The sequence below is a fragment of the Cucurbita moschata genome, unplaced genomic scaffold (genome assembly GCF_002738365.1).
Source record: "Cucurbita moschata cultivar Rifu unplaced genomic scaffold, Cmos_1.0 Cmo_Scf00091, whole genome shotgun sequence".
Lineage (NCBI taxonomy): Eukaryota > Viridiplantae > Streptophyta > Magnoliopsida > Cucurbitales > Cucurbitaceae > Cucurbita > Cucurbita moschata.
The window spans coordinates 307,601-379,689 of NW_019268607.1; the positions used below are offsets into that span (position 1 = coordinate 307,601).

The 72,089-nt window shown below is 35.3% G+C and overlaps 1 protein-coding gene and 1 long non-coding RNA gene across 2 annotated transcripts in view; one reads left to right on the forward strand and one right to left on the reverse strand.

Annotated features, from left to right (window-relative positions):
* Positions 1-24,601: 24,601 nt before the first annotated feature.
* Positions 24,602-33,200, reverse strand: LOC111439315. The gene is made up of 3 exons (XR_002709787.1): positions 33,182-33,200; positions 28,651-28,655; positions 24,602-24,672 (listed from the first exon to the last, which is right to left on the reverse strand). It is a non-coding gene; the product is annotated as an uncharacterized LOC111439315 (long non-coding RNA).
* Positions 33,201-63,368: 30,168 nt separating this feature from the next.
* Positions 63,369-72,089, forward strand: part of LOC111439319 (phosphatidate cytidylyltransferase 2-like) — a 16,166-nt gene continuing 7,445 nt past the window's right edge. Inside the window, exons 1-8 of the mRNA XM_023077069.1 lie at positions 63,369-63,611; positions 63,727-63,864; positions 64,428-64,681; positions 64,837-64,988; positions 65,257-65,398; positions 67,198-67,354; positions 70,964-71,011; positions 71,088-71,174. Coding sequence (XP_022932837.1) covers positions 63,790-63,864; positions 64,428-64,681; positions 64,837-64,988; positions 65,257-65,398; positions 67,198-67,354; positions 70,964-71,011; positions 71,088-71,174 — 915 coding nt within the window. The 5' untranslated portion in view covers positions 63,369-63,611; positions 63,727-63,789. The remainder of the gene's footprint in view (positions 63,612-63,726; positions 63,865-64,427; positions 64,682-64,836; positions 64,989-65,256; positions 65,399-67,197; positions 67,355-70,963; positions 71,012-71,087; positions 71,175-72,089) is intronic.

Consider the following 72,089-nt stretch of genomic DNA (forward strand, 5'->3'; position numbering starts at 1 on the left):
ACAAATTTAGTATGCAACATTTAATCATCCACTTTCTCCATATATTTCTGTACAACCTAAAAAAAAAAACATTTCAAACATATAGGACTATAAGTAGTGAATGGAAGTATAAGTAGAGGAGTAACGACTTTGGTACTAAAAAATATAGATTTTAATCAATTGAAATTTTCTATCCAAATCTTAACATTATATAATTGTTATTACACCTATTCGTATAAATAATTTTAGTGGCATATGGTCAAAACTAAAAAATTGAATTATAATACTTACACATGGATTTCATTAATATCCAAATCAAATAAATGAATGAAATAATAATATATGCAATAAAAAAATTTGTTACAAGTGAGGATTTGGTCTAGTGATATGATTCTTGCATAGGGTGTGAGAGGTCCCAAGTTCAATTCTTATATTTTATTTTTATGTACTTAAAATGTGTGCTCAACCTGACATTGGAGAATAACTTTTTAGTGTATTGTAGCTCGAGTTATACACCCATATATCATATTTAAGTCATGAAACTCTATCGTTCAAAATAAAGATACATATATCATTTTCAAAATTTAGAGATCCAAAGAAATAAATAAGATACTATTATTTTTTTAAAGATTATAGATTTATTACACACAAACCTTACAAATATTTGTGGTCCCATGGTCTAGTTGTTAGGACGTTGGACTTTGAATCCAATAACCCAAGTTCAATCCATAAAATATTGTTTTGGAGCAATGTTAGTAAAGTAAAATGACTAAGATATTGTTTTGAAGCAATGTTAGTAAAATAAAATGACTAAGATATTGTTTTGGAGCAATGTCTTAGGGGTGGTCTTAATTTTGGAATTTGATCATAGGTCTCAACTTATTCAAGAAATCTTTAGACAACCTGATCTAAGATGTATTAACTTTCGATTTCTTTATCAAAAGTGCTCAACTTAATCTTCTAAAGCTAAAGAAAGACTCGATGTTGAAGAAAATGGATTATAAGTAAAATTTCGATCCTTACCCCCAAATTTTACACGAAAATAATTTTCTTCAATTGGACACACTCTGAGCCTTGTTAACCTTCGTTGTCTTCTATGGAAATACTCTTTGGTGGTGCAAAAATCGAACAGGATATATTTCTCTCGACAAATTTGCATGTAGGCTCAGATTTAATGTTCGAGCTTCTCAACCTTCTTCCTTTAATAGCGGACCAAATTTGGAAGTTGTGTTTGAGGCACATTCAACACTTTATTTCATCTCCAAACATGTGGATAATCTCATTTAGAAGGTGTAGAAGCAACTTGAAAGAAAAATGGTTGACTATGACTCTCAGATTTGTAAGAAATCTGAGATTTAGAAACCCAAAATCTAATAGGCTATAACAACTCACAGTTGAAGGCTCGACTTAGCTCGATTCTTGCTCCAAACGAAAACCCCTACTTCAGGCTTTATAGTGGGAGCTTAAACCGACATTAAAACTTCTAGATTGCCGTGAATTTGAGATTGAGTTTTATAAAATTTTTGCAATATATATTCTCTATGATTAGTGGCAATTAATTTCCATTTTGAATTTGGTCCATGGATTTTATGAGTTGTGTTTCTTCGGTAAGATACTTGGATTCGATTCTTGTTCTTGTCATTAAAGCTTAGGCTTTTAAGTTCTATCATAGCTTTTTAAGTTCTTTTGATGGTCTACCCTAAGAACCTTGGCCTTGGGATATGAATCTGTATTTTGATTTAAAAACTAAGTTCTAAGTCTGAAAAACTTGGGTCTTGATTCATATTCTAATTTTTATTCTTGTCTTGTGCTTAGTCTTGATCTAAATTTTTTCCTCTTTTGTTGCATAAGACATTTCCTCTAATATTTACGTTATGAGTAAGAACGCGACAATCTATGTCTAAGGCTTCATTTGTTCCAAGAGACACAATTTATTCTTACGTCCAAGGTTTCTTGTGTTTCAAGCGACATAGTCTGAACCTGCCTCCATGACTTTATGCATTCCCTGCGATACAACCTAAAACCTACACCTAAGGCTTCTAACAATCAAAGCGATGTAGTCTGAAACCTGCATCAAAAGCTTTTTACGTTTCAAGTGATGTAGTATGTAGATCTACACCAAATGCTTCATACGTTCTAAGCGGTGTAGTCTGAATACCTATGTTGAAGGCTTCATATGTTCTGAGCGCCGTAGTCTGAATACCTACACCCAAGGTTTCATACATCGTAAGCGATTTAGTCTGAAATCTACATCCAATACTTTTTACCTTCAAGGACTGCAGTCTGCAAACCTACATCCAAAATTTGTTACGTTTCAAGTAATGTAGTATAAGTCATGAACATATTGTACCATAGAAAATGAGAACCTTGGTCCTTTATTCTTGATTGGTCTTTTCCTTTGTTCTTAGAACATTCCATTAGTTCCATTAGGTTCTTAATTCTTGATTCTTGAGGCTTAAATCATAAAATACTTTCTTATGGCCTACAAACATTTCATAAATTAAGAACTCACCATCGTAACGGATCTTGATTAGAGTCATAAGGATTATTTCCTTTGATCCTTAACTTTTGGTTTTAGTTTTAAATTTGATCTAAGTAACTTAAACTCCAATATATAGATCTTTATATCCTCATGCATAAACCTTTATTAAAGTCTTAAGTTATTTAGAGTGTAGGTGGACTTTGAAATATCTAAAGGTAACCTAAAGCCATTTTAGTCATTTTATCTATAAGTCTTTGATTTAGTCTCTAAATGTGTTCTAACTATTTTGAAACTTTACATAATCTTTAATCATCGTGAAACAAGGTCGATTACAAAATTTCATGTAATTTGGAGGTCATTTAGGTCTTGAACAGAAGACAACCGTCATGGGGGCATTTTTGTCATTTGCATCATTTCTTGGTTTAGCCAATTATCTTTATCTAAAGACCAGCAAATTTAATATATGCCCTCAACATGTCATATTATCTTCAGCCTTAAAATTTCATGGACAACCATGTTGATTTAGTAAATTACGCTCGTTCAAGACCTTAACTTATGTCACACGGGTGACCCGAGTTTGATCCCCTGCAGCGACGATTTTAATTTTTTTTTTTGGATAGTTTTAATTGAATTCGAAATTCGGTAGTGGTAAACCGGATGATTTGGATTTGTTCCCCAACCACGAAATTCAAAATTGGATTCCTTTTTCTCTCATGTGTTAACAAATAATATATTTTTCAGAGGTCGATGTAATACAGTAATAAGTATTCTCGCTTGTCACTCGAGAGACCTGAGTTTGAACCTTGACAATAATAAGATTGTAGTAATGCATAATTAGTGTACTGATATAATTCTTGCTTTAGGTTTGAGAGGTCTCAGGTAAAATTCTTGTAGTGCCCACACTTTTTTCTAACATTAATTCTCCTTTCCTAATCGAGGTACATACATGAAATTGTAGTAATAGTAATGCATAATACATGAAATTGTAGTAATAGTAATGCATAATATGACATAATGATGGATAAATATCATATCTAAGTTTTAGACCATATATATTTTATTTACATATACTTACACTTAAGAGATCTATAAGAAACAAATAAAGTTTTTAGACGTATTACACACAAATCTTTATTTGTGGTCCCATGGTTTGGTCGTTAGGATATTGGACTTTGAATCCAATAACCTGACCTTTTCCATATTTCTTTACTGAAATTTTAATGGGTTGTAACTAACCTTCGCCAACCTATTTATAGCTTTTCACCTGATTTCCTTCACAAAATTTCTTCATTGTATTTCCCTCAATCTAAAAGTTATCGCTGGGTTTTCTTTCAGAAATTTCTTTCCTTATATTTCCCTCAAGCTAAAAAGATTTGTTTTGGAGCAATGTCTTAAAGTGGGTGGTCTTAATTTTGGAATTTGATCCTCGGTCAACTTATTCAAGAAAGCATAATTTTGTTTCTTTAGGCAACCTGATCTAAGATGTATTAACTCTTGATTTCTTCATAAAAAACGCTCATCTTAATCTTTTAAAGTTAAAGAAAGACTCAATTTTGAAGAAAATGAATTGTAAGTAAGATTTTGATCCTTACCCCAGAATTTTATACGAAAATAATTTTCTTCAATTGGACACACTCTGAGTCTTGTTAACCTTCGTGGTTTCTATGAAAATTTTCCTTGGAGGTGCAAAAATCGAACAGGATATGCTTCTCTTGACAAATTTACGTGTAGGCTTAGATTTAATGTTCGAGCTTCAACCTTCTTCCTTTAATAGCAGACCAAATTGGGAAGTTGTGTTTGAGACACCTTCAACACTTTATTTCTTCACCAAACTTGTGGATAATCTCATTTAGAAGGTGTAGAAGCAAGTTTAAAGGAAAATGGTTGACTATGGCTCTCAAATTTGGAATAAATATGATAGTAAGAAACCCAAAATCTTAGAGGCGGTAGCAACTCATAGTTGAAGACTCGAATTAGCTCGATTCTTTTTCCAAACGAAAACCCCTACTTCAGGCTTTATAGGGGGAGCTTAAACCGACAATAAAACTTCTAAATTGCCGTGAATTTGAGATTGAGTTCATACAATTTTTGCAATATATATTCTCTGTAATTAGTGGGCAACTGATTTCCATTTTGAATTTGGTCATTAGATTGAATGAGTTGTGTCTCTTCTATAAGATATTTGGATTCGATTCTTGTTTTAGTCTTTAGAACTTAAACCTTAATTTCTATCATAGTTTTCGAAGTTCTTTTCATGATCTACCCTATAAGAACCTTGGCTCTAGGATATGAGGTCTTAACTTGTGTTCTGATCTAAAAACTTGTTCTAAGGTTCACGATTCCAAGTCCTAAAAACTTGGGCCTTGTTCTGTATTCAAATTTTTATTCTTGTCGTGAGCTGAGCCTTGTTCTAAGTTCTTTCTTTAGTTCTTCGGTTGAACAAGACATTTCCTCTAATATTTACGGTATGAGTAATGAATGCGACAATCTGTGTCTAAAGCTTCATTCGTTCCAAGAGACAAAGTTTGTTCTTACGTCCAAGGCTTCTTGTGTTCCAAGTGACATATTCTGAACCTGCCTCCATGGCTTTATGCATTCCCTGTGATACAACCTAAAATCTACACCGAAGGCTTCTTACAATCAAAGCGATGTAGTCTGAAACCTACATCCAAAACATTTTATGTTTCAAGGGATGTAGAGTAGACCTATACCAAAAGCTTCATACGTTCTAAGAGGTATAGTCTGAATACCTATGCTGAAGGTTTCATATGTTCTGAGTGCCGTAGTCTGAATACCTACACCCAAGGTTTCATACATTGTAAGCGATTTAGTCTGAAATCTACATCCAATACTTTTTACCTTCCAAGCACGGCAGTCTACAAACCTACATCCAAAATTTGTTACGTTTCAAAGGATGTAGTATGAGCCATGAACATATTGTACCATAGGACATGAGGACCTTAGTCCTTTATTCTTGAGTGGTACCAAACATTCTTCATTTCTTAATTCCTATACGCCTTGTGTTGGTCTTTTCCTTGGTTCTTGTCCTTAGAACATTCCATTAGTTTCATGTATTCTTAGGTTCTTAATTATTGAGGCTTAAGTCATGAAATAATTTCTTATGACCTCTAGAAATCTCATAAATTAAGAACTCATCCTAATAAAGGATATTGATTAGAGTCTTAAGGATTATTTTCTTTAAGCTATATAACTTTTCCCCTTATTTGGTTTTAGTTCTAAATTTGATCTAAATAACTTAAACTTCCATATATAAACTCCAACATATAGATCTTTATGTCCTCCTGCATAAACCTATTTTAAAGTCTGTTATTTAAGGGCGTAAGTTAAAGGTATTTTAGTCATTTTATCTATAAGTCTTGATTTAGCCTCTAAACCTGTTCGAACTATTTTGAAACTTTACATAATCCTTGATCATGGTAAAACAAGGTCCATTACAAAATTTCATGTTGTTTAGGGGTCATTTAGGTCTTAAATAGATGGCAACTGGCATGGGGGCATTTTGGTCATTTGCATCATTTATTGGTTTAGCCAATTATCTTAATCCAATGACTACCAAATTTAATATATGCCAACAACATGTCATATTATCTTCGGCCTTAAAATTTCATGGACAACGGCGATCATTTAGTGAATTATTTTTTATGTTATTTGTTTACAAAGAAAAACGCTCGTTCAGGACCTTAACTTATGGTTCTTAGTATTTTTCTTTCATATTCCCTTAATCCATGCTTAACTTAAGGTTCATACTAGAAACCAAACGGTTCCTATAAGGATTTCTTAAGAAAAGTTCTAGATGACTTTATACCTCATCATTGGTGTTCGGGACCTCCGTTTTTGAGCTTTTGATACTTGAATGACTCCAAATTTTCTTTGGCAAACTCTTTAGAGCGTATAGTTTCTAGAACCATAAATTTTCTTTTCAAAGAATGAGTCAGTAAGAATGTTAAAATTTAGGAAAAAAAACTAACGGAGTACTGGATTTCAGGCTTGCATGGCCACCTTAGTTGAAACTTAAAAGATAGAATTTCAAGGTAGATCTAGGGACTAACTTCTTACCATCAATGTAGCTCAAGTTATAGCTTGTCGAATTTGGATAAAAATAGGATTTCCTGTATAGAGTAAACCCACTGTTTTTTTTTATTTGTTGAAACAATTGAGGTACTTTTAGGCCATGATTTCTTCACGAAAGTTCATCCTTATACTTACCTCGAGCTTAAAAATTCATCTTGAGGGGACAAATCTATGTGTGTGGACTTAATTTTGGATTTCTTCCCTCGATCTGCAACTCAACCCATAACGCGAAAATGACATTTCTTGAGCAGCTAGATCCTTACATCGTTAGACCATGACTCCTTCATGAACATTGTCTTGATGGTGTTACTATAACATATGCAGAAGCAATTTGGATCTTAGGCACTCTAAGTACATCTATTATAGTAAATTAGCTAGCATATTCTAAAGCATTAAAACTCAATGAGTTTGAATACTGACCTTTTGTAGTTCAAATTTCTTTTTCCTCACGAACGGTTTCGAACCACCACTAGTGTCTTCCCTACTATTCTCCGGCCTTAGAACAAGATTATGGAATCCGATGAGTGATGAAACTTGATAGGAATTTAGTATATGTAAAGAGAGAGTTTTGAGAGATTTTCTCAAAGTTTTTCAAGAAGAATTTCCATGTACCTTGATCACTCTATTTATAGAGTCATATTTGCATGTTTATGCAAATTTGAGATTACCAAATTTTGATACTCAAAATTCTACTCAAATTTGTGGGATTATGTGGCAAACATGCAAGTTTGGTTAAACCATATATTGACACTCAATATTCCACTAACTCAAACATGGATTTTTCCGTTAGGTGAAGTCAACATTTTTACTTTCTTTATTTTAATTGAACAATTAATTTCAAATCAAAATAATATTAAATGATTAATAAAAAAAATTTAATTAATATTTAACATTAAATAAAATAACAATCCCAATCAATTCCGACACATATTGATTATGAATCACTATTCATAATTAAAATATTTAAATCTTATTTAAATATCTCAAATTCTCTCTTTTTGTTCAATTCATAATTAAAACAAAATGCGGTTAAATATATCGTATATATTTAGCGTTTATTTCCTAATTTGAATTCGAACACTTTAAACTCACTCGTCACACTGTTCTAAGGTTTAGTCCGATATGAGCTAGCAGAGGAACCTAATGGACCTAAAGATCATGGGCTCCAACGATCCGAGATTAACAGACTAAACTCATTAACCTTGTTAACCAACATTCGTTAACTACTAGGACACTCCACTATAGCCTAGTAGTTGCACTCCCCTCACTATAGATATTTTTCTATCCATTTGATATAACCATGATTAGTAAGTCGATCTTTCACAGATTGTTCGTAACTAGAGCTGGGTCAATTTATCGTTTTACCCTTAAAGTTACTTTTTGTTCCTAAAGTCCCACTGATTCTCTAATGGACAATTGGTTTGTGGTCCAACCACCAAACCAAATCCCTCTCGGGTTAATGAGAGGGTGGGTCCCCTTGTTCAAGACTTGGAGTCAGTACTTAAGGGAACAACCTCTCTACTATCCTTAAAAGCGGGTAGGAGTGAATTCCATCTTACACCCTATGTCCCCAGCTATTCACCCAGTCTTACCCCTGAAATGGGAGGTGTTAGGTTATGGAGCTTGCTGCTTATTTATTGCTGAGTAAACGGTTATACATAGGAAAGCTATATTTGGTAAATGACATATCCTTTAGTCAAGTTCTCCTTACATTTTCTCTATCCTGTTCTTTGTGTTCACCTAGATCGAGTGTGTGCATTGTTGCGCGATCCTAACAACTGGTATCAGAGCTAGACAGAAGTCACCACGATCTGTGAAGATGAAAAGTTAAAAGATTGGAATTGAGAAGTTTGATGGATCCGATTTCAGTGTCTGAAAGATGTAGATTGAAGATTATCTGTACCAGAAAGATCTTCACGAACCCCTGTTGGGAGTGATGCTGGATACCATGACCACGGAGCAGTGGAAGCTCAAGGATTGAAAAGCCTTAGGGATGATCCGGTTGACGCTATCCAGAAACGTGGCGCTTAACATCATCAAGGAGAAGACAACGTCAGATCTGATGAAGGCGTTGTCGAATATGTACGAAAAACCGTTGGTTATGAACAAGGTATTTTTGATGCGGAGATTGTTCAATCTACAGATATCTGAAGGTGAATCTGTTGTGGATCATATAAATGAATTCAATATGGTCGTAAGTCAACTGAGTTCGGTGAAAATTAATTTCAAAGATGAAATTAAAGCATTGATTTTGATGTCATCTTTATCCAAGTCGTGGGATACTACTGTTGCAGCAATCAACAGTTGGTGAGGATCTGATAAACTGAAGTTTCATGAAATTCGAGATAGTACACGGCGAAACTACTCGCAAACGAGAAATTGGAAATTCATCTGGTAGTGCTCTCAGTGTTGACCAATGGGGAAGAAGTAAACCGAAGGGCCCAAACAAAGGGCGATTAAAATCAAAGAACCGAGAAAAATCTCTAAATAGACCAAACGTAACGTGTTGGAATTGTGGAGAAAAATGTCATTTTCGGACAGGTTGTACAAGACCAAAGAGGAAGTAGAATCACAAATCTAGATATGATGATGATTCTATAAATTCAGTAGAAGACATTGGGGATGCTCTAATCCTCAGCGTGGACAGTTCGATTGAATCCTTGATTTTGGATTAGGTGCGTCTTTTCATTCGTCTCCAAATAAAGAGTTCTTCCGGAATTTGAAGTCTGGAAATTTCGAGAAGGTGTATCTTGCCAACAACAAAGATTTAGAGATTAAAGGAAAAGGAGATGTCTGCATAAAAACTCCTACAGGAAATCAGTGAACATTAAAGAATGTCAGATATATTCCTGGTCTAAAAAAGAACCTGATCTCTATTGGTCAGTTGGACAACACAGGTTATGCAATAAAGTTAGGGAAGAGTTCGTGGAAGATTATGAAGGGTGCTATGGTGGTAGCACGTGGCTCAAAATCTGGAACCTTATACACCACAAGTTATGCAACAAAGTTAGGGAAGAGTTCGTGGAAGATTATGAAGGGTGCTACGGTGGTAGCACGTGGCTCAAAATCTGGAACCTTATACACCACTACAGGGTGTATGAACATAGCTGTTGTTGCTAAGAGTGCTTCAAATTCAAGTCTATGGCACAATAGACTTGAACATATGAGCGTGAAAGAAATGAAGACGCTGGCCGCGAAAGGAGTTTTAGAAGGTCTGAAATCTGTTGATGTGGGTCGTTGTGAGAACTACGTTATGAGCAAGCAGAAACGAGTTAGCTTCACAAGGACCGCTAGAGAATTGAAGAAAGTGCAGTTGGAAAGGGAACCACGTCTTCAATATATCATAACAGTCACATAACATATCACGAGTCATGCCTTCAATATATCATATCACAAACATATCAATTCACTCAATACAACATAACAATCACATATCATCTCAGATCAGTTTGCATATAGCACCATGAGCACGTGTCATCATACAACACACAATTATAACCAAATGATGGCAGGACCACTTACTTGGTTACTTGAGTATGTTCGCTCCCGTTCCTCTAAACTTCTCCAATTATTGTTGGTTGTCCTTTTCTATTAGAATAATCATCTCGTATCATAAACAAATGATAGTAGGGCCATTTACTTGGCTGGCTACGTATTGAAAAATTTACCCTTATACTAATTTTTCTCCTCAAACATGGTCAAAGTCAGCTTTGAAATGGTCGAAACAGTGAAAATTTACTAACTTAGGCTAAGGGTCTTTTAGGGTCATGGGTTGTAGGTGGGAGCACCCACAGATTGGGCCAAGTTTGTTTTCGTGTTTGGGCCAGGTTTTGTCGTTTTTCCTTTGGTTCTTCTTTGTGGACCATTCCTCTTCACCTACCACGTGGTACTATGGATGGTAAACACCTATAATGCGTTAGGCTAACGTGATAACCACTACATCACGATACCATATGATTTACAAGTTTTGTTATAGAATTAATTAGATAATATTTACATTTTTATGAATGCATAAAGAGACTTTAGCGTGGATATGTGTTATCCAAATGAAGGTCTAACGTTTTAGTCAATCATAGTGGGAGTCGAACCTACGACCTTCTACATGCTACCATGGAAATCAATGATAACTTGTATGATCAACGCCCTCCTACACGACAGAGCCATTGGGCAGGGCGATCAAACAAACTATCAAGTGACACATCCTAACCCACTTCATGCATAACTCAATGGTTTCGTACGGGAGTTGAAAGGAAAGTGGAAGCTTTGCAGACACTACATCGACTACCATCAGCCTACATGCTAACTTGGAAATAACATCAGCTGCTTTGCATTTGCTTTAATTATTATTTTTTTTTCCTAGAAGCTACTCTACCCATTTTTAGTGATGAGTAATGCATTTAATAAATAGGAATTATATGAATAAACATTTGATCTTAACCCTTCTTATTGTTACAAGTGACCGGATGAGATTTATTTTAATAAAAAACATAATTTTTTCGCGGTTGGATACAACATCCATCCCCACTTTCTCAATATATTTCTACCCAACCCAAAATAAAAATAAAAATAAAAAAAATAAAAAAAATCGAACATATAGGACTATAAGTAGTGAATGGAAATATAGGTAGAGGAGTAACTACTTGGGTACTAAAAAAATATAGATTTTAATCTATTGAAATTGTCTATCCAAATCTTAACATTATTATTAAACCTATGCGTAAAAATAATTTTTGTTGCATCGGGTCAAAACTAAAAGATAGGATTACAATACTTGTATATGGATTATATTAATATCTAAATCAAATAAATGAATGAAATAATAATATATTCAATAAAAAAAAATTTGTCACAAGTGGGCATTTGGTCTAGTGGTGTGATTCTTGCGTAGAGTGCAAGAGGTCTCAAGTTCAATTTTTGGAATGCCCCAAACTTTTTTCTAATATCTAAGTCTTGACAATCTATATTTTATTTATATGTACTTCTTTACCATTAAGTGTATTGTAACTCGTGTTATACACTCATATATCATATCTAAGCGTTGAAACTCTATCAAATATAAAGCTGAAAATAAACACACATAAATCATTTTCAAAATTTAGAGATCGATAAGATACTATTATTTTTTAAAGTTCATATATTTATTACAGACAAGTTTTATGGATATTTGTGGTCCTACGGTCAGTGGTTAAGACATTGGACATTGGACTTTGAATCTCAGGTGGACCTTTTCCATATTTCTCTACTTATATTTTGAACATCTATGGTATGGTCTCATATTTTGAACATCTATGGTATGGTCTCTAGATACAAATATGAAAGTGAGGTCTGAAATCTGGATGGATAAGTTATACACTTCCAAATTTGGTTAGAAAACATATCTAAATTTGGTTATAAAACATATCTCTCCAAAGCAGAATTTTGTTTCCTTAGGCAACCTCATCTAGGACATATTAACTCTGGATTTCTTCAAAAGTGCTCAACTTAATTTAACAAAGCTAAAGAAAGACTCAATTTGGAAGAAATCGGATTGTATGTAAGATTTCGATCCTTACCCCCAAATTTTACACAAAAATAATTTTCTTCAATTGGACACGCTCTGAGTCTTGTTAACCTTCGTGGTCTTCTATGGTAATATTCTTTGGAGGTGCAAAAATTGAACAAGATATGTTTCTCTTGACAAACTTGTGTGTAGGCTCAGATTTAATGTTCGAGCTTCAACCTTCTTCCTTTAATTGCGGACCAAATTTGGAAACTATGTTTGAGGCACCTTCAACACTTTATTTTATCACCAAACTTGTGGATAATCTCATTTAGAAGGTGTAGAAGAAAGCTGGAAGAAAAATGGTTGACTATGGCTCTCAAATTTATAAGAAATTCGAGATTTAGAAACCCAAAATCTAAGAGGCTATAACAACTAACCATTGAAGGCTTGACTTAGCTCAATTCTTGCTCCAAACGAAAATTCCTACTTCAAGCTTTATAAAGAGAGCTTAAACCGACATTAAAACTTCTAGATTGCCGTAAATTTGAGATTGAGTTTTATAAAATTTCTACCATAAATATCTTCTCCGATTCGTGGGCAACTGATCTCTATTTTGAATTTAGGCTAAGTTTGAGAATGACCAAGGTGTGGTGGTTGTGAGCTGATTTAAAGTTATTGAGTCATGATTGAATAAAACATTATGATTATGATCATGATCATTGTTCTATAAGTATTTATGGAGATTGACTGTCGTATGACATTTTCAAGATGTCTTAAACTTATGAAACCATTTGAGTGGAGGATCCACCATGGATTTTTCCTAGCCATACAAAGGTGTTTCAGAGGTAATACCATATTAAATTTCAAGATTTATATTTGAAATTGGATTTTTAAGTATCATAAGTTTTAGTACATGTAAGGATATTCATTATGATTATGTATATCGAGTTTTGTTAAACTTCCTTCTTAGTATCACAAAAGAGTGGGAAGAAACAATCCTCTAGAGAACCATGTAATCATGAAACTGATTTAATTATTGGTCTAGTTGATGGAAGAAAGCAAGTGAGAATGTTGGATTAAAGATTAAGGTTTTCCAACATTGAGCTAAAAATTCACTAAATGGATTGTTGCTCAGAAAAGTTTAGGAGAAGGCTTAGTATGACATGATAAGGTTAGGTATGAAATTTAGTAATCATTAGCTTATGACAAGGGACTGAATCAAGGGTAGGTGTAAAATGACCAAAATACCCCTATAATTATATACCACTGACTTATGAACAAAGTGACTTCTAAATTGCATGACTTTGATGAGGAACCTTATGTCATGATTTAAAGGAATTATACAAAGTTACAAGACCATTGAAATATTTGAGGATTTAAACCAAGATTTGAGGTGGTAAATGACCAACATACCCCTATAAAAATTCTAAAATGTTTTCATGATTCTAAAGGATCCCAAATGTTAAATAAATTTTTTATGAGACTCATTTATGATCTTAATGTTAAGTATGCAAGATCTCAGGAGGGTATTAGAACATGTTTGAGGTATGAACGGTATGAAAAATGAGGAAACTACCCCTAAAAATCTTTTATAGCTCCATGAGGAATCAAGGTTTGTTATGAATATCAAGTGACAAGATGTGTATATGAAACTAATTCTTAAGTATCTTGACTTTTACGGTATATAAGAATAACTATTATGCTTATGCAATATTAGTCTTAAAAGAGAGTTATGTTAAGTCACTCCTTAGTGTTACATAATTGGAGGAAATAACACAATGGGTGGGAATGTTTATGCACCACAATTGTGGGAGGAAATATTCAAAGGAAGCTTTTAGATTGTATGAGCAAAGTGGTCAATGATTGGATACTTTAGCAAGATTTGAAGTCCATGACTTAAAAGATAAAGTAACACATAAAATCAAGTCATGATCTAGTTAAAAGTAGAAAACAAGTCACCTCGAAGAAAGTAGGAAGGTTTGAATTAAGGGTGAATGTTGTACCTAAGTTATTCCGACATTAATATCAACACGAGATCTGAGCTTTGAATCTACTTGAAATTTTTAAGATTAAGGCCAGGACAATTTAGTAGAGTTGAGGTAGACCGAGCCATAGACACATGAGTTACTAAGTCGGGACTTCACACTCCTTAGCATTTGTGTTAGAGAGTGCAATAGCACTGACTATGAAGAGGAAAGAATTGGCCCACGCGATGATATATTGAACATTAAGAGCTAATCCAAATAGTGATTAAAAAGAAAAAACACTCATTCATGTAGAAACAAGGGTTCCAACAAGCATACGAACCAAGAAGACAAGGTTAAAAGGTTTTCTATGAGTTTGACATAGTTGTGTGAGTTAGAGTGATGGTGTTGGGCTCACTAATTTCTCACCACTTAAATAATTTTTTTTAAAAGATATTCAAGGAGGTTTTCTAGACCTGCTTTACAATAGTATTCATATCGATAATTGGAGGTGAATCAGAGACTAAAAGGATAACAAGATGAGCCCTTAAGCAAACTTGATACCTCTATATAGTGAGTGTTATACCAAACACTCCGATTAAGAGTCTTAGTTGAACAAAAATATTTTCTTTAAACATTGAATATTATAGAACGTGGTCTAGTGAACCATTTTAAACAAGGAACAAATTGTAGTTTGTCTAGACTTATTCAGAGATATAAAGTTGTACGTTCCCTCACTTTGACAATGTAGAAGATTTGTTCAAAATTTTGAGTTTGACTCATTCAATACATGCAAGCACAACTCACACTTCCAATGAGTCAGCACAAGAACTTTGAAAGTTAAAGAATTTGCTAACCTCAATCATAGTACAAGGATGTGCTATATAATATACGAAGGTTAGTAAAGTTTAATGATGTTATGAAGGGATAACTAGTTAGAGTACTAAGGCAACTGAAAAAGTAAGCATCCTACCTCATATTTATAAAAGGAACATGAGATTATTTGCATCATCCTTAATGTGGATATCACACTAAATTAGTGATGCATAGTGAATGAATCTCAAATTGATTAAGTTCTTCAACGTGATAGGTCACGTGCAGAGTTGTTAAAGGATATGTCCAAACAACTTGGAGAGATTACGTCATGAAAATCATTCTTGATTTACATAACAAAAGGTCACACTGATAGTGGTGGGTTGTTGAACTAACAATCTTACACATGTTACTTTGGATAAAGTCTCAACCCTATGGGGAATAAGAGAAACTTTTATAGTGTTTAAAAACTATGTTATTTTTATTTTCATGTTTTAAATTAAATGTGCAAGTTCATGGCTTATTTCAATGTCCGGATATGTTAATTACGGCATGCATGTAACGACGTCTCTAATTAAGGTAACGACATCATTTGGAGAGGGGAATGAAACATTTTTTATTAGGGTGTGGAAGCACCTCCCTAGCAAACGCATTTTAAAACCTTGAGAGGAAGCCTGGAAGGAAAAACTCAAAGAGGACAATATCTACCAGTGGTGGGCTTGAGCTATTATAATGTTAGTGTCCAGGTATTGCACAGATTCAACCCCACTAGAAGTAAAGTTATCATTTCGAAACCATTTCAGCAAGTGAAATTCTAAATTCACTTTTCATCAAAATGACACTAATTTCATTACAAATCTCTTAATTGTGCTAGAGAAGAAATACCAAAATGATGTGTATGTTCTAGGAAATTACAAAATGAATCTATCATCAAAAGGAGTCCAAAACTGATAATAACTTGGCATAATTTGGTTAGTAGCAAGACAAAAACAAAAAGGTGTTTAATTGATCTCATCGAGATGATAGATCAGAGGTTGAATTGGACAATGAGAAGCAGATTTAGGCTGGTACAAAGAATAAATAGTGACTCTGGCCTAGGCTAAGCATGTAAGTGACTTAGTGTTGGTGTAGGAAGAATTATAAGATGTATGATGACAAATGCCCTGTGGCCCCTGCATGCATCGTAATGTTATGTTATGCTTATGTATGCTATGTGATAACATATGATGTTATGTTATGTATGTGATGTTCTATTATGCCATGATATGAATGAAATAAAAAACTATGTATGTCATGTTATGCTTTGCCATGTAAAGTCATGTTATAGATTATATGATGATGCAATATGAAAGTCATGATGATTACTATGCATTCGTAACTCACATGTGTTTATGTTAGTACGAATGTGTACATTTTATATTAGGAGCTACCGGTCTGCAATATACATAAAACCTATTGTAATGACCCAAAATTTTCTACTTAATTTAAGGTCGCTACTGTATACGTACCATAAACATTGAATGCGAAATACTTCATTAAAATTCCATAAAACATAACCTTTATCTTAAAACACAGCCATGGACTTACCTGTTTTGAAAACATTTTAAAACGACACAACAAAAGACTAAATAAAATAAATAAGAGTTTAAGTTAAAAACAAATCCTATTCTAGCCTAAGTCTAAGAAAATAAATACCATTATCTCATGTATGTGCCATGGTCTCGAATTGCGATCCCGCCGTCAGCCGTACACGAATGTCTTGCCTTAACCTGAAAAATGTAGTAGCACATGGCTTGAGTATTTAAAGAAATACACAGTAAGTGACCCCACTATTGGAGGTTAAATGCAAGAACATGCAAATACAATGACGGGACCTATCCTTTCAGTCTATTTTCCTACAGTACTGTCCTAACGGGTAATTTGAACGTGTACCATATACTCTACACACAGCCCATACATGCGAGTATGGGCTCACCAGTCAAGTCACACACCGCTGGGCCACATTCCTTGTCGGGCGAGCATACTCTAGGAGCTCCTTAGGCTGGACACCCGTTAAAACTAGTAACCGTCACGGCAGCGCTATGCAAAATATAACGATCTTTGTCCTGCCATTGTATGTACGCGTCCGTATCCTCATGATGGAATAGGGGTATCCCCCCAAATGCATGAGCACACATAATGCATGAGGTCCCCAATATTTCTACTTTTATTATTAATGAATATAACCTCGCTATCATCTTTCATGCTTAACATGTCATTTCTCATTTTTTAGTCTATGTATCATACATAATCCTAACGGGGTTACATTTCATTTCATTTATCGTGATATCATGTCATTCATAACATGCTGTATACATACAATTTAGAAAACATAACATGACGCTCCATGTTTTTAACATGTCATTTCATAACGTGCAATTCATACAACAATTACCTCAATGGTCACACAAAACAATCTAAACATAACACATCACATCACAATATATTGTATCATAACATGTCATATCGTAACACTTTGTAGTCATATCTTTCCTTAACTTATCATATCCTTAACGTTCTTATATCTATCACAATCATATCGTTATGTCAACGTACCTTAGTCATATCATCACAGGAATGTATCCTAACGCTATCGTTCTATCAATCTATCACAAACATATCCCTTTCTACCCATATCCTAACTATATTCTTTCATCAATCTCTCCTGCCCATAGCACTCCAGTATGTAACCTAACCATAACGTTTCATGAACGTATCTTACTCCTATCGTTACATTTCGTTTTGTGCATCCTTCTCGTATCCTATCTCAAACATATCCTTAATGAACATAACCATAATTATTATCATACAATCCACATATTATAACATAACATAACATAAACATAACATAAACATAATATAAGCATACCGATTCACAGATAATTCACACATATCAGTATACATGATACGTGCAAAACCACAAGTACGTGTCAACATCAATATAACCATGCCGATAGTGAGGCCACCTACCTGGTTAGCTTAAGTCGTTGTCACGAATATATCCTTAATGAAAGTTCGATTCTGTCCTTTGAAATCCAAGTCAACCTATGTGAACCCATGACATTAGATTCAAGTTTGAACTTTATAAAATTATTTCTCTCATTTACATTGGCGATCGTAAAATTCTAATATTTCGTGTTAGACAAAATTTAATGGAGTTACATGGCCTCTCATATTTCTTGTTTTATTTTTAAATTCTGTTCCACAAATCTTTTCTCAATCTTCCCTCCTCCCTCCTTGTAATTATTTTCATTTTGTAAATGGATTTTCAATTTGGTAAACAAGATATTAATCTAACCCTATATTTATTTTCATTATGTAAACAGATATTATTGGGCAATTTTGATCTATTGTTTGGCTATTATCTTACAGATTTATAAATTCTACCAATTACAATTTTATTGATTCTAACCTTATTTCATATAATTCAAATGCTAACAAAAAAAACTAATTAATTGAATATGAGATAGGATTGTTACAAAATCTAGTAAAAGATGAAAGAAGATTTGATCCTAAATTAATTTCTTATAGGAAAAAGGAGATCTCAGATAAGAAATTTGTTGAAAGGCCATTTTACTCTTTCTCAAATCTGACATTTTTTCGTTTATTTTTGGACTAAATATGATATTGTGGGGTTGAGGAAAGAGATGCTGTTGGGATGAGAGTTTAATGGAGGAAGGTCGGTAAATTTTATTTTTATTTTTATTTGTAAGTAATCCTTTTTAGTTAATTATTTATGAATTATTATTAGTTTGACATATATATATATTTTTTTATAATTATTTTTATTTGTTTATTATTATTATTATTATTATTTTTTTTTGGGCTATTACACCTATTGCCTATTAGCTCAGTTGGTTAGAACATCGTGCTATTAACTTAAAAGTCGCAAGGTTGACACTTGTATTGGCCAATTTCATTAATTCTCTTAAGGTTACATAAAACCCAATTTCATTAATTCTCTTAATTAAGGGGTTACAATAAACCTTTGGCCTATTATCTAAGGTCGCAGTTACGGGCACTACCAACTTTAAAAGATAATGATTTAAAGTAAAGTTTTGAGTTTAGTATATGTAACATTATGTAACCTAAACTACTAGATTAGGAGCTACCGATCTTATGGTCTATTGACTCATTTGGTTAGAGCGTTGTGCTAATAATGGCTTAAAATTTGAAAGTTTAAGTTCTATTATGAACTCGATTCGTTAGATTATTAGCTACCAATCTGTAATGTGCATAAAATTTTTGACCTTTAGCTAAGTTGGTTAGAACGCGAAGTGCACCGGTTTGACACTTGCATGGGTCAATTTAATTAATTTCCAATGATACCTTTAATGATACGGGGGTTAAAGAATTACAAACTTAGTGATACGTGGTTAAAGCACTACAAACTTTAAAAGAAATAGACTTAAAACTATTAAATCGATTAGAAGTTACTGATATGCAATGTGCATAAAACCTATGACCTATTAGCTCAGTTGGTTAGAGTGTTGTTCTAATAACGCGAAGGTTGCAACTTGTACGAGGTTACAACACTACGAACTTTAAAGATAATGACTTAAAATTTGAAAATTTTAAGTTCTATTATGCATAAAATTATGTAACCTAAACTCGATTGATTAGATTAGAAGCTACTGATCTGCAATGTGCATAAAAACTTTGGCCTATTAGCTAAGTTGGTTAGAACATTGTGCTAATAAGACAGTTTTAAGTTCTATTATGCATAAAATTATGCAACCTAAACTCAATTGATTAGATTAGGAGCTACTGATCTGCAATGTGCATAAAAACTTTGGCTTATTAGCTAAGTTGGTTAGAACATCGTGCTAACAAAACACGAATATCTTAGGTTTGATACTTTCATGAGTCAATTTCATTAATTCTCAATGATATCTTTAATGATAGAGGGTTAAAGCACTACAAGCATTAAAAGATAATGACAAGTTTTAAGTTTATTATGCTTAAAATTATGTAACCTAAACTCGATTGACTAGATTAAGAGCTACCGATCTGGAATGTGCATAAAACCTATGGCCTATTGACATAATTGGTAAGAGCGTCGTGCTAATAACGCAAAGATCGTAAGTTTGACACCTGCATGGGCCAATTTTATTAATTTTTTAATAATATATTTTCATGATATGAGGTTAACACTACGAACTTTAAAGATAATGACTTAAAATTTGAAAGTTTTACGTTTTATTATGCAGAAAAATATGTAACTAAACTTGATTGGCATTAAGAGCTACCGATTTGCAATGTGCAACCCTTGGCCTATTAGCTAAGTTATGTGCAACCCTTGGTCTATTAGTTAAGTTGGATAGAATGTCCTGTTAACAAAACGTGGAGGTTGTAGGTTTGACACATGATACATGGTTAAAGCACTACAAACTTTAAAAGATAATGACTTAAAGTATTAAGTTTATTATACCTAAAATTATGTAACATAATCTCAAATGACTGGATTAGGATCTACCGATCTACAATGTACATAAAACCTCTGGCCTATTAGCTGAGTTAGTTAGAGCGTCGTGCTAATAATGCAAAGGTCGCACGTACTTGCATGGGCCAAATTCATTAATTCTTAATAATATGCACCATTTATCATAGAATCTTTACACGTGTAATTTTTAGACTGATCCAAAATAGATGGGTCAGCGGTCAGCATAATGACCGCATATTTGGTTCGTCCTCGGTTGGAAGAATTGTTTCTGTGAGAATGAGAACGATTAGTGGCTGCGAATGTCGTAGGAGCGGAGTTAGAAGACTAAGGGAGCACTAGAACAACTAAAGCTCAATTGCAAAATAGGGGAGAGGGGTAAGAGCACAATAGCAAAACAGGGGACAGGGGTGAGGAAAATAGGGGAGAGGGTGAAGAGCGCAGTAGAAAAAGCTAAAAAATCGGTGCCGAGTGCCGAGTTCATGAAGGAACCAGTGCACTTTATCAATATCCTCGACGGGTGTTTTGTATTAAATATTTACCTAATGGATCGATCGAGCGTTTCAAGTCTCGTCTTGTTGCCAAAGATTATACTCAGGTTCCTGGTCTTGACTACACGGACACTTTTAGTCTGATTGTCAAAGTTACCACTGTCCGTGTTGTGCTTTCTATTGCGGTCACAAATAAATGGCATCTTCGATAACTTGATGTCAAGAATGCTTTTCTCAATGACACTCTTATTGAACATGTTCATATGGAACAACCTCCTAGGTATATTGATCCTTCATTTCTCACTCATGTCTATCTATTAAAGAAAGCCCTCTATGGCTTAAAGCAAGCTCCTCACACCTGGTTTTAGCGTTAGCTCATTTCTTCTCACACTTGGCTTCTTTATGTTGATGACATTATTGTTACCGGCAACAATTCATCTCTTATTGACAGTTTTACTCGCAAGCTTCATTCTGAGTTTGCTACCAAAGATTTGGGTTCTCTCAGTTACTTTTTTGGTCTTGAAGCTTCACCCACTCCTGATGGTTTATTAGTCAGTTAAAATATGCCCGAGATATTCTTACTCGTGCTCAGTTGCTCGATAGCAAAAAAGTCCACACTCCCATGGTTGTTTCTCAACATCTGACTGCTGATGGTTCTCATTTCTCTGATTCTACTCTCTATAGATCTTTTGTTGGCGCCCTTCAGTACTTGACCATTACACGTCCAGATATTACCTATGCTGTCAATTCTATCAGTCAATTTTTGCATGTCTCTACTGCAAATCACTTTCTTGCTATCAAACCTATTTTTTACTATGTCAAAGGAACACTCCACTTTGGTCTTGCCTTTCGTCCATCCAGTGTTCCTAGCGTGCTAGTGGCTTATTCGGATGCTGATTGGGTTGGTTGTCTTGATACTGATCGTTCTACATCTGGCTATTCTATTATCTTGGTAACAATCTCGTTTCTTAGAGTACCAAAAAGCAACCTACTGTCTCATGCTCTAATTGTTAATTGAGTACTGTGCTCTTGCCACAACTGCTGCTGAACATCTTTTGGTTATGCATCTTTTGCATGACCTCAAGGTCCCTGTTTCACAGCAGCCCTTGCTCTTATGTGACAATAGAAGTGCTATTTTTTTTAGCTCTAATCTCATTTCTCACAAGTTGGACAAACATGTTGAACTAGATTATCGTTTCCTTCGAGAACTTGTTATCGCTGGCAAACTTCACACAAAATATGTAACTTCCCATCTTTGTTATTGTTGGGCAAACTTCGCACACAATAACTTCCATCTCCATGTTGCTGACATCTTCACAAAAAGTGTTTCTCGACCTCTCTTTGAATTTTTCAGATCCAAGCTTCATGTTCATTCAAATCCGACGCTCGGCTAGCGGGAGGTGTTAAGGATATTTGACCGTTTATTAAAGGCAAATATCTACCGGCTTACCATATTTGCCTTTTTATTGAAAGCAAATATATTCTATTTATTTATTATTCTTTCTTTTTATTGTTATTTTCATATTATCTGTAATCTACCATAATTATTTATTCTCTAAATCATTATAAATAGAGAACGTTCACCACCATTTATGTTCGGTGGTTTTAACAAATATTCTCAAGTTAGAGCGTCGTGCTAATAATGTGACGGTAGAAGGTTCGACACCTGCATTGGTCAATTTAACTTATTCTTACTAATATAAAACTAAACTCGATTGGAGATACTAATTTGCAATGTGCATAAAACCAAGTTTATTAGAACGTCGTGCTAATAATGCGAAGATTGGATTAGGAGCTACCGCTACCGATCTGCAATGTGCATAAAACTTATGAACTATTAGCTCAGTTGGTTAGAGCGTCGTGCTAATAATGCGAAGATTGCAGGTTTAACACCTACATGAGCCAATTTCATTAATTCCTAATAATATCATTTCATGATACGAGGTTACAACACAACGAACTATAAAGATAATGACTTAAAATTTGAAAGTTTTATGTTTTATTATACATAAAACCTTAAAACCTTTGGCCTATTAGCTAAGTTGGTTAGAATGTTTGCTAACAAAAAGCGAAGGTCATAAGTTTGACACTTGCTTGGGTGAATTTCATTAATTCTCAATGATATGTTTAATGTTACGTGCTTAAAGCACTATAAACTTTAAAAGATAATGACTAGATTAAGAGCTATTGATCCGTAATGTGCATAAAACTTATGGCCTATTAGCTTAGTTGGTTAGAGTGTCGTGCTAAGAATGGGAAGGTCATAGGTTTGGCACTTGCATGGACCAATTTCATTAATTCTTAATAATATCTTTTCATGATACGGGGTCATGTTTTTTTGTACAAAATTCTGGAACTTTTTGGGTGTATTTTTTCAGGTGTGCAAAGCAAAGAGAATGATGAGAATGATGTCCTTGGGTTACACCAAGTCTTAAATCAAGTGGATTTATTTTGAGTCCTATTTTTTTATCATGAACCGAGGAGACCCGCGAGGTAACCTTTCACCGTTTTTCTTCTGATATGAGCCATTTCTTACGAGTTAAGGTCTAAGATTTCGATATGTTCTTCTAGGAAGGATTCCCCACAGTATTCATGAAGAATCCTAGTCGAAATTTTGGTCTAAAGGCGGATTTTCAAGAGTTCTTCCAAGAACAAGAAGGAGGTGAATGAACTGACTTTGAATGCTCATAACTTAGTATGTGATGATGTGAAAATTCAAGAAAAATATTAGGACGAAGTTTGTATTACAATCTAAAATTCATTGAATAAAACAAATCCATATGAAGTCTAGATCAAAAGAATGAAAATGAGAAAAGAGGAAAAAGTTAATCAGATTCTATGTTGCAGCAAGCCACGTGTCAACCTGCGGGGAGGGAAAGTGCGTTGGACAGCCTGAGGGACACGTGTCAACGATTGGGTAGAACAACGCGTCAGGCACATTGTGGAGCGACGCGACTCCACTCGATATGCAACACACGATAGGTCTTCCGACCCACATCTGACCCAGTTTGACTCAAAGGATGTTTGATTAGATACGCATGGTGCCACGCGTCAACATAAGGAATTTCACTTCCCAGCGTGCGCCTCCGGATTTGAACCCATAACTCATCAGCGGCTGACCAACTTGAGCGCTCCATGTGGCAGCACCAGGACATGCGTCCTCTTCCATCAAGCGCGTCCGTATGGGCGCGTGGCATCGCACATGGAGCATCTTTCCGGTGAGTGGAAGCGTGTGTTGCATGCATGAAGGTTAGTTTCCTTCCTGTTCGACTTCTGTTTGCTCTATTTTTATCCCGATTCTAATCCTATTCATATTTTTATGTGTTAGAACCTAATTGGACAAAATGAGTATTTTTGGATATGTTATTTGTGTAGAAACACTAAATGAAAGTCACACATCAATCATGTTAGTCACCACACAGTATTTAGGAAGTAATATTTGTAGGGATCGCTTGAAATCATGCATGCTAATGCATTTACCTTAGGTGGTAGTTTTTCATGATTGAATGTAGTTAATTTGATTGTTATGAGTATGGATATACTATGTGAAGTATTATTAGTGTTACTTAAGTGTTGCAAGTTTGCTTTAAGCCTCCCCAATTTATGTATATGTTTCATACATGGTGAAAAGAGGATGAGAATTTGAGAGCTATGTGCTCTAGGAGCTTGATGGTGTTATCGCCCCATTGAGCATGTATGTTTACTTTGTATGAATTATGTATGATAATGCTAGATGACGGTTGTATGCACACTCAGTTATTTTCCATGACCCAATAATATGATAAGCCTAGGGATTAGTGGTTAGAAGTGACAAGTCACTGAGTCTAAACCTAACCTTTCCCTAGGAGCCTATCAGATCACCACGGCAAACAAAGTACCTTAGGAGTGTTCTTAGGCCACAATTTGTGTGAACAGTATCTGTAGGTTCGTGGGAGGACCAAGGGCTGCTGATCAGTTCTCACTGTTCCTAGCCGTTTCACATGGAAAATGTGTCCCCATGTCTTACAGACCACTAGCTGGGAAAGGAGGGGTCACGCCCCCCAATAAGGTGGTCTATCATGGGCCTAGGAGGTACTCAGCACACCCCCTGGTAAGATACCATATAGTTTCAGAATGTCATGCAAATGTAGCGCCCACGGGTCATTAAAGCTCGGCATAAGGAACTTTTAAGGTTTAAATGAAAGGATGGAGAACCGAAGAAGCCCCAAGGGCCTAATACCAGACCCAGACGTCCTATACTCAAAGAGAAGTCCGTGGGAATTTGTTAAGCTTGGGATGCGATGAGAGCCTACAAGTAGGTGGCTTACTGAGTATAATTTTGATACTCATCCTAGTTTTCCTATTTTTTTCAAGTATTCGCAGTCTACCGATCGAGGTTGAGGAACGTTTGAGAGCTGTGCGGTCACAGAGGGGATAATTTTTGGAGTCTTTTGTATTTCCTGGTTTAATTTGTATCCCCTTTGTAACATTTTGAAAAAAATTCTCTTTATTATTTTTTATTTAAATAATATTATTAATTTGTATTATTATTATTTTTTTTTTTTTGCCGTTTGGGTCACAGTCCAAGTTTTCGAAGCCTCGAAAATTGAGTTCTGATAGATTTGATCTAAGATTTTGAATAGTTCGATAAAGTATGGGCTCAGCTTTCCTTTACGTCCGAAACTTAGGACGCCCTTCACAGGAGTCCCCTTCAAGAATACCATGTCCCTTAAACTCATATGCCTCATATCGGTGTTGCTCTTTTATCTATTCTGAGCCATAGACATTATTGTTCTAATCTTTTTCATGGCCTCATTGGTAGCTTGAACTATCTCTTGTCCTGACAACTCCCGTTCACCTTCCTCGTCTCAACACACTCAGGTTCTTGTGGTCAGTGTAGATATGGTAATTCTCTCCAAGTAGCCACCAGATTTTAAGTACAAGCACCACCATAGCTGGTGGGAAGCACAAGCGATCACCTTCTTGTTTGCATCACTATACATCCTAGACCTTTCTTAGTGGTGTCACTATAAATCACATAACCTCCTAAGCTCTCTAGAAGCACTAGGGCCGACACTGACCTCTGTTTCAGATCTTAGAAGCTAGCCTTACATGCTTCATTTCATATAAACGAAACACCAGTTCTAGTCAAGTGCGTGAGCGATAAGGCTATCTTGGCAAAATCTCGTACGATTCGCTGATGTACCCTACCAATCATAAGAAATTTTGTACCTTAGTAATTGCAGTCTGGCGAACCAACTTGGTGACAACTTCCACCTTTGTTGGGTCGATTGAAACCCCATCCTTCGACACCATGTGCCCTAAGAATGAGTCTACCATAGTCAAAATTCTCACTTAGAGAACTTGGTATACAACTTATTTTCCCACAAGATCACCAGGACTTTCCAGAGATGTACCTTGTGTTCTTAATCCATTTTCAAATACACTAGGACGTTGTCTACGAACATGATGACAGATGTGTTGAATCACTCCTTGAATATTAGATTCATTGACTCCATGTATACGCAGAGGCATTGGTGAGTCCAAACGACATAACCAAAAACTCATAGTGGTTGTACCTCATTCTAAATGTTGTCTTTGACACATCTTCTTCTCTACCTTAGTCTGGTGGTAGCCAAAGATCTATTTTGGAAAACATTGTGACCTCCTTGAGTTGGTCAAACATATCTTCTATACGGGGAAGAGGGTACTTATTCTTCAACGATCTCTTGTTTAATTCCCTGAAGTCGATGCACAAACACATTAATCCATCGTTCTTCTTTACTATAACATCCTAAACCTACCGCTAGAAGATATTGTCTACTTTAACCCGTTGCGTATCGTCGTCAATCTTACGGTTTTAAAACATGTCTGTTAGGGGGAACGTTTCCACACCCTTATAAAGAATTCTTTGTTCCTCTCTCCAACTGTTGTGGGATCTCACATTGACAAACAACACTAGAGCACTCAAAGAGGATACCTCAGGATAGATGAAACCCTTGTCCAACAAGAATTGCAGTTGCTCTTTCAAAACCTTACTATGAAGAGAGTAGGTTTGACCCTCACGTCGAGACAAGCAAAACAACACCCCTCAAGTGGTGCCATCTGCCACAAGAGGCCCAATATAGAAGAATTGCATGATGCAATCGAGGAGGAGGATATATCATCCAACACACCATATAACGTGTGAATTGAAGAGGAGACGAGGCATAAGTAAGATATGAACAACGAGTAAATATGAGCGTTACAAATAGGCTTATTGAAGGGTTGGGTAATGAACCGAGCCTTAACCTCAAAACTTGGGAAGGGGGTGCTTAGGTTCCCCTTAAAACTAGTCATGAGCATGTCAAGATTACAACGTCACATGGTTGAAAAAGTACAACCATGACGCCAAGCAGGGCTTTGAAAACAGGTTTGGTACCCAGTTCGAGCTCTATGCAGAAATTTACAACTCGGGAAGGGGGTGCTTCTAATATATCCTTCGACAAAACATCAGAAAAATTGCTTACTATCGGTACTATAAACAAGAACTGCTCTTCCTTTTTTTGTATCTACGTACTAACCAATATTACCTAGACTCGTTGCTAGATTAATCTCTTTGCTTTCATCATCCAAACTATCTTAGGGAAAACTACAGTGCAGGTACCCTTAAACTAAAAGCTAGTTCTTGATGGCGACGAGAATACTACTTCCTTTTTATGACAGCCTATGCTAGCATGGTTCTCGGCCAACCAATCCATTCCTAGAATAACATCAAAATCCATCATACTAACAACTATTAGGTTTACATCTAGGGTCTATTTCGCTATTACTACTTGTCCAGCTTTCACTCTATCTGTAGCAACTAAGTCTACACCTACTTGGGTACTAACAAATAACACATGCAATAAGAGTTCTAACTCAAACCTTGCCTGACTAACAAAGAATATAGATATAAATGAATCCGTAGACCCTTAATCAAATAAAGTTAGGGTAAAATGCCCCAAGACAAATAATGTACTTGTCACCACTGTGTCAGAGTTTCCAGCGTCTCTATTGGTGAAAGTGTTGCTTGGGAACGGGTCTGTATAGGCCTTCCTATACTACTTGGGCCTCGTGTCGGGTTAACCGAGTTTTTAGTGTTCTTTTCTAGACAGTTCATAGACATGTGACCCTTTTGGTCGTACCTAAAGCATGCTTTAGCCTGGACTAAGCACCATCTCTAATGTTTCCTTCCACACTCGCTGGATCGAGGTCTCTCATCTCCTCTGACTCCCTATTGACCCAAATGCTCACCGTGCCCCAGGTCCCTATGGTTACTGTCTACCTTTTGTAGTTGGCGCACAAGTAGTTGACGGTGTAGTTCTATCTGATTATACCTTCACTTTTTTCCTAAGGTGATTGACGATGTTGTTGGCCCTTGGTGTTTTTTGACTGCTCTCTCCATAGCCTTAACTGCTCTCATGATAGTAGCATAGGTGGTAGGAGCTATGATGTCCGGGCTTAGAAAAAACCTCTAAGCCATCTTCAACTCTATGTCAACATTATCAAGGGCAAACTACTTCAATCTCATGATTTCTCTCTTGTAGCCAACAAAAGAGGTCTATTTTGTGTTAGCTAAGTGATTTCTTGTTGTATTCAAAGTTGGGCTACATCCGACTAATATTTCCCCAAAAAGCCTCCTTGAATTGGGTCTATGTTACTACAACTTTGTCAGGGATAAGGATCTCCCAAGTGTCCTCCCACCATATCTCTGCATCGTTCTAATCACAAATAATGCACATGACATTCGGGTAGTTCATGACCAAAATATTGTCTCCATCAATGACAACCATAGTTGTGCCACCATCTGATCCTCTAAGGAACAATTAAAAGTACAAGGGTTTTACCTCCTGTTATCCTGCACGTACCTCACCTTTCTTGTTGGCATTGCATTGTTGGCATGTTGAATGGTCACCATTGTTTATTTCATGACTTGAATGACTCTCACATCAAAGTTACTATGGGGTTCAATCCATTCATAGGCGCCATAGGAGGTGCCACTACTGCTTCTGTTTGAGTCATAGATTCCTCGCAAGCGGGACTTTTTCTACCTGCCTCGTCCTCTTGCAAGGTGTTGTCCTCCTCTACATCCTCTTGTACGTCCTATAGGTGACATGATCTAGGACAAACACACAATACTCCAAGTCTATAACCCTCATGAACATACTATACATAACATTATATCAAACATATAACTCAATTATCAATAACATTCGACATAATCATTTATTATCTTTCGTATGACATACCTGATGACGACAGAGCATAAGTGGTAAGGTCATGGAACATGTTTAGCCTATCTCATAGGCTAGTCTATAGAATCTATAGCCTTCGAGCTCTCATACCAACTGTAATAACTCTATTTTTTTACTACAATAAAGTCGTTACTAAATGCATGACACGATTATTAAATTCAGAAACATTCATTTAAAATAATTCAAGAATGATGTCATAAACTTAAACATTCGTAGTAAAATCTTTAAAACGACGAAGAAAACAATAAAGAAAAAAAAATAACAAGACATTTGAAACCAATAAGAAAAATAAAACAATGCTCTAATCTATCCTAAGGGCTACAAAATACACAAAATGCAACTATCGTAGCATTGCTTCTATGCCTTTCATCGTGATGCCTTTCATCGTCATGTCATCATCTGTATATGAGTGTCTTACCTTTACCTGAAAAAAATGAGAGTAGTAAGTGTTTTGACTATTTTAAGAAATACTCAGTAAGGGACCCTAGTGTTGGTATCGGGGAATGGAAACACACGGAATATGGTGAGACCTATCATTTTAAAAATATCATGGCTGGTCTTAGACAGCTTTCTAGTCGAGGCAAGGTTTGATGTGTAGTACTTCTCTACACATGGCCCACACACGCGAACATTGTCCTACAGGTAGACTCGCATACCCCTAGGCTAGGCTCGTCGGGCTAGCACTTGTTAACAGGCTGCCAAAAATAACGGAGAAAAAGGGTCTGCATAACATCATGGAGAGCATAAATATCGTAAGTCGTAAGGTACACATTTGTAATAATCATAACAGGATAGTATCCCGATGCATATGGCTTACAAAAATGCATGAGGTCCCCGAGCTTAAAATCATGGCATAAATTTATGATGCAAATCAAACCTCCATTTAACTATAGCATAGTTAATCTTTAAATTATGCATATACAATTCCTGTCAAATCTTAAATACATAGCATAACATACATGGACGGAGGTGATCGCTTGGAGTCGTCAGATACGCCATACCGACCACAAGTCGAGCATAAGATCGAGCCAAGGCACGAGTTTGACGAAGCCGATCATTTTTCGTTGAGCCACAGTGAGCCAAGTACCAGAGATGGCTCGTCACGCACATTTCACGTGGCAAGAAGGGACAGTCAAATTCTTGAGGCAACGCACGGGTAATGGGTCAACACATGGGTCTCGGGTCGCCCTACTATAATCGCAAGGTGGGTCATGCCACACTGGTGTACTACGTTTGGGGAATGGGGATGTATGGGCTATGTTTTAGACTTGGGTCACACAAGAACTGGATAACACCCGACCCGCGTCTAGATCTAACCCAAAATTTGACCAGCAGATTCCTTCACTTTAACCTGACTTTGGCGGGTTTGTTTTCCTCCCTAGATCTCTCACGCTCTTCCTCCACGCCTTTTGTGTTTTTCTATGGCCTAGGTGCACATCCTCACTCACTACTTGCTCCAGTGATCTTTCTTTTGTGGTCGTGACTTTACGGAACCTATACACATTGGTAATTTTGAGAAAAGATAAGAACCTAAAATTCTTCTCTTAAAATTGAAATCAGATAACTTAGGAGAACAAGTTCTTACCAATCGTTTGCGTGTCTTTGTCGACCATCTCCACCACTGTGACTTCCCTCTCGGTTAGTAACGTCCATGATGCTGACGAGTTGCAAGGAAAGGAAAGAAAAACAAAACAAATCTATTGGAGTTCCTTCTTTCTCAGCGTGTATGTGTTGTAGGGTGGGAATAGAGGGTAAGTTGGGTGGTTGAGGCAGTGAATGGTAACGGGCTTAAGAGGAGGGAGCGTGGGCGGTTTCCATCGCAAGATCTCCGCTGTCTCGCTAGAAATCTCATGGTTTTCTGAGAGATTTTTTTTTTTTCACAACCAACCGTTGTTACACCATTACATATATCTCAACATAAATATTACACAAAAAAATAAAATAACACATATGAAACCCAACAAATCCTATTCATATTGTTTAAAGAAATCCTATTAATGGTGTCTAGATATGCTTGTGAATTTATTGGACATTGTTTGAAGATCTCCTATTGAAAGTCAAAGTGTTGTTGATGTTATTCTTCCTCGTCAATTTCATCGTCCTCTTTGACATCAAATTCTGTTCAAACTTGTTCGAATATGATCACTTATTTGAAAATCTATGTGCCACAAAGAAGAAAGAAAATAACAAAAGATTGAAGATGGAAGTTCACTTACAAGATAAATTTTTTTTGTTTTTTTACCTTTGTGAAATATGAAAGCCCAATTGAAATTGATACGGAACTGTTATTTATTCTCTTTTTCATATTATTAAAATTTCACTGAGTGGATAAATTTGTAAAATCACTTCTATTGTAGTTGTCACAATTTAGATTTGAAAAATCTCACCCAACCTTCATATAACAATAAAAAAAAATTTATTTGATGGATAAGATGTGGGGCAAAGTAGAAGAAGACTACACAACAATGTGGTATTTGCTACATACTCTTCAATTAAAAAGAAAGTCCGGGATTGATAGATGTAACGCCAAAAAAAAAAAAAAACGGGGGGCTAAGTCAACTGAGGGGCAAAAAGGTCATTTTGCCCCTCCAGCCCTAATAGGGGTCCAAGGAGAACCCCGTTAGATTTCCTGCAAAAGAAAGGAGTTAGAGAGAAATCAGGGAGGAGTCAGCCGGGAAGATTAACGGACCACCGCCGGAATCCATCTCCAGACGAGACTCGTACAAGGATTGAGAGGCTAGCAAGGCCGACGCTCCGTCAAAACCTAAGAACATTTCGCGAGGTAAGGTTTCTGAACGACATTGCTCAAATCTGAGTTTTTCCCTACGTGAATCGATCCTAAAATACTGAAATCTTCACCTAGGAACAACTCACGCACGGTCTGTGAAGAAGTTTGGCCGAGACCTCAACCCAAAGGCGGAGATTCGAGAGTCGTTCGAGAACGGTGAGCGAACTTCTGACGTTCTTAAATCATCCGATAGTCAAGAAAAAATTACAGAAAAAATACTAGGACGTAGCCTGTAACACGATCTAAAACTTTGCCGAAAGAATCATATCGATCCAATCTACGGATCGAAAGATATGAAAATCGGAAAAAACAGACTGGGTTTCAGTTTTCAGAGAACAGAAAGAAAGAAGAAAGAGAAAGAAAAAAAAAAAACGGCCGGCGAGCGGCGGTGGGCGGCGACAAGCGCCAGTCACGCGTCGACCATCGGCTGGAGCAACGCAACTCCAGCGATGCATCGACATGTGTCGCCTGCAAGCCGGGCTGAACCATGACGCGAACCAAGCCGACCGCAACTATGCGGAAGCAAGCGCGTGTGGCAGGCGCGCGTGCAGCCTGCGACTGGCGCCTTCCTGCGCGCGTGGCTACGCACTCCCAGCGCACTGCTGGCGCATGAGCGCGCGTGGAACGGCCAATTTGGCCCGGTTTTTTTTTGTTTGCCCAATTTTTGTCCCGGTTCCAGTTCTAATACTGTTTTTTCATGAATAGGGACCTAATTTAGAGAAATCAGTATTTTTGGACACCTCACGGGCAAAGAAACGCTAGCAAAAGGGCACGAGTCAACCAGGTAAGTCACCACCCGGTATTTAGAAAGAAATACTTGTAGGATTCGCTCAGATTGCATGCATGCTAGTAGTTCTGCTTCATATTAGCTCTCCATGTAAATTATTAGTCAGATTACTGTTGTGATTGTATTGGGTAAATTACATGAGTGTTGCTGTATGCTTTAAGCTTCCGCTGTATGTATACATGCGTTAATTTATGTTAGAATTGTGTATGCCGGGTTTCGGGTGCTTGATGGACAAATTTGCCCCATTGAGCGCGAAGTTCGTGCTCTGGGTGCTTGATGGAGGTCATTGCCCCGTTGAGCCGGTATGTCTAGTTTGCATGAATTACATACTATGATGTTAGAAGAAGATTGCATGCACCCTCGGTTAATTGCTAGGGCCCATTTCTAGGATAAGAGTAGGAAATTTTTGTTAGGAGCGATGTGCCGCTCTAGTCAGACTTAATTTTTCCCTTAGAAACTTAGCGGTTTACCACGACAAGAAGGTACCCCGGAGTGTTCATAGATTGCTAGCATGTGAACGGTATCTATAGCTTCGTGGGAGGACCAAGGGGTCCCTGATCAGTCCTTACTGCTCTTAGCCATTTCGCATGGGAAATGTGTTCCCACGTTGTACAGCCCATTAGCTGCATGGGAACGGGTAGGGTCGCGCCCCTCATAGGGGGACTAGATGGGCGTAGGGGTACTCAGCACACCCCTAGGCTAGGTACCATGTAGTCCCAGATAGCCATGTAAAGGTAGCACTTCATAGAGAGATACTAACCATATTAGCTTAGCATAAAGGACCTCTAGGCATCTAATGAAAGAATGAAGAACCAGTGAAACCCAAGGGGCAAGCCCCAAGGGACCAAGATTAGAACCAGATGTCTTAGAACCGAAATAGGAAACCGTGGTAACCTGTTAAATTAAGATGCGAAGAGAGCCTACAACTAGGTGGCTTACTGAGTATAATACTCATCCTTGCTATGTTTCCTTTTTTTTTTCAGGAGCGCAAGGCGTCAGTCAAGAGTGGGCGTGATCAGACAGGAAGTGTCACAGAGGAATGGGTTGTCCCGGGGCGTCAGTCTAGTCTTAGTCTTTATTTTTATATTTGCTTTCTTTTGAAATTTATTTTCCAAATGGTCTTATGCTCTGTGTTTGTCGTTCGAAAAACTTTATTGGAATATGATGATTTTCTTTATTTCATATTTAAATCTTTTTGTGCATTTGTGTCGTGTCGTTAGTCACGGTCCGTAGTAAAATATTGGGCTGTGACAATAGATGTCAAATTTAATTTGAATCCTAATCCATGTCCTGAACGTTATGACCATATCATAGGGGATGCAAGGGAATGTCAGAGCAATTATGGAGTAAATATGGGTTCCAAAGCCTCAACCAGAACCACATTCCTTTTGCGTGCGGGTCCTTTTCCCATCCTCTTCCAATAAATAGAAATAGTGAAATGAAAATTGACACAAGATTCGTATCCTTAATCCCAATCATGGACATAAGTTTTACTAGGTTAAGGATGTTAGTATTGACCACATGATCTAGTAGTCTATTGATGGGAGATTTCTAATCATGGACATAAGTTTTACTAGGTTAAGGATGTTAGTATTGACCACATGATCCAGTAGTCTATTGATGGGAGATTTCTAATTAAGGCTAAAGCTATGTCTTGTGCGTGAAAAAGGAAGTGGACAGCCTAGTACGATCTAGTCTCCTTAAAACCTTGAGAAGGATGAAAGACCACATAAGTACATAAGTCAAGACTTAGGCAATAGACTAATTAAAGCCTCAAAACTTAGACCCTTATAATACAATCCATATTCCAATTTTAGGCAATTGATTAGACAGTGATCAACCATGAGAGTGGTGTGAAGGAGATGAAATAGAGACAAACTTAGTTCAAGAGTATCCTCGAATTTTGTACAAACACTTTTGTCGGGATCTTGTCCTTTGTGCTTCGTCCCCTCTTTTGTATTTAAACTCAAACTCTATTTTGTATAGTCTAAATATATATTATATGTACATTTGTCCCTATGTGGGACAACTTTCTCTTCTTTCTTTTCTTTTCTTTTTTTTTTTCCTACTATTATTTAATCTCTTCCGTAAAATCTTCTTAGCTAAAACTCGAATATAAAATCAAGGAAATAAAATCCCTTGAATAGAGTTTCAGAGAGAATTCCACATCAAAAAAAAAAGTGTGGGAAATATTTTAACTCAGTCCGACAGTTATATTTATAAATATATTAAATGAATTTCATCAAATAATATATTTAAATATCTAATATATTAGGATATGATATATTATTTAAATTATATTTAAATGTTATAAGATATCTCATATATCTTTAACTATCTATCTTTCTCACCTGTCAAGACCCATCATCATTTTTGGGATTCCCTTCATCTCCTGTGACGTATCTTGCCTTCTATTCCATAATTAACACAATGAAGATTCCTCCGGTGAACAATTATAATTACTTCTTCGCTGAGGCTGACTCGGAGAGGAAGAGGTTGGAATCGTTTGTTGAGATCCGAGATGAGTAAGTTTTCCTTCTCTTTATCTATCTATCTCTTACTCTCAGAGTGGTGTGTATTACTAGCAAACATGGGAGTGAAAATAGTTGTGTGAATGAGGGTATGAGATGTAGGTTTTAAGGGAAAGTGGGGTCAGTTACTGACGCAAATCTAGCCTCATCAAAAATCTCGAGATATATTGTGCAATTTTTGGTGATTTTAATTTTATTTTGGTAGTTTTAACGGAACTCGAAATTGAACAGCGGTGAACCTATCATGCCAGTAGTTTGGGTTCGATCCCCAACAGTGGTAGTTTGACGAAAGTCCAAACTGAATTGCTTTTCCTAAAAAATGGTTTATGAAATCTTGTGTGTTAACAATGTTTCCAGAGGTCGTTGTAGTGGTATATTGGTGAGTATTCCCGCGAGTTTGATCCCCCGCAACGATGATTTTAATTTTCTTTTGGATAGTTTTAATTGAATTCGGAATAGGATTCCTTTTTCTCTCGTGTGTTAACAAATAACATATTTTTCAGAGGTCGATGTCATACAATAGTGAGTATTCTCGCTTGTCACTCGTGAGACCAGAGTTTGAACCCCGACAATAATAAGTTTAATTTTCTTTTGACAATTTTCACCAGATTTGAAATTGGATTACTTGTTCCGAATCTTCGATTCATAAAATCGAGAGCGTTAACAATCGGTCGCTTTTTCTAAAGACGATTGGTAAAATTTGGAACGTTAACGAATAATTTATTTTTTATGAATCGTTGTAGTATAGTGGTGAGTATTCCTGCCTGTCACATAGGTGACCCGGGTTCGATCCTTGGCAATGGTGATTTTATTTTGGTAGTTTTAACGGAACTCAAAATTGGACAACGGTGAACCTGTCATGCCGGTAGTTTGGGTTCGATCCCCAACAACGGTAGTTTGACGAAAGTCCGAACTGAATTGTTTTTCCTAAAAAATGGTTTATGTAATCTTGTGTGTTAACAAATAATATATTTTCAGAGGTCGTTGTAGTGGTATATTGGTGAGTATTTCTGCTTGTCACTCGAGTTATTATGTTCCAGAGGTCGTTGTAGTAGTACAAGGGTGAGCATTCTGCTTGTCACTCAAGTTACCTGGTTTGATTCCCAACAACAAGTTTAATCTTGGTTTGAAAATTTTAATCGAATTCAAAATTGGATTACTTTTTGTAACAGCAGCGATTGATAAAAATCTTGTATGTTAACAAATATTATATTTTTCGAAAGTCGTCGTTGTAGAGTGGTGGGTATTCCCGCGAGTTTGATCCCCTGCAACGACGATTTAAATTTTCTTTTGCATAGTTTTAATTGAATTCGAAATTCGGTAGTGGTGTACCAGATGATTTGGGGGTGTTCCCAAACAACGAAATTCGAAATTGGATCCCTTTTTCTCTCGTGTGTTAACAAATAATATATTTTTCAGAGGTCGATGTAATACAGTAGTGAATATTCCCGCTTGTCACTCGAGAGGCTTGAGTTTGAACCCCGACAATAATAAGTTTAATTTTCTTTTGACAATTTTCACTGAATTTGAAATTTGATTACTTGTTTTGAATCTTCGATTGATAAAATCAAGAGCGTTAACAATGGGTCACTTTTTCTAAAGACGATTGGTAAAATCTGGAGCATTAACAAATAATTTGTTTTTTATGGGTTGTTGTAGTATAGTGGTGAGTATTCCTGCCCCGAGTTCGATCCTTAACGGCGATTTTAATTTTATTTTGGTAGTTTTAATGGAACTCGAAATTGGACAGCGGTGAACCTGTCATGCCGGTAGTTTGGGTTCGATCCCCAACAACGGTAGTTTGACGAAAGTCAGAACTGGATTACTTTTCCTAAAAAATGGTTTATGAAATCTTGTGTGTTAACAAATAATATGTTTTTCAGAAGTCCTTGTAGTGGTACGGTGGTGAGTATTTCCGCTTCAGAGGTCGTTGTAGTGGTACAGTGGTGAGTATTTCCGCTTCAGAGGTCGTTGTAGTGGTACAGTGGTGAGTATTTCCGCTTGTCACTCGAGTTATTATGTTCCAGAGGTCGTTGTAGTATAAGGGTGAGCATTCTTGCTTGTCACTCGAGTGACCTCAGTTTGATCCCCAACAATAACAAGTTTAATCTTGTTTTGACAATTTTAAACGGTTTCAAAATTGGATTACTTTTTCTCACTACGATTGTTTTGAGAAGTTTACTAAATTCCTTTCATTTGACTGTATCTCGACCATCACAATACAAACCTTACTAAATATAAACATGTTTTGAATCACCACTATATCATATAGCATTTACATTTCATGCCTGAAAAAATCATGATAACATTTATTATCTTTCATAGAGCATATCTGACGATGACAAAACGTCTCCAGCAAGACCATAGAATCATTGTAGACCTATATTTTAGACTAGTCGATAGAATTTATAAGCCTAGAGCCCTCATACCAACTTTAAGAACCCTCTTTTCCCTAATCCTATTTTTCCTAATAAAACAAAGACTCCACTACTAGTTTTTAGTAGATTACTACACTACAACTTCCCCTTCACAATACAAATCTTACTAAATCTAAACCGTATCAATACATCAATTTTCATATTCAGTGCAAGGTAAATCATATCACAACAAAACAACATCATTTATTATCTTTTGTAGGACATACCTAACAATAAAAGTATGTCTGCTGAAGAACAATGGAAGTATGTTAGGCCTACATCGTAGACCGGTCTCCAAAATCTAAAAACCTAGGGCTCTAATACTAGCGATAATGCCCATAATTTTTTTTTTTTGCCTAAATTAGAGACGTCACTACGTGCATGCCTTATTTAACATATGCGGAAATTTGGAATAAAACATTTACAATTGAAGTCATGGACTTACACAATTAATTTAAAACAATAAAATTAAAAATAACATAGTTGTTAAGGATAGTTGACCGTTTATTATAAGGGAAATATCTAAATTTGCCTTGTATTACGGCTTACCATATTTGCCCTTATATTAAAGGCAACTATATTGTATTCATTTATTATTCTTTCGTTTTATTGTTCTTTCTATATTATTTGTAATTTACCATATTTCTCTATTTTGTAGATGATTATAAATAGAGAACTTTCACCACCGTGGTTTCATTATAAATAGAGAACTTTCACCACCATTTAGGGGTGGTAGTTTTAGTGAACATTTTCATGGTATCAGAGCCCTTTTGGTTTAACAACCCTGATTCTTTCTTCTCTATGGCTTTCGAATCCTCTTATCATCTTCTTCCTTTCAACACTCTATTCCATATGATCACCATCAAACTTTCTTCCTCTAATTATCTTCTTTGAAAAAGTCAACTTCACTCTCTCCTTGAGAGTCAAGACATGATAGGCTATGTTGATGGAATTATGGTTCCACCCCTCGTTTTGAATCAGAAATCTCCTTAACACTCAACCCCAAATATGTGGCGTGGAGAGCAGCCGTTCAACAACTTCTCTGTCTCCTACTCTCATCTCTCACCGAGGAAGTCATTGTTGTCGTCGTTAGTCTCTCCACTACACGTGATGTTTGGCTTGCGTTGGAAACTACGTTTAGCCATCATTCGAAAGCTCATGAACTGAGACTCAAGGATGAATTGCAGCTGTTGAAACGTGGCACCAAACCTGTAGCTGAGTATGCTCGTTCCTTCAAAACAATTTGTGACCAACTTCATGCCATTGGCAGACCCGTCAAGGACATTGATAAAGTGCACTGGTTTCTTCATGGACTCGGCACAGATTTTTTAGCTTTTTGTATTGCTCAGATGGCTCTCACCACTATCCTCTGTTTTGCAGATTTGGTCTCTAAAGCAGAAAGTTTTGAGTTGTTTCAGTGCTCCCTTGGGTCCTCTAACTCCACTTCTACAACATTCACAGCCACTAATCATGGTCGCACCCATGGAAGCCACCCAGCTTCCTCTAGCAACCAGCAAGGTCGTTCTTAATTTCACAAAAACAATTCTTCCAATCGAGGACGAACCCACTCAGGTCAGGGTCGTCGACAATCTCATTGCCAAATATCCTGCAAAGAGGGCCATTATGCTGACCGCTGCAACCAACGATATATTCGACCTGATTGTACTCATGCTCGCCTTACTAAGGCCTTCAACACGTCCTGTTCTATTGTTGGACCTGATGCTACTGATTGGTTTCTGGATACTAGGGCTTCGGTCCATATGACCGCCGACCCATCTATTTTGGATCCGTCTAAAAATTACACGGGTAAGGACTCTGTTATCGTAGGAAACGGTGCATCCCTACCCATTACTCACACCGATACTCTTTCTCCTGTTCTAAATATTCACTTATTAGATGTCTTGGTTGTCCCTCATATCACTAAAAATCTTCTTTCAATAAGTAAATTAACGTCTGATTTTTCTCTCTCCGTTACATTTACTAATAATCTTCTTACTATCCAGAATTGTCAAATCGGAAAGGTGGTGACAATCGGTAAAAGAAATGGAGAGTTATATGTGCTGGAGTGCGACAACTCTGCTTTTATTTCCGTCCATAGAAACAAATATTTACATGTTTCATATGATTTATGGCATGCTCGCCTTGGTCATGTGAATCATTCTGTTATTTCTTTTTTAAATAGAAAGGGTTCTCTTACGTCTTTATTGTCTTCTCCATCACTATGTAGTACTTGTCAGCTTGTGGAAAGTCATCAGTTGTCTTATTTCCGCAATGAACGTAGGTCGTCTCATGTGTTAGATCTTATTCATTGTGATCTTTGGGGTCCTTCTCTCGTCAAATCAAATTTGGGTTTTCTTTACTATTTTATTTTTATTGATGATTATTCTCGATTCACTTGGCTTTACCCCTTAAAATTTAAATCTGATTTCTTTGATATTTTTCTTTAATTTCAAAAAAATTTGAAAAATCAATATTCTTCTCGTATCAAGGTATTTCGGAGCGATGGAGGTACCGAATTTACTAGCACTTATTTCAAAACTTATTTACATACTTCTGGCATCCACCATTAACACTCTTGTCCATATACACCTACTCAAAATGGTCGTGCTGAGAGAAAACACCGTCATGTGACTGAGACTTGCTTGACTCTTCTCTTTCACTCCCATCTTTCTCCTCATTTTTGGGTTGATACCTTCAGCACTACAGCTTATATTATCAACCGGTTGCCTACTCCACTTCTTGGAGGTAAGTCACCATTTAAACTCCTCTGTGGCTACTCTCTGTATTATGACAATTTTCATCCCTTTGGTTGTTGTGTTTATCCTTACTTGCGTGATCATATGCCTAATAAGCTTTCTCCCCGCAGCATTCCTTGAATTTTTTTGGGATATAATCCAGCTCATAAAGGGTTCCGCTGTCTAGATCCCGCCACGACTTAGCTATATATCACCCACCATGCTCAATTTGATGAAACTCACTTTCCTGCTATCCCTAGCTCCCACGCCCAACCTCTTTCCTCTCTTCATATTTCAAATTTTTTAAAACCACATCTTTATCATATTGATTCATTTCCCCTACCACTTCATCATCGCACATTCCTCGATTCAGTTCATCCCCGTGTGATATTTGTTTTGATCTTGTGGATGAGTTTGTGCAGGTTAATACTTCTCGTGCAAGTTACGCTTTGCCACCCTCGACTTTTGATCCGACCTCTATTGAACCTACTGTTGACTCCTCTTCTTTGGGCTCTCATCCTATGATCACACGAGCCAAAGCTGGTTTATTCAAGACTTGTCATCCACCAAATCTTAGTATTTTGGGCTCATCTGGACTTCTTTTTGCTCTTCTTGCATCCACTGAGCCAAAAGGATTCAAATCTGCGGCTAAGAATCCTGTTTGTTCAAATCCGACACTCAGCTTGCGATGGGTGTTAAGGATAGTTGACCGTTTATTATAAGGCAAATATCTAGATATTTGGCTTACATTACGTCTTACCATGTTTGCGGTTTTATTAAAGCCAAATATATTGTATTCATTTATTATTCTTTCTTTTTATTGTTCTTTCAATATTATTTGCAATTTACCATATTTCTCTAAATGATTATAGATACAGAACTTTCACCATCATTTAGGTGTGGTAGTTTTAGCAAATATTTTCAATAGTCTTTGAACACACACACAAAAAAAAAAAAAAAAAAAAAAAAAAACTAAAATATTAAAAAATTAAAAAATTAAAAAATAACCTCCTATCAACTACTAAATGAAAATCAATGCATACTACTGCCCTATCTTGATTTCCATGGGTGATCCAGCATTCACCGTAAGTCACGTGGTGAAGAAACAAGTTTGAGGAGGAATGATAAACTGTAGCTCCCAAATTCGAGGAAAACCCAAGAACACGATCCCAAAAATCGTAACTCACGATTGAGGACTCGATTAAGCTAACTTCTTGCTCTTATTAGTTGTCCCTACCTAATAATTTATAGATCGATGATCCTCAAACGTCTAAAATTGTCATTAATTCAATTCTTGATTTTTCTTGATCTTCCACCTAAAATACCTACTCCAATTAGAGCCTTTCCGACCTTAGTTTTGAATTCTAGCCATTAAATGAGGTGATCTATGAATTATGTCCAATTTTGGAAGAGATCCAATGGCTAGATTTTGAGATTAAATAGATTTTGGGTAGAGGGTTGCGGTCAAAGTTTTGATTCTAGCTAAAAGGGTATTTTTGTAATTATTCATATTTTTCAGGGGCATTTTGGTAATTTGGCCATTTTTTACTATTTTAATATTATTTTCTCAAAAAAAAAATCTAGAATTTTTCCAAAACTTCTATACACCTTAATGATCATTTTTCCCATCATGAGCACTTGAAATTCTTCCTCTTTAAGAATTTAAAATTTGTTGAAGTTTGATAAAAATTGGGAAAAATGGAGGAAAAAATTCCACGTTCTAAAATTTTCTCCAATTTTCGTGGTTATTTGCTTCCAAAACCTTGCAACCTATTAGGGATTATATATTACCTCTAAGAGGCCTTGGGTGTTACCCACACTGAAAGAAGTTCCACTAAACCAATTCCTTGAGCTTGAGGGAAGAATAAGGAAGAGGTTCCATGAAGAAATCGGATCCTAATAACCTCTGGAAACGGCTGCCTCATAAGTTTTTTTTGGTAGAGCTTTGGTGAGGAAAAAGATTTCCGACGAACTTTAGAGACTAATAACTTAGGCTACGATCCACGAGAAGGTATGAAACTAATCTCAAGCCCTTCCTTGTAACACCATCTTCAAGTTTCATGAAGAAATCGAGGAGAGAAATCCCATGATCGGAGTTGTGGAGGAGAATTTTCAAGTGGCGACATTATGCGTTGCGCGCGTCTTCTTCCTATCTAGACGATGTCATATAAAAAAAATGACTCTCCATTGATTTTTCTCAATTTTAATCTCTTTCAGACTATTTCTCATTAAATATTTTATGGTTCCAGAAACTAGAACATTGACGACGACGGAGGTCCCGAACATCGACGACGAGGTAAGTACCCATCATGGACTTTTCTGAAAAAATACTTGTAAGAATTACTTGAATCTTTATATGAACCCTAAACTAAGTATGATTTAAAGGATTATGAAAGAAAAATATCAAGAACCGAGAGTTAAGGCTCTGAACTGATCAAGTTGCTCGGGATTTAAGTAACGTTAAAATAACCCACTAAATGAACTCTGTTGCCTATAAAAATTTAATTATGAGCATATTATGACATGTTAAGATTATATATGAAATGTGGTGGTGATTGGATAAGGTTAAGTAGCTAAACCAAGAAATGGTGTAAAAATTACCATAATACCCTTAAGGTAAGTTATCTTTGGTTCATGATCTAAATGACCTCAAAATATTATGAAACTTTGTAGTAGATCTTATTTTTTTGATGTTTAATGATGTGAAGATTGAAAGTCATTAGAATACGTTAAGTAGCGAAACTAAGAATTAGGGGGTAAAATGATCAAAATGCCCCTCAGACTCTTTATGATATCAAGATCTAAACATACTCCAAATGACCTACTACTTTTTATATGGTCTATTCCTGAGGACATGAAGGTACGTTCAAGATTTCATGTTGATTTGAGCAAGTTTGGAACTTAAACTAAGTTAGGGCCTTACAAACACTTAAAGGAAAGTACTTCAAGGAATTCTTACCAAGTATTCAAGATTCTTCTAGAACTCTGTAAAGAATATATTATGGCTCTTTGAATTTTTAGAATAACTCATGCATATTAACTATGCTTGGTTCACAAGCTTACGATGACATGTTACAACTTATGCCTCAAGAAATAAAGAAACTTAAAAACTTATAAGCTCTACAACTACCAAGGTAACAAGAATGCTAGGTACTACTCAAAGGTAAGGGACCAAGGTCTTCAGACACAGAAACGCAAGAAACTCCTAAGACCTCCCACCGTACAGAATGTTCATGACTCAGACTATGCTACTTAGAACGTATGAAGCCTTGAGCGTAGGTATTAAGACTCATGACTGATAACATAAATCCTATGGGGAGTGTCTTGGAGAACGAACCAAGAACCTAAAAAGTAACCATGAACGAGACAACGATCAAGGACTAGAATACGGATCAATATCCAAATTTTAAAAATAAGAACCTAAAACCATAGTACTAAGGCTCTTAGATCAAGACCAAGATTGAGACCTTAGAATCCTAGGACCAAGGTTCTCAGGATAGATCACGATAAGAATTCACAAGTCAAGAACATAACTAAAGGGGGCCTAAGTACTTGCCACAAGAACCAAAATAAGAAAAGAAAGAGTATTATACCCTAGCATACCAAGGACACGATTAAGAGCCTACAAGTAGGTTACTTATTGAGTCTACTATAAGCCTACATGCTATCTTGGAAATCACTGACAACCCACATGATCAACATCCTCCTAGAGGACAGAGCTATTGGGCAAGACAATCAAATAAACTATCAAGTGACACATCCATAACCAACCTCACTGTATCGACTACAATTACCTACATGCTAACTTGAAAATAACATTAACGACTTTTTTTCCTTAAGGCACTTGCTTTAATTTTTTTTTCGTAGAAACTACTCTACCCATTTTCATTGATGAGTAATGCATTTAATAAATAGGAACTATATGAATAAATATCTGATTACTGACAGAATGAGATTTATTTTAATAAAAAACATAATTTTTTCGCGATCGGATAACATAAATTAGTATCCAATACTTTTCACAAATCTAGTATAATAACATCTAATCATCCACTTTCTCCATATATTTCTACCCAACCTAAAAAAAAAAAACAAAGAATTCGAACTTATAAGACTATAAGTAGTGAATGGAAGTATAGGCTGAGGATTAACCACTTGAGTACTAAAAAATATAGATTTAAATCAATTGAAATGGTCTATCCAAATCTTAACATTATGTAATTGTTATTACACCTGTTCGCATAAATAATTTTAGAATAATCAAACTGTCTCGATTTAAAACTAAAAGGTATGATAATAATATTTGCACATGAATTTTTTTAATGTCCAAATCAAATCAATGAATGAAATAATAATACATTCAATAAAAAAGTTTATGACAAGTGAACCTTTTGTGTAGTGATATGATTCTTGTTTTGGGTGTGAGAGGTCTCAAGTTCAATTCTTGTAATGCCCCAAACTCTTTTCTAACATTAATTCTCCTTTCCTAATCGAGGTACATACACAAAATTGTAGTAATGCAAAATATTAGATAATGATGGATAGATATCATATCTAAGTTTTGACCATATATATTTTATTTACATGTACTTACACTCATAAGATCTATAAAAAATAAATATATTATTTTTTAAAGTTCATAAATTTATTACACACAAATCTTACAAATATGTGTGGTCCCTTGGTCGAGTGGTTAGGTTCAAATCTTGATGGGACCTTTTCCATATTTCTAGATACAAACATGAAAGCAAGGTTTGAAATCTAACCTTCCCAAACCTATACATAGGCATTTGAGGGCCTGGTTTTCTTCATTATATTTTGGTTGCAACTTATTCAAGAAAACATAATTTTGTCTACTTACGCAACCTAATCTAGGACGTATTAACTCTCGATTTTTTTATCGCTCAATTTAATCTTCTAAAGCTAAAGAAAGACTTAATTTTAAAGAAAATGGATTGTAAGTAAGATTTTGATCCTTACTCCATAATTTTACACGAAAATAATTTTATTCAATTGGACACACTCTCAGTCTTGTTAACCTTCGTGGTCTTCTATGGAAATATTCCTTGGAAATATAAAAATCGAACAGGATATGTTTCTCTTGACAAATTTCCATGTAGGCTCAGATTTAATGTTCGAGCTTCAATCTTATTCCTTTAATAGCGGACCAAATCGAGAAGTTGTGTTTGAGGCACCTTCGACACTTTATTTCTTCACCAAATTTGTGGATAATCTTGGCACCTTCAACATTTTATTTCTTCACCAAACTTGTGGGTAATCTCATTTAGAAGGTGTAGAAGCAAGTTGAACGAAAATGGTTGACTATGGCTCCAAAATTTGGAATAAATCTGATAGTAAGAAACAAAAAATCTTAGAGGCTGTAACAACTCATAGTTGAAGACTCGAATTAGCTCGATTCTTTTTCCAAACGAAAACCCCTACTTCAGGGTTTATAGAGGGAGCTTAAACCGATACTAAAACTTCTAGATTGCAGTGAATTTGAGATTGAGTTCATTAAATTTTTGCAATATATATTCTCTATGATTAGTGGGCAACTGATTTCCATTTTGAATTTGGTCATTGGATTTGATGAGTTGTGTCTCTTCAATAAGATACTTGGATTCGATTCTTGTTTTTGTCTTTAGAACTTAGACCTTAAGTTCTATCATAGCTTTCTAAGTTCTTTTCATGATCTACCCTAAGAACCTTGTCTCTAAGATATGAGGTCTTAACTTCTGTTCTGATCTAAAAACTTTAGTTATAAGGTTCACGGTTTTAAGTCCTAAAAACTTGGACCTTGTTCCATATTCTAATTTTTATTCTTGTCTTGAGCTTAGCCTTGTTCTAAGTTCTTTCCTTAGTTCTTCTTCTGGTGCATAAGACATTTCCTCTAATATTTACAGTATGAGTAATGAATGCGACAATCTGTGTCTAAGGCTTCATTTGTTCCAAGAGATACAGTTCGTTCTTACGACCAAGGCTTCTTGTGTTCCAAGCGACATATTTTGAACCTGCCTCAATGGCTTTATGCATTCCATGCGATACAACCTAAAACCTACACCTAAGGCTTCTTACAATCAAAGCGATGTAGTGTGAAACCTGCATCCAAAACTTTTTACATTTCAAGTGATGTCGTATGCAAACCTATACCAAAGGCTTCATACGTTCTAAGCGGTGTAGTCTGAATACCTATGCTGAAGGTTTCATATGATCTGAGTGTCGTAGTCTAAATACCGACACCCAAGGTTTCATACATTGTAAGCGATTTAGTCTGAAATCTACATCCAATACTTTTTACCTTCCAAGCACTACAGTCTGCAAACCTATATCAAAAATTTGTTACGTCTCAAAAGATGTAGTATGAGTCATGAACCTATTGTATCATAGGACATGAGGACCTTGGTCCTTTATTTTTTAGTGGTACCAAACATTCTTCTTTTCTTAATTCCTATACACTTTGTGTTGGTCTTTTCCTTAGTTCTTGTCCTTAGAACATTCCATTAGTTTCATGTATTTTTAGGTTCTTAATTATTGAGGCTTAAGTCATAAAATACTTTTTTATGACCTACGGAAATCTCATAAATTAAGAACTCATCATAATAACGGATCTTGATTAGAGTCACAACGATTATTTCCTTTAAGCCTTAACTTTTACCCTAATTTGGTTTTAGTTCTAAAATTGATCGAAGTAACTTAACCTTCAATATATAGATCTTTATGTCCTCATGCATAAACCTTTATTAAAGTCTTAAGTTATTTAAGGGCACACGGACTTTGAAATATCTAAAGGTAACCTAAAGACATTTTAGTCATTTTATCTAGAAGTCCTGATTTAGCTTCTAAACGTGTTCTGACTATTTTGAAACTTTACATAATCCTTAATCAGTGTGAAACAAGGTCGATTACAAAATTTCATGTTATTTAGGGGTCATTGAGGTCTTGAACAGAAGGCAACCGTCATGGGGGCATTTTGGTCATTTGCATCCTTTAATGATTTAGCCAATTATCTTAATCCAAATTTAATATACGCCCTCAACATGTCATATTATCTTCAGCCTTAAAATTTCATGGACAATCGTGTTCATTTAGTGAATTATTTTTTTATGTTACTTGTTTATGAAGAAAAACGCTCATTCAAGACCTTAACTTATGGTTCTTAGTATTTTTCTTTCATGTTCCCTTAATCCATGCTTAACTTAAGGTTCATACTAGAAATCAAACGGTTCCTATAAGTATTTCTTAAGAAAAGTTCTAGATGACTTTATACTTCATCATTGGTGTTCGGACCTCCGTTTTCGAGCTTTCGATACTTGAATGACTCCAAATTTTCTTGGACAAACTCTTTAGAGTGTATAGTTTCTAGAACCATAAATTTTCTTTTCAAAGAATGAGTCAGTAGGAATGTTAAAATTTAGAAAAAAAACTAACGGAGTATTGGATTATAGGCTTGCGTGGCCGCCTCAGTTGAATCGCTCAAGCCGTTCTCTTCTTCCTTTGAAAGAAAGAAGATACGTGTGAACCGTTGTACTGCTGTTTGAAAATAAATCATCTTAGCTCAGTTTTGAGAATTTCTCCCCTCAATTTCATGAAATTTAAAGCTAGAATTTCAAGGTAGATCTAAGGAGAATTTTAAGGTAGATCTATGGACTAACTTCTTACCATCAAGTGTAATGTAGCTCAAAGTTATAGCTTGTCGAATTTGGATAAAAATAGGGTTCTGCGTATGGAGTAAACCCACCCACTGGATTTTCTAATTTATTGAAAGAATTGAGGTACTTTTAGGCCATGATTTCTTCACAAAAGTTTGTCCTTATACTTCCCTCGAGCTTAAAAATTCATTTTGAGAGGGCAAATCTATGTTTGTGGACTTAATTTTGGATTTCTTCCCTCAGTCTGCAACTCAACCCATAACGCGAAAATGAGATTTCTTGAACAGCTAGATCCTTATATCATTAGGCCATGACTCCTTCATGAACGTTGTCTATCTTAGTCCCCTAAAGTTTATGGAATCATCAATTTTGGATGAGAAGGGTTATAGGAAGAAAATTGAAACTTGCCCCAATTCTTACTCGAAAATGAATTTCTTAAAGTGGGCACTCTCTGGGACATATTGGTCTTTGAGTTCTTCTATGAAAATGTTCCTTGGAGGTTCAAAAATCCAAGCGGATGGATGAGAACCGATGATTCGCGTGTAGCCATGATTATAAATTCAAGCTTCCTCGAGCGCCTTCAATGGCGGATTGAATTGGGTACATAAGTCAGGTGCATTTTTTGTACTCGATTCTTTTACCATACTTGCTGGTAATCTTCTTTAGAACGTGTAGAAACAAGTTTGTATGAAAATTGTGGACTATAGCTTTCAGATTTAGAAGAAATCCAAGAAAAGGATAAGACAACCCTAATCCTCAACCCAACGATCCAAGCTTTTGTTAAAGCAAGAATCTTTTAATCAAAGAAATTAACACCTTCTCATACAAAATTTGGATCAACCGAGAATGGCTAGAATTAGATTACCTCTTAAGATCAAAGATATTTGGAACCTTGTTCTAAATTGAGTCACTCCGCAATCAAACTTAATCAAGACTTGACTGAATGGCTCAGATGCAATCTACCACAAGAATTGCATGAAATTTAGAAATGACAAAATGATGCTCAAATTTCCGAGGGTGAAAGTCTCAATTTGAGAGCTAAATTTCATTCATTAAATATGCCTTTTACATAATAATTTGTAGGTATTTATAGTCTCTCCACAAAAGAAACTATCAACTATTTAAACACCCACTAAATTTGCTATTAAAATAAAGATAATGTGTAAAAAATGATCGGAATAACTCATGTAACGACCCTAAATTTTTACTTATCCTAAAGTTGCGATGCCTCCATTAGCCTTACAGTGGCAGCCTGCCTTTATATGAAAATTGTGGTAGAACAAGACTTGTGCCATGGTCTTAAAGTTCCGATGCCTGCCTTTATATGAAAAATATAGTAGCACAAGGGGTTTCAAAGTTGCGATGCCTCCATCCTACCTTTATGTGAAAAATGTTGTTGCGCAAGGGCTCTCAGAGTTGTGATGCCTTTGTCCTACCTTTATATGAAACATTTATATGAAAAATATAGTAGCACAAGGCTTGTGCCACGGTTTCAGAGTTGCAATGCCTCCGTCCCCCTTACAGGGGCGCCTTAAAAAACGTTTCTCTTTTCTTGTTTTATGCAAGGCATACATGATGGTGATAAAGCATCGATGTTGGGACCATGGAGCGGGTCAAGCTTACATTGTAGGCTATTCTATACATCATAAAGTAGTCCACAAAATCTAAAACCTAGAGCTCTAATACCAATTGTAACGATCCTAAATTATAACTCTTAAAAGAAAACATCATCTATAATATAAATCTCGAAAACATTTAAAACGTCCTCTTCTCTGGAAAACACAGTCACATAAGTGGAAAACACAGTCGCGGTCTTATGTGTTTAAATACGAAATATTTAAATTTAGAAAAAAAAAATAAATACAAAATAATTTAAAACGATGAAATGCAAAAAATAAATAAATACCCTTCGTATGTGCCACAGTCTCGGTTCACAATAAGGGGCCATGAAAATGCAAACGCTGTTAGAAGAATTTGATTATCTTAAAAAAGTTGATAGTTAGAGTATTTTTTGGTATTTAGTTTAACTATTTTGCCCAATTTGTGGTCAGTTTCTATTTCTCGTTATTTGTAAAGCTATAAAAGTCAGGTTCAATATTCAATAATATCATCACGTGAAACTCTAATTGCTTATGTTTCTGTCAAAACATAACAATTGGTATTAGAGCCACCACTAGGCTTCGTAGAGTAGCAACTTTTTAGTGATCAAATAGAGAGAGTATGAGTGAAGACAAAACTTTAACAAAGATCCCTCACTTCGAAAATCACTATGATCATTTGAGTGAGTTGATGAAAAGTTTACTCAGAGCAAAGGGTCTATGGAGTGTGGGAAAGATTGTTTCTTAGAACTAGAGGAAGGAACAATGTTGACTGAGGCACAAAAGGGCCACCTTGATGATGCTAGACTCAAAGATCACCATGTAAAGCATCACCTTTTCCAGGCAATTGATCGTATTATCTTTGAACAAATTTTGGATCATCGCACAGCCAAGATTGTTTGGGACTCAATGAAGCAAAAATTTGGTGGAAACCAAAAAGTGAAGAAATCTATTCTTAATGCATTAAGGAGAGAATTTGAAATCCTAGAGATGAAGAAGGATGAAAGTATTAAAAATTATTTTGGAAGAGCGATGATAATCTCCAACAAGATGAGAAGCAATGGAGAAGATATGCTTGACAATAAAATTGTAGAAAAAATTATGCATACCCTGACTGAAAAATTTACTTATGTTGTAGTATCCGTTGAGGAATCCAAAGATACTGATAACATGTTCATTGATGAATTAAAAAGTTCCCTAGTGGTGCATGAACAAAAATTTCAAAGAGCCAGCATTAATGGAGAGGAGCAACTTCTAAAAGTCAAAGGTCAAATGGAAATAAGTATCAGAGGAAGAGGAACTTACAGGGGCAGGCAAGAGGACGCGGAAGAGGAAGATCAACTTTCAACAAAGCAGCTATTGAATGTGGTGTCATGACTTAGGTCATTTTCAATATGAATGTCCAAAGAAGAATAAGGAATTGAATTATGCAGGGCTAGAAGAAGAGGATGAAATGTCGTTAATGGCTCATATAGCAAGACATGAAACAAAAAGGAGTGATGCTTGGTTCTTAAATTCTGGTTGCTCACACTATATGTGTGCAAGTGAAGGTATGTTTTCAAGCTTAACAAGACCTTTTCCCAAAATGTCAAGCTTGGAAATAATACAAGTATGAAAGTTACGGGAAAGGGTGTAGTAAAATTAACTTTGCATGGGGTTTGTTACACATTAGTAATGTGTATTGGGTACCTGAACTCAATCTTGAGCGTTGGACAACTACATGAAAAAGGAGTAGTAGTGTTGTTCAAAGATGGTGTATGTAGCATTTATCATCCACAAAAAGAAAAAATAGCAGAGTCAATTATGAGCGCAAATCGGCTGTTTATTTTACGTACTGAACCATCTACCACCACAAATGAAGGAAGATGCCCCCAAGTTTCAAATACGGATCAGTCAACACTTTAGCACCATCATTATGGTCATCTCGGCTACAAAGGCTTGTGCACCTTGAAACAAAAAAACATGGAGAAAGGCCTGCCGCAAATTGTAGCTCCAAACACCACTTGTGAGGCATGTATGAAAGGCAAGCAACATTGGACTCCATTTCTAAAAATGGGTAAATGGAAAGCAATGGAAAAGTTGGGTCTTGTTCATGCAGATTTATGTGGTCCAATTCCACTAACTTCAAGTGACCATAAAAAGTACTTGTAGTGCTTTATAGATGATTTTTCAAGGAAGACATGGAGTTATTTTCTTGTAGAAAACTTAGAAACATTTTATCATTTCAAATGTTTCAAAACAATGGTAGAAAAAAAGAGTGGAATGCCTATAAAATGTTTAAGGACAAATAGAGGAGGAGAATTCAACTCTGCAGAGTTCAACGATTTTTGCAAATAACATGGAGTGAAGAGACAATTGACCACAGCCTACACCCCACAACAAAATGGAGTGGTCGAACGCAAAAATTGCACTATTATGAACTTGGTAAGAGCTATGTTGACAAAGAAGAAAGTGCCTAAAAATTTATTGCATGAAGAAGTCAGGTGGACGATTTACATTTTGAATCGATCGCCCACTCTTTCAATAAAAGACATGACTCCAGAAGAGCCTTGGAGCGGAGTGAAATCATTAGTAGATTATTTCAGTGTTTTTGGATTGGTGGACATGTTCATATTTCAGATGCCAAGAGAAGCAAACTTGAAAATAAAGTGTAACATGTTTTATTTGGCGTCAGCAGCGAATCCAAAAGCTATAGAATGATTGATCCAACTACAAATAAAATTATAGTAAGTCGTAATGTAGCTTTCAAAGAAGATCGCGAATGGGATTTGAAATTTTTTTAAGGTGAAACAAATCTGGACTGGGAAAAATATTGAAATTGATAAGAACACAGCCAAAAAAGGAGAAATCATGGAGGAAACAACTGAACTGGTTGTTGAAACAATTGAACCAATTGCTGAAAACAAAGAAGGGGAAATCACAGAAGAAACGACTGAACCGGTTGTTGAAACAATTGAACCAGTTGCTGAAAACAATTTTCCAACGGCTATTGCACCATATTTGACAATAAGGGAGGGGAGAAATCAACATCCACCAGTATGGTCAGCAGATTATAATTCTGGTGAAGGCTTGTCTGAAGAGGATGAAGAAAATATGTCATTGTTGATGATTTCAGATCCTGTGAATTTTGAGAAAGCTGTCCAACGCTCAAAATGGAGATTAGTTATGGATGAAGAAATCAAATCCATTGAAAAGTGGTTCTAATCGACTGGAGCGAAGAAAATATGAGTGAAGTGGATTTATAAGACCAAGCTAAATGAGTCTGGAAAAATTGATAAATACAAAGCATGATTCGTTGTAAAAGGTTACACACATGAACATGGAATTTGATTATATGGAAGTGTACACACCTGTGGCCAGAATAGATACTATGAGAATGATCATTACTTTTGCAGCCCAAAAAGGTTGGAAACTCTATAAGTTAGATGTCAAATCAGCTTTTTTATATAGCGAATTAAAAGAAGATATTTTTGTTGAACAACCAAAAGGCTATGAAAAGAAGGGAAGTGAGGAGACGGTGTCCAAACTCCAAAAGGCTCTTTATGGATTAAAACAAGCACCTAGAACCTGGTTTAGTCGAATAGAATCCTACCTCATCAAGGAAGTATTCAAAAGTAGTTCTAGTGAGTAGACACTCTTCATCAAGAAGAAGGGAGGTAAAATTCTTATTATAAGCATTTATATTGATGATCTTTTATTTACTGGAGACGATGAAGAATTATTGGAGGAGTTCAAACGTTCCATGAAAAAAAATTTGATATGACTGACTTAGGTCAGATGAGATTTTTTCTTATAATAGAGATAAGATTAGATGGTAATTTTATATGTCAAAAAACGGAAGTTTTAAATCGATTTAGCATAGAGAATTACAATTTTGTTTGTAATCCCATTGTTACAAGACAGAAAATTGGCAAAGATGAAAATGGTGCAAGAGTAGATTTAACTTTGTGTAAACAAATAGTAGCAGGGAGTATGTATCTCATGTTGGCTTTTTGACCCTTAATCTCAAATTAATTAATTAATTGATGTTTTGATGATAACAAACCTACCCTCAATTATTAACAATTCTCGGCATCTTGTCCCTAGTGTAAGGTTGGGAATAACGATTTCAACGTCTTTTTTTATTCACTCAAATTAGAGATAAAACGAAGAAGTTTCAGTCAAAACCAGATACCCGACGTGATGATGTGGCAGCAAAATTGACATCATGGACCAATTGAATTCAAAACAAGATACCTGACGTGATGATGTGGTAACAAAATTGACATCATAGACCAATTGACTACAAAGAATGGAATTTTCAATTACTTTTATATTTATATATTTATTTATTTATTGTAATAACCTAAAATAATGATAATATGTATTTTGTATTTATTTGTTGTGGGTTTAATAATAATAATAATAATAATAATTAAAAAAAATGAAAACGAAGCAGCTGCGTCAAGCAGCTGCTGTAGAGGGGGATGAGGGGCGACGGACGCATAGGCTGGAGGCGTGGGAATGATGAATGGATTGGTAGAGGGTGTGGAAGCGTATTAGGGGCTTGATTAGGCTTTAAAAAGGAAGAAAAACGAAGAATAGCGAATAAGGAAAAACCTAGAAAACAGAGGAGGAAAAATTCTGAGAATTCGAGTTTGGTTGCTTAAGATTGGTTGTCAATCGAGGGTAAAGGAAGAGAGGTTGTTGCTGAGGAATCCTTTGAGGAAGGGGATACGGCCACGAGCTGAATTGGACGGTGATTCAAAGGTAACGAAAAACTCATATCACCGAACCTTTAAATCTCGATATCTTGGTTCATACTGCATAATAAATTATGAAATAGGGCTTGTTAGAACCGTAGTTAGGAGATCTATAAAGTTGTAGAAGAAATCAGAACGAAATCTGAGCTGTAGAGATGGAATTTTGCTTCGGGACACAACGGATATTAAAGGAAAAGATTGGGAAAAATTGCAGGAAGGAGAGGTTGAAGACGAGCGCGTGAAGGACACTCGAGGCGCGTGGGAGGCCGCGAGTGGAAGTGCGACTGTGCGAGGATCAGGCGCGTGAGAGACGAACCCCGATCTTGTGTTGGCGCGTGAGGGCGCGTGAGCAGGTATTTTGGCTCCCGGTTTGTCCCATTCGACTTCATTTGACCTGTCCTATCAAAATTGGTCTATACTTATGTTAAAATTGATAAAATATGGGTCTAATAGGAAGGAATTGTGTTGGAATACCTATTAAACGTACCTTGAAGGGGGCAAAGGAGTTTGAAACCAAGTAAGTAGCATATCGATCTTTGAACTAGTTCTTAACTTGTTTTACAACATGTGAGTATGCTGTTTACCTGATTAAGAGCTTAGTATGTTATGACGAGCTTTGATGATATTGACGGTTTATTGTACGTTGTAACTGCTTGCCTGTGATGTAAGCATGATATAAATGATTGCCAGAATGTTCTATGTGTTGAACATGATACATGTATGAAAGCATGCAGTAAATGTGAATATGTTATACATGTTAATGGAAAGGTTATGACTCAAGGATATGCTTATTGGTTGTTGAGCTATGGCTTATTTATATGAGTATGATAGTCTACTAATTCCCGCAGAGTTCCTGACCAATGCGTTGTGTGCTAAGTCAGGGAGCATGGTACTCCTAACCATTGGTATATGAGATGAACAGGCCGCTAGAGAAATTAATAGAGGGGTCGTATTTGACCGAGAGCGAGTCTTACATACGAGTTCGAAAATTCTAGATAAGCATATCAAAAGAGAGTCAATAACCTAAGCTGGAGGTAGCTGAGATACCTCATTAACGAACAGATGACCCTAGTAAGAGAACTAAGAGTCAATGACGAATAAAATTTAAAAACACCTCGAAAAATTAGTTATGAACTCTTGAATGATAAGCTAGCTACTTACTGAGTAATCTAATTACTCATCAAAATTATTATAGCTTTTCTTTCCAGATTTAGATGATGCTGGCTAACCGAGGACGAGACCAGCGAGCTAGAGATTATTGGGAATCCAGGTCCGGAGTTTAATTCTTGGAATGCCCCATACTTTTCTCTAAACATGTTTATCTTCTCTTATTAATTCTCCTTTCCTATTCGAAATTGTAGGTAGTAATGCGAAATATGAGATAATGACACTTAAATATCATATCTAAGTCTTGACAATCTATATTTTATTTACATGTACTTTTTTACCATTAAATGTATTGTAGCTCGTGTTATACACTCATATATTATATCTAAGGGTTGAAACTCTATCAAATACAAAACTGAAAACAAAGATATTATTTTGTTGTATCCAGACTAATATCAATCCAACCCATTTCATGAATAAAATGTGATCAATTAACCAACCAACAAAACTACTTGTTACAAATAACATCTTGTTGTTGCATCGAAACATAGAAATGTTGACTAATCTGACTAACATTGAACTTGGTAAAATGAAATGGTTGAATAATTGAAAAATAAGATTATTCAGGAATACACATTGAATGCTAAGATTACGCATTGAGTTTCTGGTAGTAGATCCATAATCAAAAAAGTGTTTGTGATTGTTCCAGAAGAAATGAAACAAAAGATACGGTAGAGCTAGGACAGTTATTGTATGAGGTCTACCCAATGCTAGATGCAGAGGCGCATAATAGATCGATATGAACATCATGAGCTGTCCCGTAATAAAACCTGTTGTTGCTGATACTTTCTTCTCGGTTCCTTCTTCCATAACCCGAGCTCGGAGAAGGAAGAGATAAGAGGGCCCTATGGAGAATGTGGTCAGAAATCCATAATAGAGTCCGACCACAACGACCGAATTGATTATCTTCATGCATAAGGATACTAGATTACCTAGTATAAAAGATTTTAAAATCATCACAAACCTCCCTTTTTCTTTTCTATTGCAATTTCTGGATTATTATATATATGATAATTTTTTCACTTTCCATATATATAGAAATAAAAACGGATAGACTAGAAACGACATCTCTTTATCTCAATGACACCACAGGAATATTAAATGAATGGAATTGGGATGAGATCTATAAGAAACAAACAAGATACTATTATTTTTTAAAGTTCATAGATTTATTACAGACAAGTCTTGTAGATATTTGTGGTCCCATGGTCTAGTGGTTAGGACATTGAATCCAATAATCCAAGTTCAAATATCGGTGGGACCTTATTTTGAAAGCAAAATTTACTGCAACTTATTTTGAAAGCAGAATTTTGTTGCCTTAGGCGATCTAGGACGTATTAACTCTTGATTTCTTCATCAAGAGCGCTTAACTTAATCTAATAAAGCTAAAGAAAGACTTAATCAAAATTCTGAGTCTTGTTAATCTTCGTGGTCTTCTATGGAAATATTCCTTGGAGGTGCAAAAATCGAACAAGATATGTTTCTCTTGACAAATTTGCGTGTAGACTAAGATTTAATGTTCGAGCTTCAACCTTCTTCCTTTAATGGCGGACCAAATTTGGAAGCTATGTTTGAAGCACCTTCAACACTATTTCATCACCAAACGTGTGGATAATCTCATTTAAAAGGTGTAGAAGCAAGTTAGAAGGACTATGGCTCTCAAATTTGTAAGAAATCCGAGATTTAGAAACCCAAAATCTAAGAGGCTATAACAACTCATAGTTGAAGGCTCGACTTAGCTCAATCCTTGCTCCAAACGAAAACCCCTACTTCAGGCTTTATAGAGGGAGCTTAAACCGACATTAAAATTTCTAGATTGTTGTGAATTTGAGATTGAGTTTTATAAAATTTCTACCATAAATATCTTCTCCAAGTACTGGGCAACTGATCTCTATTTTGAATTTAGGCTAAATTTGAGAATGACCAAGGTGTGGTTGTTGTGAGCTGATTTAAAGTTATTGAGCCATGGTTGGATAAAACGTAATGATCATGGTCAAAGTTCTATAAATATTTATAGAGATCGACTGTCATATGAAATTTTCCAGATGTCTTAAACTTAGGAAACCATTTGAGTGGAGGATCCACCATGGATTTTTCCTAGCCATACAAAGGTGTTTTAGAGGTAATACCTTATTAAATTTCAAGTTTCAAATTTCAAGATTCATATTTGAAACTAGATTTTTAAGTATTCTAAGTTTTATTACATGTAAGAATATCCACTATGATTATGTAATATCGAGTTTTGTTAAGCTTCCTTCTTAGTATCACAAAAGAGTGGGAAGAAACAATCCTCTGGTTGTGATACTTTTTCGTATGGTTGTGAGAAGAAAAAAATTGTTAGAATGAGGTTCAGAGAATTTGACCTGGAGAATAATGTAATCATGAAACTGATTAAACTAGTGGTCTAGTTGATGGAAGAAAGCAACCATCTTGAAGAAAGTGAGAATGTTGGAATTAAGATTAAGGTTTTCGAACATTAGTGCCTACATGAATGTTGATTTCACTAAGCTACAAATCCACTAAATAGATTGTTGCTCATGAAAGTTTAGGAGAAGGCTTAGTATAACATGAGTAGGTTAGGTATGAAATTTAGTAATTATTAGATTATGAGGAGGACAGAACCAAGGGTAGGTGTAAAATGACCAAAATGCCCCTATAATTATGTACAACTTATACCAAAGTGACTTCTAAATTGCATGACTCTGATGAGGAACCTTATGTCATGGTTTAAATTGATTATACAAAGTTACAAGACCATTGGAATATTTGAGGATTTAAACCAAGATTTGGGGTGGTAAATGACCAACATACCCCTATAAGAATTCTAAAATGTTTTCAAGATTCTAAAGGATCCCAAATGTTAAAGAAATTTTTTATGAGACTCATTTATGATCTTAATGTCGAGTATGCAAGATCTCAAGAGGATATTAGAACATGTTTGAGGTATGACCGGTAAGAAAAAAATGAGGAAACTACCCCTAAAGACCTTTTATAAGAATCAAGATTTGTTATGAATACCAAGTGACGAGATGTATATATAAAACTAATTTTTAATTATCTTGACTGCATATAAGAATAACTATTATGCTTATGCAATATTAGTCTTAGAAGAGAGTTATGTTAAGTCACTCCTTAGTGTTAAAAAGAAATGAGAGGAAATAACACTTTTATTGGGAATGTTTATGCACCACGATTGTATGAGGAAATATTCAAAGGAAGCTTTTAGATTGTATGAGTAAAGTGGTCAATAATTGGATACTATAGCAAGATGACTTAAAAGATAAAAGTAACACATAAAGACTAATCAAGTCATGATCTAGTAAAGAAAAAAAACAAGTCACCTTGAAGAAAGTAAGAAGGTTTGAATTAAGGATGAATGTTATATCTAAGTTATTCCAATATTAATATCAACACGAGATCTAAGTCTTGAATCTACTTGAAATTTTTAATATTATGGTCAGAATAATTTATTAGATTTGGGGTAGACTGAACCATAGGCACATGAGCTACTAAGTCAGGACTTCACACTCCTTAGCATTTGTGTTAGAGAGTGTAATAGCACTGATCATTAAGAGGAAAGAATTGGCCCATGCGATGATATATTGAACATTAAGAGCTAATCTAGATAGTGATTAAAAAGAAAAAAAAAAACATCCATTCATGTAGAAACAAGGATTCCCTCAAGCATCAGACAAGGTTAAAAGGTTTTCTCTGAGTTTGACATAGTTGTGTGAGTTAAAGTGATGGTGTTGGGCTCACTAATTTCTCACCGCTTAAATAATTTTCATGAAAAGATATTCAAGGAGGTTTTATAGACCTGCTTTATAATAGTATTCATATCGATACTTGAAGGCTAATCAGAGACAAAAAGGATAACAAGATGAGCCCTTAAGCAAACTTGATACCTCTATGTAGTGAGTGTTATACCTAACTCTCCGATTAAGAGTCTTAGTTGAATAAAAATATTTTCTTTAGCCATTGAATATTATAGAATGTGGTCTAGTGAACCATCTTAAACGAGGAACAAATCATAGTTTGTCTAGACTTATTTGGAGATATAAAGTTGTACGTTCCCTCACTTTGACAATGTAGAAAGTTTGTTCAAAATTTTGATGTTGACTTATTCAATACATGCAAGCACAACTCACACTTACAATGAGTCAACGGAAGAGCTTTGGAAAGTTAAAGAATTTGCTAACCTCAGTCATAGTATAAAGATGTGTTATATGATATACGAAGGTTAGTAAAGTTTAATGATGTTATGAAGAGATAACTAGTTAGAGTACTAAGGCAACTGAAAAGGTAAGCATCCTACCTCATATTTACCAAAGGAACATGAGATTATTTGCCTCATCCTTAATATGGATATCGTGATGCATAGTGAGTGAATCTCAAGTTGGTTAAGTTCTTCAACGTGGTAGGTCACGTGCAGAGTTGTTAAAGGATATGTCCAAATAATTGGCTAATTAATCTGATGGGTACTAAAAGGTTCAACAGCTTGAAAGATTATGTCATGAAATTCATTCTAGGTTTACGTAAGATAACAAAAGGTCACACTGTCATTTGAGTAGTGGTGGGTTGTTGCACTCACAAACTTACAAATGTTACTTTGGATAAAGTCTTGACCCTATGGGGAATAGGCGAACCTTTTATCGTGTTTAAAAACTATGTTATTTTTATTTTCTTGTTTTAAATTAAATGTGCAAGTTCATGGCTTCATTTGCCAATGTTTTATTTCAATGTCCAGATATGTTAATTATGGCATGCATGTAATGACGTCTCTAATTAAAGTAACAAAATTAAGGGTGTTATAGTTGGTATTAGAGTCAGACACCAGGCGGTGTGCCAGCGAGGACAATGACAGTGAATGTTTGATGAACATGGAAGTTAAAATAGGAAATTAGTATGCATTGATTATCATTTAGTAGTTGACAGATGGAGTGTGAGATTCCACATTGATTGAAGAGGGGAATGAAACATTCCTCGTAAGTGTTGGCTTTTTGGCAATCTCATCTTAATTAATTTCAATCAATTAATTGATTGATGTTTTGATGATAACAAACCTACTTTTAATTATTAACTATTTTCAGTATTTTGAACTCCCACGTTATAAGGTTTGGAATAATGATTTCAACTACTTTTCAATTAGTCAAATCATAGCTAAAATGAAGAAATTACAGTCGAGACAATATACCCGACGTGATGATGTGACAGTAAAATCAAAATAATGGATAAATCAAAATATATGAAATTATGACACTTATAATTTTGGAAGAATAACAAATGGTGGAGTTTTTCTTATTATTATATTTCTAAATAAAATTATTTTTACAAAATATAAATTTGAATCTCACATCGATTTTTATTATTACTATATTATATTATTATATTATTATATTTTAAAATTTGGGTGGTTACTCACATAGTTTTTATTATTATTATATTTATAATAAATTTTGAAATTTTAATTTAACCGTTACTCACATAACTTTTTATTATTATTATAATATTATTATATTTATTATAAATTTTGAATTTGTCATTTCATCGTTACTCACATCCGTTTTTATTATTTTTATATTATATTATTATTATATTTTTAAAAAAATTAAATAAATAAATTTGGAAAATTTTCTTATTTATTTACTTTTAATCTCCACCTTCCATTATTCCTAACACAATCCAATGATCAATATTAATTCGTACATTTTTCCACTTTCTTCTCTATACAAACTCATCAACTTCTCCACATTTTCATATACAACTTCCATAAATTCTCGGATCCTCATTTATTCAAAGTCTCCATTGTTTGTTGCTCTCTTCAAGCTTACAAGTTTATTTCTCCTCATCTTATTCTTGAGAGGGATTATTATTGTATTGTGAGGAAATAGTTGTGAGTGTTCCAAATTGTAAATCTACTCTTTGAGAAAGTTGTGGTGTGTTACTATCAAATTCAAATACTTGTATCGGTTTGATCTTGCGCCGTGGAAAGGATTGAGTTTGCTTTTAAACTCGTAAAAAAAGCAGTGTAGCGGTTTGGCTCTGATCCGTGGAAAGAGTCGAGAAAGTTCTTTATTCAAATTCCCAAGAGGCGCTTGGGGAGTGGAGTAGGTCGAATTTGAACGAACCACTATAAAATTACGGTGTCATTTTTTCTAACTCTTTCCTATTTAATTTCAAAATTATTATGGTGATTTTTTTTTCATGTTCTTCTTGATTATTGTTTTGACTTGAATTATTTTGTTCTAGTAATTATCATCTTCTACTTATTTGTAAAAAGTTTCATCATTAGAAAAATTAATCACATTTAAATACTCTTATCATTAAAACCCTATTCACCCCCTCTAGGGTTGCCATATCGATCCAACAATAAGGGTGTGGAAACATCTCCCCAGTATACACGTTTTAAAATCTTGAGAGGAAGTTCGGAAGGGAAATCTCAAAGAGGACAATATCTGCTAGCGGTAGGCTTGAGCTATTACAATGTTAGTCTCTAGGTATTGCAAGTAAAGTTATTGTTTCGAAACCATTTCAGCAAGTGAAATTCTAATTTCACTTTTCATCAAAATGACACTAATTTCATTACAAATCTCTTGAATTGTGCTAGAAAAGAAATACCAAAATCATCTATATGTTCTAGGAAATTACACAATGAATCTATCATCAAAACGAGTCGAAAACCGATCATAACTTGCCATAATTTGGTTAGTAACCAAACAAAAACAAAAAAGAGTTTAATTGATATTATTGAGATGATAGATCAAAGGTTGAATTGGACTATGAAGAGTCGATTTAGGCTGGTACAAAGAATAAATAGTGACTCTTGCCTAGGGCAAGCATGTAAGCGACTTACTACTATTGGTGTAGGAAGAATTATAAGATGTATGATGACAAATGTCCCGTGGCCTCTGCATGTATCAAAATGTTATGTTATGCTTATATATGCTACATGATAACGTATGAGGTTATGTTACGTATGTGATGTTCTATTATTACGTATGTGATGTTCTATTATACCATGATAAGAATGAAATGAAAAACTATGTATGTCGGTTATACTTTGCCATGTGAAGCCATATTATAGATTATAGATGATGCAATATGAAAGTCATAATGATTACTATGCATTCGTTACTCACATGTGTGCCCCAAAAAAAATTAAAATATGTATATCATGTACATTGGGATACTTTCCCGTTATGTTAGGACGAACGCGTACCTTTTATATTTATATTCATATATTTAAGCAAGAAAATTAGGAGCGTGACCTAAAAAGTTTGACTACTGTTATAATTTAGATTACTGACTCATATGGTTCTAAAAATTACCACCCACTTCAAATTACTCATTAATTTTGAAATTGCTACACACTTCAAATTACTCATTAATTGATGTGTAATATATGTATCTTAATTTTTAAATAATATTTTTTAATTGAATCTCATAACTAAAATTAATGTATAAATAAAATTTAGAAAACAAAATAAACGTGTAACTTATCATGCCACTCCAGCTATTTCAATATATTTAAATATTATAAATTCATTTCAAAAGTCAAATATTTAAACTACAAAAATAGCAAATATCCAATGATATATAAGGATATTTATTGCCAATCTTTTTATTTTTGACGGAAAAACATGTCATTTTTATATATTAATAATTGTATTTGTCACGTTCTTAAATTGGATTGGATTGGATTGACGTATTCTTTTAGACCAAAATCAATGGTTGAGGTTATATATTTTTTAATGAGTTTCGATAATAAATTCAATCCAATCAAAACTGGTATGGTGGAAGGCAGTTTATTCAAATTTTTATTTTTTAATTAAGATTAATAATTCAATTTAAATATATATTTTAAAAAATTATCTTTTAAATAGATTTTTTGTTTTTTTTTTAAATTTTCATCCATGGGTTGATGAGTTTTAGGGTCCTGTAATCTTTGAACAGTGTTTACAGATCATTTTGGGCATCATAATCAAATGCCGTGTGAGACAGAAGAAGTGACAGTTGTGAATCGCTTCCGAGAAGAAAACGGATTGTATTGAAATATTCCATTGGAGTTCGCGTTCTCTCCTTCCTTCGATTTATGTTATGCAATTTCTTCCCAACTCAACACGTTGCGATCAGCTTTTCGTTCTGCCTCTGCGTCGCCAGGTTTCACTCGCTCTTTCGTTCTTCAATTTTGTTCCTGTTGTTCGTTGCCATTGGGTTTCAGAAACCGAGTTGACTTGATTCATTTGCCTCCCCTAATCGCATGACGCATGTGCAGGTGTTTTGTCTGATTGTTCTACCAGCTATTCTCGCATTGATGTGAGATCTGGTTTGAAGAGTCATGCAGAGACAAAATAGTTTCCACTATCCGTCCAGCCCTAGTGCTCGGCTTCGACACCGTAGGCGATCAAATGAGGTTTCTCCTCCTTAATCTGCCTTTTTCTTGTTTATCACCCTTTTCTTTTCGATATACTTTTGTGTTGCCTCAGGGATGAACTCGTTAATGAAGTTACTAATGATGCTATTTTTCTTTTCTTTTCCTTTTTTGGGTAATTTGGTGCTATTCGATTAGCGTTTATCTACAGTTAAAAAAAAAAAAAAAAAAGGNCATTGTGGCGTTTGACGATGCGTTATTGTGTTTAACTCGACCAAGTTAGACCCAGGGGTACATATACGAGCCCGTTTGGTGGATCCATGTGCGTGAGTCATGTGTCGGGAAGTACCACATATCCAACCCTACACAGAAATGGACAGAGCTATTTTTCTTTTCTTTTTCTTTTTTTGTTGGGGGTAATTGGTGCTATTGGATTAGCGTTTATCTACCATTAAAAAAAAAAAAAAGGTGATACTGTTTCCTTTTTTTTGTTCATTTTCCTTTTTTAACGAGATTACAGGGGAAAAATGTTTTCAGTGTTCTTGGATTGTGTAATGGTTTTGTAAAATTAATGAGTGGTTGAGCTCTCTCTCCCCAATTTTCAGGGGATTCCGGAGGATTTGAAGTCAAATGGAAGCCATTTACTTGTTAATGATAGAAATAAATACAAGTCGATGTTGATTCGTGCCTATTCATCTATCTGGATGATTGGAGGATTTGCATTAGCAATATACCTTGGACATCTCTTTATCATGGCTATGGTGGTTGTAATCCAAATCTTTATGGCACGAGAACTCTTCAATCTACTCAGGAGGACCCATGAAGATAGGCAGCTCCCAGGATTCCGGTCATTAAACTGGTACTATATGTATCTAATTTTTATTTTTTTTTTTAAAATTAAGAAAGATTTATTCTACTAATGAGAGTTCATGGTTTTCAATTAAAATGCCACAGCTAGTATTCTTCCATCAAGTTCCATTCTGTTAATGAATCGATGATTCTCAAACTATGTAGGTACTTCTTCTTCACGGCAATGTTTTTTGTTTATGGCCGTCTTCTCAGTCAACGGCTTGTCAATACTGTAACAACAGATAAAGTTCTGTATCTGCTTGTTAGCAGCCTTGTCAAGTATCAAATGGCCATTTGTTATTTCTTGTATATTGCAGGTAGGTACTAGTATTATGCTTAGTGACTTCAGCTATGAGAATTAATGACATCTCCCTCTTTGTAACCTGGATCATTTTCAATTGGCATTTTATGTCTGCCAGATTCTTCTATTTTGACTGTTGATGATAAAGGTTCAGTTGTTCTTTCATGAGTGCATGCTCGCTATCCATGTTATTTAGAATTCTGGGTAGTTTTTCTACAATATTTTTTGCCCCTTTGAAAAGGTAATTTGGCTGTTGAAGTAACACATTTTGTTGCCTGGATCAGGTTTTATGTGGTTCATTCTTACTTTAAAAAAGAAGATGTACAAATATCAGTTTGGCCAGTATGCATGGACACACATGATCTTGATAGTTGTGTTTACACAGTCTTCTTTCACTGTTGCTAACATCTTCGAAGGAATCTTCTGGTAATTCATTTTGCTTTGAGTGTCCATAGTTCTATTTCATTCACTTCTCCTATTTCTCCCTACGATAAAATTGTCCTTGTTTTGGTTACTTTTGGACCATTTGCTTAGCTAATGTTGCGTGATAGATTTTTTTTCCTTCCTCAAATAAGAAACCTCAAATATATTTTGTAGATAAAAAAGAAGAAAGAACAGCATAAAGGTTGGGGTAGAGGAATCCTCCTCCCAAAAAGTACTTCAATATAGCTTTCCGATCATTGAATGCTTAGCTAATTGTTGCTTGGTAGCATCGCAGTTGTTAACATCAGGGTATGAGTAGCATGAGGGATCTTTCACTTGGTTTCTTACGCAACTATATTTTTGTAATCTTCTCTATATTATGGTTGTTATGTATTAATATGTTTCTTATAGCAAAGATCTCGGGATACTAGGGTATGAGTTTATAAAATATTTAAATAAAATTATTCCATCTATGGCGTATGCAAAGCATATGCCTAGCATGGAAATTATGACAAGCATTAGTTTCACTGACTTTGGTTTTTATCATTGAATTACTTGATTCCAAAGAAGTTTAGAATCGTCAGGTCATTATATCACATTATTCATTTTAAGCATCTTCTCAAAGTAATTGTAGTTTGTCAGGATGCAAGAGCTCTTACCCTTGGCAAGGTACAAGCAAGACACTAGCCTAACTTAAGGTGAACAAAATCTTCAAAAATTTTAGTAATGTGATACCTTGAAAATATAAATGTAGTCATGGTGAAAAATAATTGTGGGAATGATTAAAATCTTTTCTAAGGTGATGGTTACAGACGCACCCACCCATAACCTCTCCTCTATCCTCTTTAACTCCTCAAAACTCTTAGTAGCTTTGCTAGATCAAGTCTCTCACAAAATGGCAACAAATGAACCAGTCCACATGATTCCAGCTTTCCTTTAAGAGTAGGATCATGATTAGATACAAGATCTCTCCTATGAACTAAGAATGTTAATGGGTAACAGCTGATTTATTGACTCTTGTAAGGTGAGGTATGAGCCTGCAGATCGAAATCAATACGGTTATGCTTTCACTGTTGCTAACATCTCCGAAGGAATATTAAAATTTAACTTCATATTGGTTGGTTTTCTCTAATTAGTAATTTTGAGACTAGAGATGAAATATCCCTTTCTATTTTTGCGCTGGTATTTTTATCTGAATTTAGAATGCTTTAAAGAAGGAAGATGGTTGTTGTGATTGATGAAAATCTATGATGCAAGGAGTTGGATTTTGTGTTAATTACCTCTTAGAATTTAGGTGTAAGATGTTTGAAGAAACAGGCTTTTGTTTGAAACCAAAGGTAAGATTTGGTTTCTACCTGACCACTTTGGCTCAAGACTGGGGTGGACATGTTTATTTATTTATTTATATTTTAAAGAAATGGCTAATTAAAATTTTCTTATCATTCATTTTCATGTCTTGTATAGTCGGCCTGAAGGGTTCTCTCCGTATTTTATTTATGTTGTAATTCTCTTTTCAATGTGGAAAATGGTAAGTCCACAATACTGAGAACCCCACGCTTAGAAGTGCTTACAAAATTACCCTTCCAACCGTCTAATGCCCAGTCAATGAGCATGTGAAACACTGTAATAATTTGTGACTAGGATTTTATGGCATCTAGATCCATTTCTCTTAATAGTTAATATTGTTTTTGACTTGAATACAGGTTATAAAGTCTTTGGATATCTATTTATTTATTTATGTTCTGTTGGTACGAAAGTCTTCAGATATGTTTGTTTTGAAAGGTTGCCAAATGTTTGCGCAGGTTTCTTCTTCCAGCAACACTCATTGTTATAAATGATATTGCTGCATACTTTTTTGGATTTTTCTTTGGAAGAACCCCATTGATCAAGATATCTCCAAAGAAAACTTGGGAGGGATTCATTGGAGCCTCTGTGACAACTATTATCTCGGCATTTATGGTGATTATTCCACTGAAGAATGAATATAATGCTAACTTATTATCTTTATTCGTGTCTATTTCTAATTACGTGCATCTTGTAGATTTTGGAGTATGTCAAATGTCTGTTTCTTCTTGGTTAACCTGTCAATATGACCAACTTTGGGCAAATATTGTACCTTCAGTGGTTATCAATGTGCTTGAAATGGTCGTATATTTAAAACGTTCTTATTCAAGTAAAAAATTGTTTAATTCTTCTCTCAGCCTCTAGTGTAAGTTTAATACACTTAAATCTAACCTAATTCTCCACTAACTTACTGTACTAAAAGCTCAAGGAAGGTAGTAGTTATGATAATTTTTTAGTTTATATTGTCTTTTTTAGGATGAATAAAAAAAAAAATTACACTACCGAATCTAGTTTATATTGTTTGCAGGTTTTTAGTTTATATTTGAACAACTAGTACATATTGTGGTTAAATTTTTTTAATTTTCTAGATTAGCAACCTTACTTACTAGTCTACCCACCAGTATTTTTCAACAGTCAATTATTTCAGGTGGAAACTGTGTTCGGGTATGGTTAAGTTGTATCTTATTTACCTCCTAGTCTCTTATTGGAAGTTCTCTTGTATTTCAAGTGAATTAGGCTCTTGTTGATGTTCACTCACTTCTTCGAGAATTTTTTGAAAGCCTGCAGTTAGTTATTATTATTTTTTTCTCGTTCTTTTTGAGGTTCCCATTTTTGGTTGTTAGCAAGTTGTAAGCTTGGTTGTCAGCTCTGTTTTGTCTTTGGAGGTTTCTACTTATGGCTCAACATTCTGTTAAAGCTTACTTTCAGCAGGGTTCTTTGTCACTTTTTGTGGTCTTTAGGCGTTTTGTTGGTAGCTTTTTGTGCGGCTTTCAGAGGGCATATTTTTTTTTTTTTGTTGCCTTTGGCTTCTAAGGTTCTTGCTTAGCAAGATTTTTCCTTGGTTTGTTTGCTTTCTTTGTGGCTATAGCTTCGATTAAAGTTTCTTTTCAGCTTGGTTTGTTGTTGATGTCCCTGATTTTGGATCTTTATGTCTTCAGAGCTTCCCTTGTGTTTCTGCAGGATTTTTATCTTGTAAGGTGGTCTTTTTGTGTTATTTCAAAGGGCACCTTTTCGTGTTTTGCTTTAGGGGTTTCTTTCTTTCCAAGCGTTCTCTTTCTTGCCATCAGCATCCTCTCTCATTTTTGTGGGGTTTAGAGTTTCAAGATTGGTTTGAGCCTCAATACTAGTGCGTGCTTTCGTTCTTTTCGTTATCAATTTTGTTCATTTTCCGCTCCCTTGTGGAGTTCGTTTTTTATAGCACTAGTCTTTTTTCATTTATTCAATAAAAATTTCATTTCTTGTTTTAAAAAATAAAAGATGGAAATTTAAATTCTTGAAGTGTATTGTGCCCATTAAACATGGTCTGTGTCTAGAGAACGATGCCATTGATTGGATTTCTCTGTTTTTTTTTTCTTTTTTATTTTTTATGTAGGAAACAATGATGGTTTGAAATGTTACACGGGGGAGAAATCTTATCCAATTGAAGTTATAAAAAAACCTTTCCAAATAGTTTAAACTGTAGTTGTTTGAAGGTGGAACATGTTTACACCAGTATAAAGCCAAAAAAATGATGTGTCCAACTATAACTTTGATGGATCTCTCCTTGTCGCTGAAAATTTTTGTAATTCTCTCATTCCAAACAACCCATATGTAGCAAAATAGTCTTCGTCTCAAGCATGGAAGGATGATCAATTAGAATTAGCATCTCAAGAGGGACATTCATTGTTCAGCCAAAGACTGAGAAAATGGGACCAAATCTTGCAAGCAAAACGGCAGTCAATAAAGATATGTATCTGGGACTCACTATTACACAAACTGCAGCATTGTGAAGATGGAGCCAACCAGGGACTTCTTTATTAACTAGTCTGGTGTGTTTAGGTGGATGTGGTTGAGTTCCCGAAGGAGAAACTTTCTCTCTTTTGGATAGAAATCCTTCGAAATAACTTTGTCTGGACAGTTTGATATAGCTCCCACGTAGAGTTTCATGACCATATATTTGGCAGTGTGATAACTTTCTTTGTCTAGAATCCAAACCTGCGACTCTTCAATGTCAATAGGTTGATATGACAAAAGAGAGGCCAACAGAGATGCCCATTTGAATAGTTCATCATCCCCTACATTTCTGCAAAAACTCTACAATATTATGAACTTAGCTCGTCTAACCAAGTAATTTCTTCCTTCCCATTGTCAATTGTGAAAAGCTTTTAATAGCAAGAGCCACCTTGAGGGCATGGTGCTAAAGGACTCTCTACTGAATAATATCCCAATTATCTGTGTCACTAGAATAATTATGGAAATCGTTGATTTCTTTCTTTCCCTATCTCCCATCAGAGCAGGAGGCATTTAACTACTCAAATCCCCAACACTACAACTTTGTATTTACCGCGAGGGGGGCAAACGAAGAGCTGTTGATTATGTCCGACAATAACGACCATGACCTTTGAGTGAAGGCATACTAAATGAAGACATGGTCTTTGGTTACGAGTTTCTAAGAGAGGGAGGGCAATAGTAAGCCGGGACTTGTCTAAGAAGTTCTGTTCTTTAATGTTACATCTACCGTGTTAATAGTAAGGCGGCACTTGTCCCCGAATTTCATGGAAATTCCTTTAGACCAGATCTTTTGGGGTTTCATTAGCAATCTCTCGAGTTCCAGAATGGCCTATTTTTTTATTAGGAGAAAAACTTTTTTCTGGCGTATGAATTTGATTCAATTGTGAGGATGTATAGATATATATTGGGGCGGGCGGGCGGGCGGGGAGGGGATCTATTGGTATTCTCATCAGATGCTTCCTCAATACAGTGGCGAGTCAGTGTATTTTTATATTGATATTACTATGTGGGCATTAAATGATTATTTGGTACTCTTCAGCAGATTTTGAAACTGCAATAGACTACAACAATATATATTTTAACTTTGATTTGTCCCCTTTTTAGGTGGGAAAATAACTGAGAAATGGACAATACTCCTTACAATTTATTCGTGAGAACAGTCTTTAACTTGATTGGTCTGTTGTTCATTTTCCTTGTGGGTGGAACATTTTCTTTCAATACTTAGCATCCATAAGGTTTCTCGTTAAAGTTGTGCAATTATTCATGGATGGTTCACTTTCTCAGATATGGGTTGCAAAAAATAGTTCCATCTCTCTCTCTCTCTCTCTCTGTTTTCTTTTAGAATAAAATTAGTTTTATTTATAAAATGGCTTCTGCCTTTAATTGATCTGACATAATTTATTACATATCTACCTTCAATTTCTAGATATCTTTTGAATATTACTCTTTTATTTCTATGATTTTTGACTTTCAGATTTTGTACTATGGACTTGTTTAACTGGGGCAAGTTTATTTTGGTTTATGTTTTTTTTACATGTTTCTTGATAGCTGACTTTTCTAATCTAGTCCTATATATATATATATATATATATATAAAATTAACATTTCATAATGAGGTTGTGCAGTTTTCTACAATCTTGTCTGTGAATATGTTTTAAGTGCCAGGAAACATGATGGTAACAATGAAGTAGTAAATATAATAGTGATGCTATTAACTTGCTGGTGCTGATGCAGCTTGCGCACATCATGGGTCGGTTCAGTTGGCTCACATGTCCAAGAAAGGTGATTCTCTCTTTGTGTCTCGTTCTAATTTTGCTTTGAAGGTAATCATGTCTACTTATCTGGATTCAAAATGCAGGACCTATCAACTGGGTGGCTTCACTGTGATCCAGGTCCCTTGTTCACACCTGAATATTATGCTTTACCTGGATGGATTCCTACATGGGTGAGTATAGTGGTATTACTTGAATCAAATTATTTTTTAACATTCTCATTCTTTTATCGTATAGGTCATTCATGTACTACCTTGTCAATTTGATTGATCTGTGTGCTTTTGAAGTTATAAACTTACTATACTCACATATGTTGATCTGGGAAAAAAAATTCTCCTACTCAAGTTTGTTATCATGCTGCAACCTATTTCTATTTATTTACGAATTCCGTCACAAAATTCTATTCTTGGTAGACCAAATTTTTTTTTCTTGGCTAAAGGTTTAGTTCCAAATTTTAACAGTCTTGTCATTTAATTTTTACGATCTGTCTTTTTAAATTTCTATTTATAGAAAATGATTTTCAAGTTGAGGGCTTAACTTGATTTACTTATGACATTTTAGGGGTTTAATTGATAGAATTACAAGTTTGTGCACGTGTAAACTAACGTTTTCCATATGAAATCAAATAGAGGTAAATTGATACACTCATGGAAGTGTAGGTTTAAATTGATACAAGTCTTAGTTTAGGTTTTTATTGATCCAACCCCAAAGTTTAGGGATATGAGTTGATTATTTTCCTTTTTTATTTTTGAAAAGATATGTTCTTACTTAAGTACGCATATTTTTTAACATTCAAGTCTGCTATATTGACTAAGAAAGTATTAACTTTATTCTGTACCATATTCGGCTTTAATATATAATCTCCGTCGGTCTCCCTAGCTTCTCGTCCTTGGTGGGATTTGATCATATAGCATACAAATTTTGTATATGCATTAGGTCATGTTCTTGTTTAGTTTGACGTTGTTGGATTGCATCAGTTTTGGAATCACAACTTTGTCGGAAGCCTGAAAGGTCCAACTCTAACAGATGGATTTATTTTTATTTTTGACATTTTTCGAATAGTCTGCATTCTATGACCTGCGAGTTAT